The 71,258-nt window shown below is 47.3% G+C and overlaps 3 protein-coding genes across 5 annotated transcripts in view; 1 reads left to right on the top strand and 2 right to left on the bottom strand.

Moving 5' to 3' along the window:
- SMARCC1 (SWI/SNF related BAF chromatin remodeling complex subunit C1) overlaps window positions 1–24,936 on the bottom strand; it is a 71,385-nt gene extending 46,449 nt beyond the window's left edge. Inside the window, 11 exon segments of the mRNA XM_087712359.1 lie at window positions 4,928–5,052; window positions 6,698–6,822; window positions 7,363–7,488; window positions 7,921–7,996; window positions 9,685–9,754; window positions 11,584–11,653; window positions 12,438–12,530; window positions 13,627–13,708; window positions 14,641–14,726; window positions 16,597–16,716; window positions 24,503–24,936. Coding sequence (XP_087568485.1) covers window positions 4,928–5,052; window positions 6,698–6,822; window positions 7,363–7,488; window positions 7,921–7,996; window positions 9,685–9,754; window positions 11,584–11,653; window positions 12,438–12,530; window positions 13,627–13,708; window positions 14,641–14,726; window positions 16,597–16,716; window positions 24,503–24,826 — 1,297 coding nt within the window. The 5' untranslated portion in view covers window positions 24,827–24,936.
- Window positions 24,937–28,205: 3,269 nt separating this feature from the next.
- On the bottom strand, window positions 28,206–54,282 carry LOC106543907 (KAT8 regulatory NSL complex subunit 1). 2 transcript variants are annotated; one of them, XM_087712352.1, is made up of 13 exons: window positions 53,677–54,282; window positions 48,146–48,287; window positions 46,191–46,379; window positions 45,644–45,771; window positions 43,361–43,568; window positions 42,432–42,597; window positions 40,677–40,817; window positions 37,445–37,614; window positions 36,431–36,552; window positions 35,047–35,101; window positions 32,297–32,406; window positions 30,647–30,857; window positions 28,206–29,204 (listed from the first exon to the last, which is right to left on the bottom strand). In XM_087712352.1, exons 1-13 carry the CDS (start codon window positions 54,249–54,251, stop codon window positions 28,953–28,955), a joined length of 2,469 nt encoding a protein of 822 aa, XP_087568478.1. In that variant the 5' UTR covers window positions 54,252–54,282; the 3' UTR covers window positions 28,206–28,952. The 2 variants fall into 2 exon arrangements, with proteins under 2 accessions (XP_087568478.1, XP_087568479.1); XM_087712353.1 differs by having other exon boundaries at window positions 36,431–36,549.
- A 7,175-nt stretch (window positions 54,283–61,457) lies between these two features.
- DHX30 (DExH-box helicase 30) overlaps window positions 61,458–71,258 on the top strand; it is a 26,780-nt gene continuing 16,979 nt past the window's right edge. The window contains exons 1-3 of one of the 2 annotated variants that reach the window (XM_087712350.1): window positions 61,458–61,554; window positions 67,211–67,265; window positions 71,094–71,224. In XM_087712350.1, the coding sequence (XP_087568476.1) occupies window positions 67,238–67,265; window positions 71,094–71,224 (159 nt within the window). In that variant the 5' untranslated portion in view covers window positions 61,458–61,554; window positions 67,211–67,237. Of the gene's footprint in view, window positions 61,555–67,210; window positions 67,266–69,000; window positions 69,269–71,093; window positions 71,225–71,258 lie in introns of those variants that run through there. The other variant, XM_087712349.1, reaches the window with a different exon arrangement.

Raw genomic sequence — 71,258 nt, 5'->3', positions numbered from 1 at the left:
CTCAGGTGCCTTGGAGAATAGCTCACTCTTCTCTGTGGCAAACCCTGAGATATTGGAAGACTGCTATCATGTTTCCCCTGGTCCTTCTTTTCATTAAACCTAAACATACCAGTTCCTGCAAGTTCTTCATATGTTTTAATCTCCAGTCTCCTAATCATCTTTCTTGCTCTTCTCTGCACTCTTTCTAGAGTCTCCACATCTTTTCTACATCGTGGCGACCAAACTGAATACCGTATTCCAAGTGTGGCCTTACCAAGGCATTATAAAGTGGTATTAACACTTCACATGATCTTGATTCTATCCCTCTGTTTATGTGGCCTAGAACTGTGTTGGCTTTTTTGGCAGCTGCTGCACACAGGCTGGCTCCTATTTAAATGGTTCTCCACTAGGACTCCAAGATCCCCCTCACAGTTACTCCTATTGAGCAAGGTACCACCTATACTGTACCTGTGCATTTCGTTTTTGTTGCCTATATGTAGAACCTTCCTCTTTTCACCATTGAATTTCATTTTATTAGATATTGCCCAATGTTCAAGTTTGTCAAGATCCTTCTGTATCTTAAGCCTTAAGTCTTCTGGAGTGTTGGCTATTCCTGCCATCTTGGTGTCATCTGCAAATTTGATGAGTTCCCCATTTATCCCCTCATCCAAATCATTGATGAAGATGTTGAAGAGTCCTGGGCCTAAAACAGAGCCTTGGGGTCCCCCACTGCATACTTCCTCCATGAAGATGCAGTTCCATTGAGGACTAACACGTTGAGTGCGGTTGGTCAGCCAGTTACGAATCCATCTGGTGGTGATGCTGTCCAACCCACATTCTTCTACGTTATCTAGTAGTAGGTTATGGTCTACCTTATCAAATACCTTACCTAAGTCCAAGTAAACTATATCGACGGCATTCCTCTGGTCCACTAATTTTGTCACCTTGTCAAAGAACACAATAAGATTAGTCTGGCATGATCTGTTTTTGACAAACCCATGTTGGCTTTTGGCTATTACTTTGATTACTTCTAGGTGTTCGGTAATTCGTTGCTTGATTATCTTTTCCCAGGATCTTCCCTGGTATTGAGGTCAGGCTGATAGGTCTATAATTTCCTGGATCTATTTTTTTTTTACCTTTTTTGAAGATGGGAACTACATCAGCTCTTTTCTAGTCCTCTGGTAGTTCCCCGGTGCTCCAGGATCTCTGAAGATATAGTTCAGTGGTTCTGAGATCTCGTCTGCCAGTTCCTTCAGAACCCTGGGGTGTAATCCATCCGGTCCTGGTGATTTGAACTCCTCTAGGGTAGACAGGTGCTCACTTATCATTTTCTTCCTCATTCAACTTGTGTTCCTAATCTGATTTTTGTGGTACTGTTTTTGGTAGATTGGACTGTTTTTCCCTTTGTGTAAAGACAGATGCAAAAAATGAATTAAATAGTTCTGCTTTCTCCCTGTTGCTTGTCACCTTCTTGCCATTTTCTCCCAGAAATGGACCAATTGTTTCCTTAACTTTTTCTTGCTTTTAACATGTTGGAAGAAGCTTTTTTGGTTATTTTTTACTTTTGTGGCAACCCTTGCTTCATTGTGAGCCTTAGCTTTCCTCACTTCATCTTTACAGGCTCGGGCTATTTACTGATATTCTGCCTTAGTTATGCCCTCTCTTTCCACTAGTTATACTTATCTTTTCGTCTTTCAATTTTTCAGACAGTTCTTTATGCAGCCATGCTGGTTTCTTTTGGGAGCTGTTATTTTTCTTCTTCATTGGTATTGTGCTAGACTGGGCTTTTGTAATCTCATTTTTCAAAATTTCTCAAGCTTCTTGAATTGTTTTCCCTTTGAGGATTCTCATCCATGGAATCCTTCCCAAGCTCTCTCTCTAAGTTTATTGAAATTAGCTCTCTTAAAATCCAAGACTCTAGTTTGACTTTGTTCTACTACTTGTGTTTTCATAATGTTGAATTCCAACATTGCATGGTCACTTGCCCCCAGGGTTCCTATGGCTTCAACACCTTCTATCATTTCCTCTCTGTTAGTGAGAATTAAGTCCAATATGGCCGATCCCCTTGTTCCCTTCTCTACCTTTTGGGAAACAAAGATGTCTGCTAGGTTTGTTAGGAACCTGTTTGCTGTGGCCCAGAAGGAGCCGTTGGAGCTGCCGATGAACTCCGATAGCGAGGAACCCTATGAGTCGGCTATGGAGGACCCTGGGCAGGGACCCGGGAGGCTCCGAGCAGGGACCAGGGAGGCTGGTTGGCCATCAGGAGGCGCCTGAGGCATGGAGCAGTGGTGAAGATCAAAGGGGGTTTGTCCCTGACGCCCAGCAGAGAAGGGCGGAGAAACGGAGGCAGCAGTTACGAAGACAGACTCATAAGAAATAATCAAGTTCAGTTGGTTGTGGCTTGGCTCCTCCCAAGAGAGTATATAAGAAGAGACTTTGGGAGGAGCCCTTTTGCAGGACACAACCGTTCATAACAAGCTGGAGAAGCTCTTGTTTGTATTCTATCTCTTGTCTGTGGGAGTCTGAGTTGCTGCCAACATCTTGCCAGTGAGTCGTGTTGGGCTTTCAGCCAACAGGATTGTAATTGCTGTAAATAAAGAGTGGCAAACTACTAAGCCTGTGTCGGTGTTAATCACCGGACGAAGGGGGGGGGGAGGTGCCAGAACATTGTTGGATCTTCCACTTGGTGCAGAGTTTGTTTCCCAGTTGATGTCAGGGTAGTTAAAATCCCCCACTACTATTGCGGTGTGCTTCCTACATACCTTAGTTAGCTGACTAGCAAAAAGTTCATCTACTTCCTCTGCTTGGTTGGGTGGCCTGTAGTATAGACCTATGGCAGTGGTTCCCAAACTTGGCAACTTTTAAGACTTGTGGACTTCAACTCCCAGAATTCTCCAGCCAGCAGTCCACAAGTCTTAAAGTTGCCAAGTTTGGGAACCACTGACCTATGGCAATGTCATTCCCCCCCCCAACCTTTAATATTGACCCAAATGCATTCAAGGGGTTCCACCACAAAACCGTGCTCGACTAAACCGCATCCAATAGCAATAGCAATAGCAGTAGACTTATATACCGCTTCATAGGGCTTTCAGCCCTCTCTAAGCGGTTTACAGAGAGTCAGCATATTGCCCCCAACAATCTGGGTCCTCATTTTACCCACCTCGGAAGGATGGAAGGCTGAGTCAACCCTGAGCCGGTGAGATTTGAACCGCTGAACTGCTGATCTAGCAGTAGCCTGCAGTGCTGCATTTAACCACTGCGCCACCTCGGCATCCGACTAAACCGCGCAGCTGACGTCATCAACAGGGCGACAACAGCGTGGAGACAGAAGCATGCTGTAAACCCTAAACCTAAAATTAATCCCTAAACCTAACCCCCCTAAACCTAACCCTAACCCTAACCCTTAACCCAACCCTAAACCTAATCCTAACGCTTAACCTAACCCTAACCCTTAACCTAACCCTAAACCTAACCCTAAACCTAACCCTTACCTTAAGTTGAATCGGCTTGCTTTCAAAGCGCTATTTAAAGCGCCCTTCTTTCTCCGCGCTGGCTGTTGTCGCCCTGTTGATGACGTCAGCGACGCGGTTTAATCGGGAGCGGCTTAGTCGAGCGCGGTTTTGACGGGTCACGCATTCAAGGTAGTTTGCTTATCAAGATTGATTTGCTTAATGACCAAGCTCTCCACTTGACAACTGCAGCAATTACAACGGTGGCAAGGGAGTTTGTCGAAGGGGACAAAACTTTCCCGCGCCAGGGTCTCGCTTAGCAACATGAACGTTTGGGGCTCTGCAGTTGTACGACGAGAACTACTCGGAATAAAAGTCTAGAAGGTTATTTACTCGGAATAAAAGTCTAGAAGGTTATTTAAAATAAAGAAATAAATAAAAGGTTCGGAGAGACAAGGGTTCAAATTCGGAACGTGCCTAGAAAACAGGACGTTCAATGAAGAACGAATACAATTACAGGTAGTCCTCCACTTACGACCATTCATTTAGCGACCGTTCAAAGACAGAACAGCAGCATAAAAAGTGACTTATAACCATTTCCCACACTTACGATCCGTTGTAGCATCTCCACAGAACTTACATTCAGCGACTGACTCATATTTATGACAGGGTCACAGAATCACCTTTTTTTGACCTTCTGACAAGCAAAGCCGGATTCACTTAGCAACTGGGTTGCTAATTTAAGAATGATAGGGATTCGCTTAATGGTAGCAGCAAGAACGGTCGTAAATTGTAGCAAAACTGTCTTTTTAACAAATATTTTCCTTACCAATAGAAATTTGGCACTGAATTATGGTCGTACGTTGAGGACTATGGGTATTTACTTAAGGCAGACCTTCCTTTGTTGCTCACAATTGGGGTCGTATGTCAAGGACTACCTGTATTGTTGCTCACAATTGCGGTCGTAAACTGAAGACTACTTGCAGAAGGATTTCAATTTCATCTCTCATGGAGGACTAGCTCAATTCCAGCCAGTCCCTGACTTACGATGACAGTCGGTACCAGAATTATCAGGCGGTCGTTAAGTGAATCACAGCCAACTTTACAAACTTTCAGGACACGGTTAAGGGAATCGCAACGGCCGTTCAGCGGGTCACACGTTGGCCGAACGATTTCATGGGCTTCATGGGTGAAACGCCAAAGGGGACGATGCAACTGTCATTAATACGAGCCGTTGGCCCAGACCCTGAATTTTGATCGTGGGGATATCAGATATGACAAAAATGGACCTACGTTGCCAACATCTTGCTCAGCGATGGGAATTTTGGTCTTTTAAGTCGAGGACTGCCCGTCTGGAGAAACCCCAGATGACGGTTTCGAAAGCGGGGAAAATTTCCGGGGGGGGGGGGGGGGGGGGGCGGCAAGAAACAACATGGCGGACAAAACGGGGGAAGACAGCTGCGTGGGTTGTGTTGTGGGGCTTGTGTGTTGTGACGCACCATTTTTGGGAAGGGCCACCTCCTCAACGTTCGGCACAGGGGTGGGGTCCTCCATGTCCTTGGTCAGATCGTCCTGCTCCTCCTCTTCTTTCTGACCGCGTCGCTTCCCGTAGAGGCTGGCTTGTCTGGAAGGGGAGTGGGATGGGTAGTGGGGTAGACAAAAGGAAAAGACCACCCTTGGCTGACCATTTTCTGCACAGGGAGTGGAATCTGGGTTAGGTTATTTTTTGGTCCCCACCTCCCGGTAGGGCTTCAGTTCCTCAGTTGGTATGTTGGGAAACCTCTTTCTCTCTCTTCATCCATCCATCTATCCATGCATCCAAATATGCCTCCCTCTATCCACCCTCCCATCCATCCATCCTCTGCAGCCTAGCCAACTGGAACATGGATAGACTTCCATTTCCAGAGTTCCTCAGCCAGTATGTTGAAAAGTAGTATATCTCTCTCCATTTCTCCATCCATCCATCCATCCATCCACCTTTTCAGCCAACTGGAACACAGACTTCAGTTCCTCAGCCAGCATGTTGAAAAATAGTATATCTCTCTCCATTTCTCCATCCATCCATCCATCCATCCATCCATTTCAGCCAACTGGAAGACAGACTTCAGTTCCTCAGCCAGCATGTTGAAAAATAGTATATCTCTCTCCATTTCTCCATCCATCCACCCATCTCTTCATCTCTCCATCCACCCATCCACCCACCCATTCACCCAGGTGTTTCTCAACCACGGCCACCTGGAAGATGGCTGGACTTCAACATAAGATAGAAAGATGATAAATGAGCAATGGATAACGAGTCACAGACAGCTCCAGGTAAGATAGCTCATCAGATTGACAGATGACAGACAGATGTCTTGATGAATGGTCTCTTTCTGACTGACCAACCGAGACTGGAGGGAACGAGAGCACCGTTCTCTGTGTGATTGGCAATGGATCCACCTTGTGAGGTGGCGGGTCCTCTCCTTCCTCCTCTCGGTCATGTTAATCACAAACTCACTGCTACTTGATCAGTAATTCCTTCCTTCCTTCCTTCCATCCATCCATCCATCTGCCCATCCATCCTTCCACCTATCTACCTATCCACATCCATATCCATCCATCCATCTACCTATCCACATCCATATCCATCCATATCCATCCATCCATCCATCTATCTGCCCATCCATCCATCCACCTATCTACCTATCCACATCCATATCCATCCATATCCATCCATATCCATCCATCCATCCATCCATCCACCTATCTACCTATCCACATCCATATCCATCCATCTACCTATCCACATCCATATCCATCCATATCCATCGATATCCATCCATCTATCTGCCCATCCATCCATCCATCCACCTATCTACCTATCCACATCCATATCCATCCATATCCATCCATATCCATCCATCCATCCATCCATCCATCCACCTATCTACCTATCCACATCCATATCCATCCATATCCATCCATATCCATCCATCCATCCATCCATCCATCCATCCATCCATCCATCCATCCATCCATCCATCCACCTATCTACCTATCCACATCCATATCCATCCATATCCATCCATATCCATCCATCCATCCACCTATCTACCTATCCACATCCATATCCATCCATATCCATCCATCCATCCATCTATCTGCCCATCCATCCATCCATCCATCCACCTATCTACCTATCCACATCCATATCCATCCATCCATCCATCTACCTATCTACCTATCCACATCCACATCCATCCATCCATCCATCCATCCAAGGACCCTACCCCTTCTTGCCAACTTTCTTCCTGGATTCCACTGGGGTGGGAGGTGGTGGGGGCGAAGGAGAGGCCTTCCTCTTCCGGGTCCCGGTAGCTGCCTTTCTATCTCGTCGTTCGGGGCTACGGACCGGCTGTTGAAAGAAGAGAGAGATGATCCAACAAGGGGAACTAAGAAAGGGTTACGGTCCAGCCGTTTGTCTAAGATGGTCCTGCTTGAGTAGAGGGGTAGACCAGAAGACCTCCAAGGTACCTTCCAGTTTCTCTTCTCTTCCCTTCTTTCCTCCTCTTTTTTTCTTTGCTTCCCCTGTCCCACTCCCAATCGTCTTTTCTCTCTTCCCTTTTCCCCCTTCCCTTTTCTTTCCTACCTCTTTCCTTCCTATTCTTCCCTTCATTATCTCCTTCCTTCCTTTCCGTTTCCTCTCCTTCCTTCCTCTCTTCTCTCTTTCTCTTCCCTTTTTTCCTTTCTTCTCTCCTCTCCCCTCCACATTCTCCTCCCTTCTTCTTCTCTTCCTTTTTAACCTCTTCCTCCCTCCCCCCTTCTCCTCTTCCCTTCTCCTCCCGTCTTCTCTCTCTTCCCTTCTTTGTCTCTTCCCTTCCCCCTGTTTAACGTCTCTCCTCTTCCTTCCATCCCACCAAGTGTCACCTCTATCCCAAGAGACCAAAAGCGTCACCTCTTCATTTCTCAGGTAAATCCGTTGTCGAAAGCTGACTGGCTTCTTGTTCTCATCCACCTCGTAGTCTTCTTCGTTCATCCATTCGTTGAAAACGTCCATGTCCAGGATCCATCGGGCGTAGACCTAGCCAAATAATCAAAATTGTCAGAAACATCTTTAAGGACAAGCAGTTCTTGACATGACTGCCATCAAGCCCAAAATTGTTGCGGCTACGTGAGAAATTCGCGAAGGGATTTTTACCCGATTTTAGGATTTTTCCTGCCAAGTGAAATGCTTCAGTTGTTAAGTGGGGAACACGGTTGTTAAGTGAATCTAGCTTTCCCAATTGACTTGGCTGGTCAGGAGGTTGCAAAAAGGGATCACGTGACCCCGGGATGCTGCAACCGTCGTAAATGGCCATAGCTTCCAGCCCCCTCATCATGCTTGACAACTTTTTTCTCATTTTGTGTGTGTAAAAACCTACGCCAAATTTCTCTTCCCCGAGAATTCTTAACACCTCAGTCGCTTAAAAACTGCAGATTTCACAGCCAACGCCCACCGAGAAGAGAGACGCACCTTCCAGGGCTTTTCAGGAATGGGAGGCTCTTCGATCTCCGCTTCGACTTCGCTCGCATGGACCCAGGTGTCGTAGCTGAAAGGTTAAAAAATAAATAGGAAAGAGGTGGGTGGATTGGATAGGCTGGTCAGGCAGGATGGAGTGCAAGAGACCATGTGAAACCACATCTATCTACTATCTACCTACCCATCCATTCTTCTAGTATCTATGTATATTCCATCTACTATCTATAGATGTATCTCCACCCATCGTCTTATTCATCCATCCTGTATCTACCTATGTATTTATCTGTCTCCATGTCTACCTATCCATCCAGTATATATCTAATATCTATCTCTCACCCACCCACCCACTATGTAAGTATGTACGTACGTACGTACGTACCTACCTATCTATCTAGTCAGTTTTGGTCTCCACAATGTAGAAAAGATGTGGAGACTCTAGAAAGAGTGCAGAGAAGAGCAAGAAAGATGATGAGGGGACTGGAGGCTGAAACATATGAAGAACGGTTGCAGGAACTGGGTATGTCTAGTTTAATAGAAAGAAGGACTAGGGGAGACATGATAGCAGTCTTCCAATATTTGAGGGGCTGCCCCAAAGGAGAGTCAAACTATTCTCCAAGGCCCCTGAGGGCAGAACAAGAAGCAATGGGTGGAAACTAATCAAGGAGAGAAGCAACTTAGAACTGAGGAGAAATTTCCTGACAGAACAATTGATCACTGGAACAGAAGTTGCCTCCAGAAATTGCGAATATCCCCAACGCTGGAAGTCTTTAAGATATGTTGGATAGCCATTTGTCTAAAATGGTATAGGGTTTCCTGCCTAGGCAGGAGGTTGGACTAGAAGACCTCCAAGGTCCCTTTCAACTCTGCTATTGTATTTTATTGTTATCTATCTATCTATCTATCTATCTATCTATCTATCTATCTATCTATCTATCTATCTATCTATCATCTATCTATCTATAGCAGTTATAGCAGTTAGACTTATATACCGCTTCATAGGGCTTTCAGCCCTCTCTAAGCGGTTTACAGTCAGCATATTGCCCCCAACAACAATCCGGGTCCTCATTTTACCCACCTCGGAAGGATGGAAGGCTGAATCAACCTATCTATCTATCTATCTATCTATCTATCTATCTATCTATCTATCTATCTATCTATCTATCTATCTATCTATCCATCCATCCATCCATCCATCCATCCATCCATCCATCCATCCATCCATCCATCCATCCATCCAGTATCTATGCATCTATCCAGTTTCCTTCCATCTATCCATCCAATTTATTTGCAACTAAATGGCCAAAAGAGAACTAGAGGACTTTCTGCTCTTTGAATTTGGTTTTGTTGTCTTTTTCATTTAATTCTTATTTTTCTAATTCCTGGTAATCCTCAACTTACAACCATCACTGACTCCAACATTTCCATTGCTAAGTGAGGTTTGCCCCATTTTTTACGTTTCTTGTCATGGATGTTAAGTGAATCACTGTGACTGTTAAGTTACATGACTATTCAGCAAATCTCTCTGCAAAAGGGGAACCACATGACCCCCGGGGACACTGCAACCGTCATAAACACGAGTCAGTGGCCAAGGTCCTGAATTTTGATCGCAGGGACACAGCAACAGTCGCTGGGTGTCAAGAAGGGTCGTAAGTCACTGTTTTCAGTGTCATTACAACTTTCAACGGTCACTAAATGAAATGTCATAAATCGAGAACCACCTTTATTATAATGCTGGATTGCCAAGGCCATGTGGATTACCTGTCTGGGTAATAACCCCAATGCACCAGAACTTGCTTGTCTTTTCTCATCACGGGTCTCAGCCAGTCATCTGCCAGGAAGAGAAATAAAATGACATCAGTCTATTTATTTATTTATTCATTCATTCATTCATTCATTCCGTGCAGCGTGACAGAGTCTGGCATTCCTGCATAAATTCACAAAACCAGCAGAGATATGTATATCAAAATATAAGACACCATTTTCAAGAGGCAACTGGACTTTCTTACGGGTTTTTTTTTTTTAATGAAGAGGTTTCGCTTCTCATCCTGGAAGCTTCTTCAGTTCGGAATCATGAAATGAAATGTTACTCAGAAGGGAGGAAACCTTTACGGATGAGAAGCGGAAACTTTTCAAGGATAAAAACCAAGGAAGTCCAGTTGCCTTTGGAAAGAAAGCACCTTTGGGACACCCGAAAACCTGGATGAGTGAGAATCTCCAAAGACCTGTAGTGCCATGATGGCAAACCCTGTGGCATGCAGAGCCCTCTCTGTGGGTACAAGAGCCGTCACCCCAGCTCAGCTGCACTGCACCTGCCTCCCACTGGCCAGCTGATTTTTGGGTCTCCACCACATATGTGCAGAGGGCAGGGCACATGTGAGAGGCATACACATGTGCGGAAGGGGTGGTGGTTTTGCATGCATGTGCAAGGGTCCCACACATGAGAGATGGTGGGGATTGCGGAGGGGCACTCCCCGCTACCTGTTTTTGCTCCTAGGCGGTTGCAGGGAGGCCTACTAGGCCCAAAATGAGGTGCAGGGTGGTGGTGGTGGTCGCACGTATGCACAGAGGGGCTCATAGAGTTGTGTGTGCCTGCACAAGGGGACGGGTCATGCACACATTGCAAGGAGCCGAGGTGGCGCAGTGGTTAAATGCAGCACTGCAGGCTACTTCTGCTGACTGCAGTTCGGCTGTTCAAATCTCACCGGCTCAGGGTTGACTCAGCCTTCCATCCTTCCGAGGTGGGTAAAATGAGGACCCGGATTGTTGGGGAAAATATGCGGACTCTGTAAACCGCTTAGAGAGGGCTGAAAGGCCTATGAAGCGGTATATAAGTCTAACTGCTATTGCTTTTGGCACATGAGGACAAAAAAGTTTGGCTGTTATAGTGAATGTCCTCGTGGTCTCCTGGGAAGTGCAAATGGAGGTGGAGCCTTCTTAGCTGCAGGACGTTTTCTGCTCTGTGTCCACGTACAGGCCCCACCCCCACTTGCGCTAGGACACAAGTAAATTTGCAAGTGGTCTCCATGGTGCTTTGAAAGAATGCAAGGATTTATATCCCCCCCGTTCCCCACCATCCAGTCACAGCTGAAGAAGCCTCTCGGAGGAGAAGCGAAACGTCTTCAAAGGAACGGGAGAAAGCCCAGTTGCCTCTTGAAAAAAGCACCTGGGGGACTTCCTGACAAGTGAGGACAACTAACCAGTGGAACAGCTAACCCTGCCTTCAAACGTTGTGGGTGTTCCATCACTGGAGGATTTTAAGAAAGTGGACAACCATTTTGTCTGAAATGGCATAGGGTTTCCTGCTCGAGCAGGGGGATGGACTAGAAGACCTCCGAGGTCCCTTCCAGTTCTGTGATTCTGCCCTCCAGATGAGAAACCAGATATGAAAGGATTCGGAAGACGGGGAAAGAAGGAGAAATTTTCCAGAGTGTCTGGGGAAATGCTGCCCTCCAGTGGAGGCCAGCTGTAAAAACTCTGGAGAACATTTATTTATTAAATTGATTAAATCGATTTGCAGGATCTGCCAAGAACGTCATCTCTGCGGCCTTTGCACTCGTCACAACAATAAAACATGCCATTTTTTTAAAGACCCTGGAGGCAAACACCACTTATATTTTAAATGCTAGTTTAATCGAATATCATAAAGCTGCGTCGAACCTTCATCCAGTGAGGTAGGAACAGGGTATATATGATGTGTGGCTTTCGACTTGTCGTCTGTGATGGTCCCCTAAGGGGAAAAAAAAAAGCAGAGAGGGGAGTAGCATCTAAGCTTCCTGGGTTTTCTTGCAAACGTTTCACAAACCAACTAGAGAACATCATCATTGCCAGAAGGGAGGAGGGTGTATGGAGAGGAGGGAGGAGAGAAGAAAGGTGCTCTCTGATCAGGGTGGTTTATCTAGATAACTAGATAACACCATCAATGCTAGAAGGGAGGGGGATTTGTTGAGAGGAGGAGGAGGAAAAAAGACCGTGGGGTCCTCGGTGGTCTTATGAGCTTGGTGGTTTTCTTGCAGACATTTTGTGAGCCAAGAAGGTAGTACCATCAGTGCTAGGAGGGAGGGGCATTTGCAGGGAGGAGGAGGAGGAGGAAAAAGACAAGGTCGTCCTTGGTGCTGAGTTTGGTGGCTTTCTTTCAGACGTTTCATGACCCAAACTAGGGAACGTCATCAGTGCTAGAAGGGAGGGGGATTTGTGGGGAGGGGGAGGAGGAGGAGGATTATGGAATTCTTGGTGCTCTGAGCTTGGTGGCTTCTGCACAGGTGTTTCATTACCCAACATCAGTGCTAGAAGGGGGGGAGGAAGTTGCTGTCTCTTTCTACGCCGTCCCTTCTAACACTGAAGACGTTACCTAGTTGAGTCATGAAACGTCTCCAACCGAGGACCTAACTCCCGGACTGCCGTTTTGAGCAACCGAGGGGCAATTTTAAGACCTCATTATTTTGTTTTCTGAATTTGTTCACTACTCCAAGAGACAACGCTTGTGCGGAGCCAGTGTTTTCCAAACCCATTACCTGATGGCGCTTGACAATGTCTTTGAGCTTGTTAGCCACTTTCAGCTCGATGTCCGGAATGAGGTAGATGCTTGGTCTGCTTAGACAGTTATTCTGAAGAAAAGAAAAGAAAAAGAATAATGGAGGAATTAAAGGATATTTTTTTGATCCCAGAGAAAAACAAATTAACAGGATAAAAAAATAAATACTGCATTCAAATAATAACCCATTATTCCTATCATCAAGAATACAGATTCAATAATTCAACAAGACACTCTAGGTAAACTGCATGCCTTTCAGCATGTTTCTAACTGACCAGGATGCTTGCTACTTAATCAAGATGTGTGTGTGTGTATGTATATGTATATACATACATACATACATACATACATACATACATACATATATATATAGATACATACACACACACACATATATGTATATGTGTGTGTGTGTGTGTGTATATATATATATATATATATATATATATATATATATATATATAGATATAGATATAGATATAGATAGATAGATAGATAGATAGATAGATAGATAGATAGATATAGATATATAGATATAGATATAGATATAGATATAGATATATATAGTGTGTTGTATTTGAGCTGATAAATAAATAAAGGGAGACTAGTATAGATCTATTTCAAGCTATTTAGCTCTCATCAGCTAGCCATACCCTTACTGGGATTCAAACTGGCTAGCTGATGAGAGCTAAATAGCTTGAAATAGATCTATACTAGTCTCCCTTTATTTATTTATCAGCACAAATACAACACAAATGTAACAAAAAGGCAACAGTAAAAATATTGGGTTTCTGTCTGGATGGTCTTTTGTGATGAGCCGATGGACAGAGAATGGAAGCAGTGAACTTCCTCCCATATTTGGGCATACCAGGGGTTGTGACACTAAATACATACATACATGCATACATGCATACATACATATATACATACATACAAGATTGACAAAGCATCAACCTTTAGGGGAAAATCTAGGAAGAGGTTTTTTCTTTCTTTCTTAGAGTACTTCACAGATGGTTGGTTCATTTACATTTTATCCAGCCTTGTATAATAAATAAGTATAATAAATATGTTTATTATATTTATTGAGAGAGGCTCAAATCCCTCTTCGGATCCTTCAGAAGCACTTCGAAAGCCATTTCCACAATACAACATAACATTATTAGCCTTGCCTGCACTAATGTTTTTTCGATGTTCATAAACATTTCCACGTTTCGGTCCATCCGTGAAGGGTTTTGCAAGTCGAATCTCCTCCTGCACAGAAGAATAAAGATTTGGGGGCTATTTATCCCCATTCCGGACAAGTAGAAACACAATTTTCAGGTTGATCTTGACTTACGACCACCAACGGACCACCCCATTGCTAAACGAGACCCAATGAAGTGAGCTCCGCCCCATTTTTATGACTTTTCTGGCCATATTTATCAAAGGATAAATGGCTGCAGTCATTACATTAAGAAGCCAGTTATTAAGTGAGTCTGGCTTTCCCCATGAATTTACTTGTCAAAAGATCGCCAAAGGGGGTCGTGTAAGCCAGCACCTTCGCCACTCCCCCCCCCCCGGGACATGGCAACCGTCATAAACATGAGTCAGTTGCCAAATGGTTGAATTTGGATCCCGTGATCATGGGGATGCTACAACAGCCATAAGTGTGAATATCGGTCATAAGTCGCATTCTGAAAACAGTCATAAATCACATCTTTTGATGTCGCTGTAACTCCAAACAGTCATTAAATGAACTGCTGTAAGTTGAGCACTACGTGTGTTATCAGTCAGGATGGCAATAAATGCAATTCTTTTCACCCCTGTAGGTAGTTTTTAACTTACGGCCAACACTGGGAGCAGAATTTCCATCGCTAAGCAAGGCAGTGGGCTCAGTGAGCCTCGATCAATTTGATAACCCTTATTTTTGCTCCAGCTGTTAAGCAATCACGGCAGTCATTAAGTGAATCATGAGGTTGTTAAGCGAATTGGGCTTCCCCGTGGACATTGCTCGTCGGGAGGTCACAATCAAGAGACCCCGGGAAAGCGAAACATTCGTAAATACAAGTGAATTCCCAATTGATCACGCGTGCACGGTTGTAAGTCTGAGGACCAGCTCTTTTTTTTCCAGCACCGTTGGGAGGTTCGGTCACTAAAGGAATGGTCGTTAAGTCGAGAACTAGTTGCGGGGATAGCAAACTCACCATCCTTGCTCGTTCTTGTACTTGTAAGCGGCACCGAGGATGTAACACAACGTCCCTCCAGCTTTGAAATCCAGGAAGCACTTGGCCTGAAAGACAAAACCGCAACAAGGGAAGAGTTGCGGGTTCCCCCCCTCTGGACAAATCTGAAACACGCAACCAGTCGCACAAATCTCACACCGCAGGAGGAGAAACGATCGGCCAACCGCTTGCAGATTTTGCAAGCAAATTTCAGAAGCCGCTGGGTTAAAAGAATCCTTGCAGCTTACGGGGCACTGGAGACGCCTTCCCCCACCGCAACTTAGTTGTGTTAAGCACAAAGGCACAACAAACCAAAGTCCTGTTTTAAGGACTGGCCAGGATTCCAGAGGCGAGGCAGTTTGACTCAGGGGGAAGAGCCTGGACGGCAGGCAGATCCAAGTCCTTAAATCAAACATGTCCTTTTTCTTCTTTTCCTTTCTTGTTTGGTTTCTTTCTTTACTCTCTCTCCTTCCTCATTCTCCCTTTGCTCTTTCTTTCTTTCTTTTTTTCCCTTCTTCTATCATTTTGCTTGTTTTTATCTTCCCTTTCCTTGTTTTTAACTTCCCCTTTCCTTTTCTCCTTTCCTTTCTTTCCTTCCTTTTATTTGTTTCCTTCCCTTCCCAATTTTCCTTTCTTTATTTTGTCCTTCCCTAACCTTCCTTTTCCCCCCTTTCCTTTTCTGTCCTTTCCTTTTTTCCCTTGTTTTGTCCTTTCCTATCTTTTCCTTCCCTTCCATTCTTCTTCCATTTCCTTTCCTCCCCCCCTCCCTCTCTCTTTCTCCCCATCGCCCATCGCCCATCCCTTTCTTTTTCTCCTTTCTTCAATCTGATTTGCAGTTCTGCAATTCTAGAACAGCCTGAAAGGGAAATTTTTCAAACGAAACTCTATCTGAAGTTGCACAAAGAACGGCTTGAGTCCCACTTGACAAAGACATTTGCACAGAAAGTTTCATAAGGACTTATGAAAGCAGATTTAACACCAGAAAAGCATCCTTCGCTCCCAGCACATTTCCCAACCTGACACCCAGATGCATCAGAACCCAACTCCCAGAATTCCAAGCAAGTTCGCCACACTGAACGGCAATTGAGAGTCAGATAGGACAAGTGGCAAAGGTGCTGGCTTAGAAACTAGGAGACAGTGAGTTCTAGACCTGCCTTAGGCATATCGTATGGGTGACTGTTGGTATCCATCCGTGTGTGTGTATGTGTGTGTGCAGGGCGGGTTTTGCCTGCCTGAAACACACACACACACACACACACACACACACACAGAGGGATGGAGAAACATCGTACCAGGAACATCTTTCCAGCCTAACGGCCAGGACTCATTATGCAGCCTCATGAACTATGTGAGCCAGCTACTCCCACACCTGCCCCTTCTCCCCCCCTACGCCATGCAGCTTGTAACTTTCGATTCCCCGTCTCCCCTCCCTCTGCTAGGTTGTAACTTTCTATTCCCCCTTTGCCCCCCCCCTTGCCATGATGTGATTTTCTATTGGTTTATTTGTAGAATGCTGTGAACTTTTCATTAGTTTACTTGTATCATGTGGTGATTATATATGCCTTCTGATATGCTTCTTTTGATGACCCTGTAACTAACTTTTCTAATAAAAGAGACCTTCGATGATCATTCGAAGCTCGCTCATCCCAAGGATTTCTGCCTGGTGTTTTCCTTTCAATTCGGCCAAGGACACATGAGCGGGCCCTCCAGTGTGGCAACAACGCCGCAGGTGACTTTGGGCCAATCACCAGGAGCCAGTGAGTTCTAGTTCTCTTTTTAGCATAAAAACCAGCGGGTGACTTTGGGCCAATCACCAGGAGACAGTGAGTTCTAGTCCCCACCTTAGGCATGAACACAATGGCAAACCTTTGGCATCTCCTGTTCTGCCCACAAAGAGTATCACTGGAGACCCACACTGGGGAAATCCTCAATACTGACCGGAAACTTGGTAAAGGCAGGATTGGCCACGTGTTTTCCGAAGGCATCTTCCTGGAACTGCAGCAATTGGGAAACCAGCCCAGCCAGGGTTTTATTGGTCGGTGCATCGGCCTGGACATACTGTGGAACAAAGAGACACACACACACACTTGTGGTTGTTAATTTTCTGTCTATAACCGCATCGGCTGCAACACGAGAGCACAATAGGTCTCTCTTTGTTTCAATCCTGGTTCTGCCGGTGAGGAGGAGCCGTTGCAGGTGGAAATCAGGTAGCAAGAGAGATACAGGCTGTCCCCCGAATTACAACCACTCGTGTAGAGCAAAAGGTTTCCTACAAAAAGCAGCCAAAGGTTTCTTAAGAGTGAAGAAAATTTCTGTGGCTAAGCCAGACAGTTAAGGGAGGGTTGTCCCGTTTTACGACCCCCCCCTTCCTGCAGTTGTCAAGTGTATCGCCCCAGGCGTCAAGCTAGTCACATTGTTGTTAAATGAATCCGGTGTTCCCATGGGCTTTGCTCATCAGGCGGTCGCAAAAGGGAGATCACTTGATCCCGGGGTACTGAAACCGTTGTAAATACCAGTCGGTTGCCAAGCACCCCAATTTTGATCACATGACCGTATGGGGGACGCTGCAAGGGTTAAGTGTGAAAAAAACGGTCGTAAGAGACTTTTTTCAGTGCTGTTATAAGTTTGAACGGTCACTAAACAAACTGTTGTAAGTCAAGGGCTACCTTCTTAAGCTCCACCAGGGGACCCAATCAGCAACTTTAATGTAAGATTGTCAGGAATTCTATAGGGTCTCCTGCTCAAGTAGGGGCTTGGACTAGAAGACCTCCAAGATCCCCTGCAGCTCTGTTATGTAGACCCACAAAGTAACTCCCCCCTCCCACCCCAGCCCCTCTTAGCTGTTTAATACTGGGTGAATAATGAATAAATGATCTACGGCTGCATCTTCATTTCTGGTTTTTTTTTCCAGGTTTTTTTTTACCTGCCAAACTCTCTCACCCAAAGAAAGAGGAATCTCCTATTTTTCAGAACAGAACAAGGCGGTTGGAAGGGACCCTGGAGGTCATCTAGCCTTGCTCAAGCAGGAGAACCACGATCATTTCTGATAAATGGCTGCCCTGTCTTTTTTTTTTTAAAGCCTCCAGTGATGGAGCATTGACAATTATATCCAGAATAGTATATGACCTCCTACTTGAGCAAGGAGTTGGACTAGATGACCAACAAGGTCCTTTTCAATTCTGCATTTCTGTCAGATCCTCTTCATTAATTAATTAGGAAAGAAAGACCACGAGACTCCATGTGTGGAAATCAAGTGTACTTCTACTAATTAATAATGATTAAAGGCGAAGGGTAGCGAAATCTGATTAATTAGGCGTGAAAGCAATTGATATATAGAATAGCCCATTCCCCACCCCTTGGCATCATAGTCTCAGTCCCATCATAAGTCTTCCAAGTGTCAGGTGTGAGATAACTTCAAAAGGCATCACAAAGATGGAATGTCGGTGCCGTTAGTCCTGGCGGGAAACACCCACGCATGCATAGTCCCAATCAGTCGGTGAACTCCAGTACCTTCCTCCAGCACAATGAGTAACCCCTCCCAAATACCATGCCCTCCCTCCCCGTTTCATGGCAGCTGAAGCGATAGCAAAGCAGAAGCTGACAATTTCTGTAAGAGCCTGTTGCTTGAGCAGGGGGCTGGACTAGATGACCTCCAAAAGTCCCTTCCAACTCTGTCATTCTATGATTCTGTTAGGGTTTCGTGTTTGAGCAGAGGCTTGAACCAAAAGACCTCCAAGATTACTTCCAACTCCGTATTTCTCTAAGGGTCTCCTGCTTGAGCTGGGGGTTGGACTAGATGACCTCCAAGGGAACCTTCCAACTCCGTATTTCTCTAAGGGTCTCCTGCTTGAGCTGGGGGTTGGACTAGATGACCTCCAAGGCCCCCTCCAACTCCGTATTTCTCTAAAGGTCTCCTGCCTTAGCAGAGAGTTGGATTGTACAACTGTACAACCCTAGGGCAGGTTTGTGGTTCACAATTTTAAGATTTTATCGGCTTTTCTAATTGTTGTAATCTGCTTGGCGGCTACTGAACTAATTGGCAGCCTCTTTAAAAAAAAAGGGGGAGATCAAATCCAGCCCTGCAGGCCATTGTGTGCGGCCAAGGTTCATTCGTACACAACAGCACACTGCACAATAGATGAACAACAGATGAAACATTACCAGGCTGGCAGGCACGGGGGGGGCACGGTCGGTCAGGGTTTCAAGTCACAGATCTGGGGGAGGGACAGCTGCACTTCCAGCTGCTCTTCCCTGCTAAACCTTCTGATGGGGCTGTTGCGTTTAGCGTCGACACCTGCCAGCCCACTGCCATGAGGTCAGTAAGGAGTGATTGTGATAGTACAGGCTTTATAAAAGATGAGGGAACTGATCCTATTTGCAGATGGCATGGAATACTTAAAAAGACTTCGGTAAGGCATTCGACAAGAGTAGACCACAATGTACTTCTTGGTAAACTGGGGAAATGTGAGATAGACAGCATCACCACAGAGGGAGTTGTAACTGGCTGACAAACTGTACTCAACAAGTAATCCTTAGGGGCAGTGTTTCTCAACCTTGTCAACTTGAAGATGTCTGGACTTCAACTCCCAGAATTCCCCAGCCAGCATTCGCTGGCTGGGGAATTCTGGGAGTTGAAGTCCAGACATCTTCAAGTTGACAAGGTTGAGAAACACTGCCTTAGGGATATTACATCTTCAGTGAGGGAAGGAAGCAGTGGGGTACCACAAGGTAAGTCTTAGGCCCAGGACTCTTGAACATCTTTATAAATGACTTAGATGAGGAGATAGAAAGGGAACTCATCAAAATTTACAATCGACACTACTGGCAGGAATAGTCAACATCCCAGAAGACAAACTTGGGACCCAAAAGATCTGGACAGACTCGAACCCTAGGCCCTATCCAACAATATGGAATTCAACATGGAGAAAAGCAAGGCTAAAGGCACAAGTACAGAGTGGGCGAAAGCCGGCTCAGAAACGGTAACTGCAAGAGGTGCCTTTGCGTCCTAATGGGCGGCTGCTTTAAACGTGAGCCAGCCACGTGCGCCAAAAGCTGAAAAAGCTAAATAACGACCCTTGCTCGTCAAAACAAGAGGCACAGAATCAAAATCACGCGAAGTGTTAGTACTGTTAACTCGCATTGGTTTGGGACCCTGACAAGGACATCGGTTAAGGGGGGTTAAGTGAGTTTTGCCCCATTTCATGAACTTTTCTTTCCACGGTTGTTGGGTGAATCGCTGCAGTTGTGAAGTTGTCAAGTGAACCTGGATTCCCCAGTGACTTTGCTCATCGGAAAGCCACCAAAAGGGAATCGTGTGACTCTAGGACTCTGCGACTGTCGGTTGCCAAGCATCTGAATTTTGATCAGGTCACACGGGGATGCTATTACGGCTGCAAGTGTGAAAACTGGTCACAGGTCCCTTTTATTTCTGGTGCCGTTGTAACTTGGGGAGCTTTGCTAAACAAAAGGTTGCAAGTCAAGAGAAAACTTGAATTCTGATTGCAAAGAGATGACCAGAGCTGCCTCGGTTCCCTGCTGCGCACGTATGTAAACACTCTTATCGTGGGTGCACAACTTCATGCCTGTTCATGCACCGAAGAAACCAACAGGTTTGACCTGCCTTACAACCTCTGCGGCTCACCTGACATTCTGGGTTTCAAAAAAAGGTAGAGAGGCTGCGTCGCCGCGTAGCTTAATGACTACACGTGGGAAAAGCTAGCTGGGAAAAATTCAACACAGGGGAGGAGGAGTTGCAAAAAGCTTGCGGCATTGGGTGTGATGCAGCTACCCCACAAGGGGTTAGAACAGACTATTAGCTATGTCGCAGCGATCAGGGTAACCAACTAATCGTGGCATGGATAGAAGAGTTTTTAAGCTCGGAGTTGAAATTCAGGGGCCCTTGGTGCTCTCTGAGCTGGGTGGCTTCCTTGCAGGCGTTTTGTGACCCAACTAAGGAACAGAATCAGTGCTACAAGGGAATTGGGGTGCGGAGAGGAGGAGGAAGACTCTCCAAGCTTAGTGGTATCCTTGCAGACATCTCGTTAGTAGGTATCTAGGTGACGTCATCAGTGCTAACATTGGTGTTGGTAGAAGGCAAAGGGAAATATATGTTGTTTTGGAGGGGATAAAGGCACAATTGGAATATATTGTATATCTTTTAGTTGTTATAGAAGAAGAAATATTGTTGTAATATGGCTCCTTGTGTAGGTGTGTGTCCTCCATGGCCTAGTTCATATTAAGGCCTGCAGAGCCACGCTCAATCACACAGGAGACAACTGGCTCCGAGAAAGCCATAACATCTTGATAATGCATAACATAACATCCTAAGATGTGCCCTACCAATGACGCCCAGGATTTGACCATATATAGAGAGAACTTTCCTGAAGCAGTAGATTAGAAATTGTACTTTTACAGGCTGTTTTCTATCACATGTTATTGCTCCTCCTGCCTTTGTCCTGTCTCAATAAAAGGGGCTACCAGACCCCCAATCTGGGTCGCTCCATCCCGAGAAAATTTGTCTCCTGTCTTTTCTCAACATTGGCTTCATGGGCGAACAGCGGAAACTTCACAAAATATAAGGGTGAAAAAAATGGTCTCCGGGGTGTGGGGGTGCACTATAATATTTGGGGCTTTTTTGCCTTCTTCTTTTCTCTTTCTTTTTTTGTATTCACTATGTTTGCATTATTTGTACTTAAAAATTTAAATAAAGTTTAAAAAAAAAGTTCTAACATTGGGTTCATTCATGTTTCTGTGGATAATGAAATTCTTCAAGAAAAACACCAAGGCCAGAGAGCATCAAGACCTCTCAGTCCTCCTCCTCCTCCTCCTCCCTTCAAGCACTGATGAAGTTTCCTAGTTAGGTCATGAAACATCTGCAAGAAAACCACCAAACTCAGAGAGCTTTTCTTCTTCCTCCCCATCCCCTCCCTCCCCCCTCGACTCCACCTCCACAACCAACCAACCCCCTCTCTTCTAGTACCAATGACATTCCCTAGTTGGGTTACAAGACGTCTGCAAAAAAACCACCCAGTTCAGAGAGCACCAAGGAACCCACAGTTCTCCTCTTCCTCCCAACCCCCTTCTAGCCCTAATGCTGTTCCCTAGTTGAGTCACAAAATGTCTGCAAGAAACCACCCAGCTAAAAAGAACACCAATGACCCTTGTTGTTAGTTGTGAAGTTGTGCCCGACCCATCACGACCCCATGGACAACATTCCTCCAGGCCTTCCTGTCCTCTACCATCCTTTGGAGTTCATTTAAGCTCACGCCAACCACTTTGGTGATTCCATCCAGCCACCTCATTCTCTGTCGTCCCTTTCTTCTTCTTTTGCCCCCTCAATCTTTCCCACCTATCAGCCTCTGCCTTGCTGCTGCTTCGGCTGCCATTAAAACGGGGAGGGGGGGCATGGTATTTGGGAGGGGAATCATGATGTGCTGGAGGAATGTTCTAGAAGCTGTCCTGACCATCTCATTGCGCATGTGGAGGAAGGGAGTTTCCCCGCCAAGGTTAACTGTCCAGCATTCCAACCTGATGAGGTTTTTTGAAGATATCTCCCACCTGACAGATGGGTGAATTATAATTGGGCTATGGACTGGGGTGCCAAAGGGAGGGGACTGAACTATACATGATATTCTTTGCTTTCGCACCCAATTAACCAGACTCAGCTTAGCTACTATAAGTTTGCAATTAGTAAAAGTACACTTAATTTCAAACAAATGGAGTTGAGTGGTTTCTTTCCTGATTATTAAATGAAGCAGCACCTGAAAATAAGCTGAGTCTGTCCAGCATTCCACCCTGATGATGTTTTTAGGCTCTTCTCGAGGGAGTCCTTCCTTCTCATTGACCCTACAGAAGACCCCAATGACCATACAGAAAGAGAAACTCAGATAAACAGAGATTAACCCCAGAGAAACAATCAAGTGGAGAACAATACTGCAATCAAGGAATTATCAAGGGAAAAAACCCACATTCCCACCACCACCTATGGCAGGGCAAGCAATTATACAGAGACCAAACCCCCACCCCCATCCTTCCAGCACTGATGATGTTCCCTAGTGGGATCATGAGACGTTTACAAACAAACCACCAAGCTCCGAGAGCACCAAGGACAAAGAAAGAGAAATCCAGATAAGCATGGATTTACACCAGTCAAACCATCAGGGAGAAAGCAATCAAGGAACTCACAAGGGAGAAAACCAGGCTTCCTCTAGCACTGCCAAGACAAGCAACTGTATATAAACAGAGACCAACCCCCCCAACATTTCATTTAGTAACGGCTCAAAGTTATGACGGCATTGAAAAATGTGACTTATGACCCTTTTTCCACAGTGACAAACTTTGCAGCGTCCCCACGATCAAAATTCAGACGTATGGCAACTGGTTCATATTTATGACAGTTGCAGTGTCACGTGATCCCTTTTGCGACCTCACAATCCGCAGTCAATGGAGAAGCCAGATTCCCTTCCTTAACCACCCAAGACTGCAGGGATTCGATTAGCATCCTGGCAAGATATGTTGTAAAATCGGGCAAAATTCCCCAAGCAAGTCTCGCTTAGGAACAGAAATTTGGGGCTCAACTGTGGTCGTAGGTCAAGGACTAATTGTATTCAGGGGGGTTGGGGAGATCTCAAGTTCCTAAAGAATTGAGAATTAAATCCAGTTTTCAAGGGCCCCAAAGAAAGCAAGTGTAGCTAGGAGGAGACAGGAAGTAACAATGTAACACAGCTCCCCGTGCAGAAAAGCTCACAACTGGTTGCATAAATGACATTTCCCCAATCCAAGTGGTGCATCCCTAGGTTCAACTGGCCCCATAATCCACAGCCACCCCTCTCCCCCACAGACCAGAGGGCAGGAGGGTTAAGAAGACCTTAAGACATTATTGCTTTTGGTGGGACAACGATAATGACCCTCTCTAGATTTAAACACATGGGGGGAGACCCATGCCCAGCTAGACCCATAATCCACAGCAATCCACACAATCCCACAGGGCAGGAAGGTAAAGACATTATGAATGGGGAGAGAAGGATGACCCTTCATCTGGGATTAAATATGGGGGGAAGAGGAATGACCCCGGGTCCAGCTGGCCCCATAATCCACAGCCACCCCACTCTCCCAAACCCCAAAGGGCAGGGGGGTAAAGACATTATGACTTGGGGGAGGGGAGAATGAGTCTGCAAATTTAATAACATTTATATGCCGCCCAATGTAGGACTCCGAATCCCGAATGACCCCCATCTAAGGCTAAATATGGGGGGAGGTCCTGTTCCAGGTCCAGTTGGACTCATAATCCACAGCCTCCCCTCTCTCCCAGACCCAAAAGGGCAGGAAGATAAAGACATTATGACTTGTGTGTGTGGGGGGGGGGGAGAATGACCCTATCTCTGGCTAAAATAGGGAAAGGGGGCTGTCCCCGGGCACAGCTGGCCCCATCATCCACAACACCCTGCCCTCCTCACACCGTGGATGATGGGACCACCCGCTCTGATGAAAGAGGCCCTAACCTAATCCCAGGGAAGCCCTGAGGGGAGGGATATGTGAGGAGGAAGAGGGAGGGGGGGGATAAAGGAGGGGGGTCGAGGGGAGGCGGGGTCAGAGGTCAAGGGTCAGAGGCCTCCCATTCTTTGTTTTTTCCCCTCAGGAATGAGAGGCCTCATTATTATTTTTCCTTTCCTTCCTATTTTTTCCTCAGACATGATAGGCCTCCTATTTTCTTTCTTTTTCTCATGGGAAATGAGGGGCCTCCTCTTCTTTTCTCTTCCTTTTTTTTACCTCAGGAACGAGAGAGGCCTTCCTATTCTTTCTTTCTTCTCCCTTTCATCTCCTTTTCTCCCCAACCCCGCCTCACCTTCTTGTAATGCTTAGCCAGCCAAACCCGGGCGGCTTCCAACTGCGAAGCCGTGTCGGCGCTTTCCCAGAATTTCCCGGCGGGGCCTCCGTCTTTCCGGCGGGAAAGCGACAAAGGGCCGGCGGAAGAAAACGACGACGACGACGAGGACGAAGAAGCCGAACCGGGCCCGCTGCCTCCGACGACGGTTCCAGGCCCCGACACGGGACTCGAGGCCGCCGTTACCGAGGCCGAGGCCGCCGCCATTGTCCTGCCGGGCCTACCGCGCCGTCGCCGCCGCCGTCGCCGGGGCCCCGCGCCGCCCACTTTCCTCGCTCCGCGCATGCGCGGCCGAGGAGGCGCCGCGGCGGCTACTGAGGCTGTTCGCTCGCCGTCGCTCTCTCTCTTTCTCTCCCTCTCTCTCGCTCGCTCTTTCCGCGCACGCGCCGCCTCAACGCCGAGCTCGCGACTGCTCCTCGGCCGGGGTTGCCTCAGGCCGAGGGGGAGGATCGGTGGAGCGCATGCGCCGACTGCCTAAAGGCACGCCCTCCAGCCGCGAAAGCGCCTGCGCCGTACTCGCCGCCGTTGAGTTGTGCGCACGCGCGCTTTCCCCTCTTCACCCCTCCCCCCACGTTTGGATGGACAACCGGCCCGGCCGAATGGACAAGGGCCTTTCCCCCACACACCTTTTGCGCAAGCGCGGATTTAGGGGAGTGGACCGCGCCTGCGTGAACCGGGGAGAGATGGAGACGTCCGAGACCCCCGAAAGAGGGTCGGGGAGGGGCGAGGGGTCTGGCCTCGCCCACTCAGACCCAGTCGCGCCACGTGGAGGACGCAGGCTGGACTTCCATGATCGGCTGGCCCATGGGAGTAATACAGTAATCCAGATACCCTAGCAAGGCACGCAGCGCCTACTGGTGGTTCCTCTCTGCACGTGTGAAAGGGCTTGACACTTGTATCATGCGTGTTGCTTTGATGTGTACAACCTCGGAACCTGATCAAGTAGCCAGAGAGAGGTTTCCCTTTTTTTTAATGTGGCTGGTTTTAAAATTACAGGTAGTCCTCAACTTGTGACCGTAATTGAACCCAAACTTTCTTGTCGCTATGCGAGACACTTGGGGAGTTTCATACATTTTACTGCCTTCCTTGTCACCGTCGTTAAGCACTACAGTGATGAAATTAGTCTCCTGGTTGTTAAGGGAATCAGGCTTCTCGCCAAAGGGGATCACATAACCCCATGACTGTCATAAATATGAGACAGTTGGGAAGCGTCTGAATTTGGACCATGTAAGCCTGGGGATACTGCAATGGTCGTAAGTGTGAAAAAGGGTTGTAAGTCCCTCCTTTTGGTGGCGTTCAGAGATTGGTCACTAAATGAACTGTTGTAAGTCGAAGACTAGCTGTAGGGAGCCCTTTTGTGAGGGAGGTAGAGCATAGGCTGGGGAAAGTTTGGTAAATAAATTACTATGACAGTTGCTGCTAAATACAGGTAGTGCTCGACTCATGACAATTGAGCCCACGTTCTTTGTTGCTAACTGCAACATTTGGTCAGGGAACTCTGCTCCATTTTACAACTTTTTGTGCTGCTGTTCAGTGAACCATTTCAGTTCTTCAGTTGGCCATGGGGATGTCGTGTGAAAAGTGGTCATAATTCCTGTTTTTCAGTGCCCTAGTAACTTTGAACGGTCACTAAATGGTTGAGATCCATTACCACTTCTGTGTATAGGACGGCTAAGGCTGTCTGGAAAACACAGGCCCAGAGATGGATGCTAACAAAAACATTCTTGTTAGCAATACGTAAGTCTTCCTATTAATTAGCGCGCCTTTCTGTACCAGCTTCTATCTAGCAGTTAGCGTTTCAAAGATAGGAATGCGAGCTGCTCGCTTTCCTCCACTCCCCCCCTCCCTATTCCTTATCTCTCTTCTCCTGCCCAGGGAAGAAGCAGCCCCCCTTTTTCACTCACTCTTTTGCCCAGAGACTAAGCTTTTTGCCACGCAGCATTATTATTATTGGATTATTTAGTCATGTGCCTGTTGATGTAATTTTGTATACACCTTTCCTTTGTTTGGGACTAATAAAAAAGCCTCCCGGGCATTGCTCGGGGCCAAAAGCTTATCACAAGAAGGATTTGTCCGGTGTTTTTCTTCTCATTCGGCTACAAGCATGAGCGGCCCATCAGAAGCGTGAAAAAGCCGCACTAAATGAACTGCTGTAAGTCGAGGACTACTTCTAATCACGGTCCATGAAGATTTTTAGTCATGCAGTTCGTGGTTGTCCTGAAAGCTGCTTTTTCAAGAGGAAACGGATCTTTCATGACTTTTTTTCCCTTGAAGAGGTTTTGCTTCTCATCCCAGAAGCTTCCTCTGTTCTCTCTAACAGTTCAGTTCTTCAGTCAGAAGCTTCTCAGATGAGATGCAAAACCTCTTCGAGGAAAAAAAACACCCCAAATACTTGATTGAATGGTGGGGAAATCAAAGGATTTATATTCCCTGCAGACAAGCTGGTCATTTACATTCTTTTTAAAGAGATGTTGAGGACACTTGGAGGCTTGTGGGTATCCTTGGGGGTCCCACAGCGCAAATAAGTGTGGTGCTTTATTGGAACTGCTGAAAGGGTTGTGTTGTAGGTTAGAGATGTTGTGGTATCTCCTACCCCCCCCCCCCCAGGAGACAGGACTGTTCGATTTTGACAAAGATGGCCTCTCCGACCCACCTCTTGCAAACCTGCCCAAAACGTAGAACCGTAAATCAGGATAGAGCTGGAAGGGACCTTGGAGGTCATCTAATGCAGTGTTTCTCAACCTTGGCAACTTGAAGATGTCTGGACTTCAACTCCCAGAATTCCCCAGCCAGCATTCGCTGGCTGGGGAATTCTGGGAGTTGAAGTCCAGACATCTTCAAGTTGCCAAGGTTGAGAAACACTAATCTAACGCAAGGCCCTGCTCAAGCAGGAGAACCTCTACCGTTCCGGCAATGGTTGTCCAACCTCTTCTAGAAATCCTCCAGTGATGGAGCACCCACAACTTCTGGAGGCAAGTCCTTCCACTGATTCATTGTTCCAACAACTGATTGAGGACTTCAATGGAGGATCTCCCTTTGATCCTCCTTCTTCCCAATTAAACCTCCATGCGTATTGGCCCCTCCCTCTTGGGAATCCAGACCACATCCCACCACATCTAGATAAAACCCAGGGAAACCCCACTACGGATGGATGGTCCTCAACTCCCAGCCATCTCAACAGTTGGCCATATTGACTGAGGAACTGGTAGGCAGGCCTTCAGCTCGGTGGTGCAGGGTTTTCACAACCACCATTTGCTGCTCCAGTCGGTGGCGACGATCAGAATGTAAATATTGAGTTTCCAGGCTATAACACAGCTCCTTAGTTCCAAGAAGGCTCCACACCCTTGCGGGCTACTCTGGTGAAGACACAGGGAAAAAAACACACCTCCAAATGGCCTCAACTTCTCTCTAAAAGAAATACAAATGACCAGCTGTCTGTAAGGAGTATCAATTGTCCCCCCCCCCCCCCCCCGGAAGATGTTTCCCCTCTCATCCAAGGAGCTTCCTTCAGTTCTCACTGAAGAACCAGAACTGAAGTAGTTTCTGGATGATTTAAGAATAGATATCCATAGATATTTTTAAAATATCTTAAAAATGAAAAATGGATGTTTAAAAAATATTTGCAAGCAACACACACAGCCCAATAATCACTTTGGAGCCTGTGTTATTCATCCCGGTCAGGTTCCTTTTATTGATTACATTAGCATTTCCGTACAACTGCATAGCATCGACTGCTTTTCTGAATAGAAAAGTCTAGAAAGCGTCGGTTGCAATCATGATTGATCATTTTTTGTTTTTTTCCCCCCCTCCAAGATCAGGGAGAAATCATGATTCAGAGTTAGGAAAAACCGCCGATTCCAGAACAGGTTTTGCGTTCAGAAAACCGTGGATTCCAGAATGGCGTAGATCAAAATGATAAATTGTGAGAAATTTATCGCCCTTCCCTGCAGACCCTTCCTTCACAACCCCCACCCCAATAACCAGCGGCTCCAGGGACAAAGCCCATCGTCCACTAATCAATCTCCCCAATCACTCCACACGTCCCTCCTGCTTTTGAGGTTCCGATCAACGGCATCCGTTCCCTCTTGGTGTGTGTTGCGGCCTCTTCGTTTCCCCCTTTTTGGGTGGGGGTGGCCTCCCGCAGCCCCTAACCTTCCTTCCTGTGTGGTGCTCCAGATCCTCCCGCCTACCGATGGGCTTCTCCAGGTCACCCCCTCCTCCCACCCCACAGAGGCTTGGCGAATGGCCCTGCCGACCCTTTTTCGCCAGTCGTGGGGAACTCCTAGTCCAAAGATGGACCTCCGCTTTGCGCCCGACTTTTCCGGCGCCTGGCTCGCCAGCCGAGCACGGTGATGCCTCTCTAGAGTGTGGGTGCAACTCTCCCGACGTCTTCTCTCCGGGGCCCGAGAGGTCATCTATTGTTCAGGGTGGACGCGACAAAGCAACGAGGCTCGGCCTGGCGCTGCCGATCATTGTCCTCGGGAGGCGCCTGACGCTTGGCCGGAAGCGCCTCTCTCGGATGAGAGAGGCCGGCGGCGTTGATGTGGTTAGTCCTCAAGGCTTCGTCCCACTGCTGGCCAAAGGTTTTGTGGCAGGAGTCATGGAGCGCCCGGTACTCGGTGTCGGAAAGTGGGAAGGTGCGGGGTTCCCAAGGCGGGACGTTCTGGAGAGGAGAGGAGAAACACCAGGGTTAGTGTGAGAGAAGGAAAATTCAGCAAAGGAAGAGCCACACCGACACTTCTCGACTTATGATCGGGTTACTTAGTGACCATTTGAAGTTATGACATACCTTTGCGGGAATACAGGTAGTCATTGACATCTAATTATTTGTTCGGTGACCATTCAATTTACAGTAGCACTTAAAAAAATGATAACCATTTTTCACACTTAAGATTGTTGCAGTGTCCTAGGGTCACACGATTAAAATTCAGGTGCTTGGCAGCGAATGTTAGTATCCCGGGGTCATGCGATTCCCCTTCTGCCAAGCAAAGTCAATAGGGAAGATTGACTTACTTTAACAGCCCTGCTATTAAGTCAACGACTGCGGTGATTCGCTTAACAACTATTGTGGCTGATAGGCACAACTGAGCCAAAAATAAAGGTTGCTAGGTGAAACAGTTACTCCAAGTGAATTTTGACCCGTTGCTTTTTCTCACAACGTTTAGTGAATCGCTGCCATTGTGAGGTCAGCCACACTGTTGTTAAGCGAATAATCGTTCTTCCCCGTTGATTTTATTTGTCGGAAGGTTGCAAAAGGGTATCCCGGTGTTGTAATATGGTTCCTTGTGTAGGTGTGTGTCCTCCATGGCCTAGTTCACACTAGGGCCTGCAGAGTCACGCTGAATCACACAGGAGACAACTGGCTCCGAGAAAGCCATAACATCCTGATAGTGAATAACATAACATTCTGAGATGTGCCCTACCATTGACGTCCAGGATTTGACCATATATAGAAAGAACTTTCCTGAAGCAGTAGATTAGAAATTGTACTTTTACAGGCTGTTTTCTATCACATGCTATTGCTCCTCCTGCCTTTGTCCTGTCTCAATAAAAGGGGCTACCAGACCCCCAATCTGGGTCGCTCCATCTTGAGAAAGTTCGTGTCCTGTCTTTTCTCAACATTGGCCTCATGGGCGAACAGCGGAAACTTCACATCCCGGGACACTGAATCTCCCATAGCTGAGTTGCCAAGTGGCTAAATTTTGTTCACTTGACCATGGGGATGTTGCAAAGGTCGTAAGTGTAAAAACGGTCATAAGTTCCATTTTTCAGTACTGTTTAGACTTTTGAATGCTCAGTAAGCAAACTGTAAGCCGAGGACTACCTACCAATTTTCAATGCTTCCTGCTAGCTTCCTCTATGCAATCATTGGGGAAGCCAGCAGGAAGCCGAGGTTACATGAGCTTGTTGCTTCATGATAGCAATCGGAACTGCCAGAATTGCTGTCATTAAGTTACAACACTGTGCTTTGCAACCCCATCTCTCATTGACTGAAATTTTGCTCTCGGTTACTGTCCTAAGCCGAGGACTGCTTCCAATTACTGTCATAACCTAAGGACGGTGCATTATTAATGGAATAACCAAGCTCTCTGAACCAAATCTCACCTGGATCTCGTCTGTATTGAAGGAAGAGTCTTCACTGAAAGAATTCCCTCCTCGGCCTCTTAACACCAGGGACGTTGGGACGTTGAAAGGGTCCGGGCTGAGTGATGCAGTGGGAGAGTTGGCACCCTGAGGGTAGTGAAGACTATTCGGCACGCTGTCCTGACAGCCGGGAGGAGGCACCCAGCGCCCATCAGCTTTATGGGAGGAGCTCCTGGGAGGAGAAGGAACAGAGAATCCCATCAAGCAGGAAGCCTAACTTAGCAGGGTCTCAAAAGAGGTCCTGGGATGGTAGAGGGAGCTGGGGGGGGGGGGGAGGTTGTCTTATTCCTTCCACCCCAATGACGGAAAAGGGTGTCCATTGACAGGTGTACCTCCAAAAGGAGATCAGAGATGGGAGGACATGTTTTGGGGCATGGGAGAAACACTGGGAAAAGAGAAACACTCCAAAGTGTGCCAGGCCCAACCAGAGACTTCAGAGAACATCCTGGAACAAATGATCCCTTGCATTTGTGTGCCTGTGTGTGTGTGTAGGAGGTTGGGCAACAGTTTTGGAAAGTTGGTGACTTTTCTAAGCCCCACCCCCTTTCAGGGATTTGATTTAGACTGGAGACATTACAAAATCATTTATTTCTATAATTTAGATGCCACATGATTCTAAACACTGGGCGTCTTGTTTTCAGCACCCCTGAGGCTTCTTCCTGCTGCATTATTATCCTTAAAGCAGGATTTCCAGCCCTGCAGCAATTAGTTTGTCTATCCATCCAATTCATACATTCATCAACTCTGCCTCGATATTGTATCTGTCCATCCATCATCTATATCTATCCTCTCCCTCCCTCCAGCTATTACTTTATCATCTATCATGTACCTATGTATGTATCCATCCATTCAATCTGTATAATCAATTCATCTCTCTCCATCCATGCATTCCTCTATCCATCATCTCTAGCTATCATCTTATCTACTCTTCCATTCATATTATCTGTCATCTTAGCCATCCATTCATCCTCTTTAGCTATCATCTTATCTACTTATCCATCCATCCGTCCCTATATATCCATCCATCCAATCTGTATTATCTATCTGTCCATCTCCATCCAACTCTCTAGCTATCATCTTAACTATCACTTATTTACCGATCTATCCATCCCTCTTTGTATCCATCCATCCATCCCATCTCTCTAGCTATCATCTTGTCTATCCATCCATCCATTTCTATCCATTCATATAATCTCTCTAGCTATCATCTACCTGTCCATCTATGCATCATCTGTTTACCTCTACCTCTTTTATCTGTCCATTCATCCATCCAGTTCTCTAGCTATCATCTTATCTATCTCTTCATCCATCCATCCATCCCTCTATCCATCCATATCATCTACCTATCCATCTCTATCTACCTCTTTTATCTATCTATCCATTATCTGTCTCTCCTTTCCTCCTTCTATGAATCTGATTAATCAACTTGTAATCTCAGTATATCTAGGAATTCCCCAAGAGCTACCCACCATGCTAATGCCGAGGCTGATAGGGCAGAGAAAATATGAGGCAAGTTGAGTTTGTTCTTCAACCTGTGATCTGAGCAACTCATCTCTCTGCATGGAAAGAGACTCTCTGGAGGGGCAGCCAAGAGCCTGTGGGAACAAATACCTGTTTCGTCTCTGGGAGGACGTTCCGGTCCAGGAATCCCAGCGGACCCGTTCCAGCTCTTCAAATTTTTGGTGATAGTTCAGATATGTTTCATCCGAAGTGTCTTCCAGCTAGAACAAACAAAAAAAGGACAAAAGGTCTCCAATCTAGTTCAGAAATGGTGTGGGGGCGGTGGGGCACAAGGAAAAGAAGTGGGGGAGGATTGTAAGATTGCGGGTGGTCTGAGCTGGGTTGTTTTCTTGCAGACGTTTCATCACCTGACTAGGCAACAGCATCAGTGCGAGAAGGGAGAGGAGTTTAGAGTGGAGGAGGAGGAGGCAGATGTCGAGAAGGAAGAAAATGACTTGGTGCTCTGAGCTTGAGTGTTTTCTAGCAGACGTTTGATTAACCAACTAAGTAATGACATCAGTGTTAGAAAGGAGAGGGTTTATGGAGAGGGGTAGGGGAAAAGGACTATGGAGTCCTTGGTGGTCTTTAAGCTGGGTGATTTTCTTACGGACGTTTCATGACCGAACTAGGGAACTGCTGAATAATAGCAGTAGACTTATATACCGCTTCATAGGCCTTTCAGGCCTCTCTAAGCGGTTTACAGAGAGTCAGCATATTGCCCCCAACAATCTGGGTCCTCATTTCACCCACCTCGGAAGGATGGAAGGCTGAGTCAACCCTGAGCCGGTGGGATTTGAACCGCTGACCTGCTGATCTAGCAGTAGCCTGCAGTGCTGCATTTAACCACTGCGCCACCTTGGCTCTTTTGCTGAAAGGCAGGAATGTTTGCAAAGAGCAGGAAGAAGGGCTTAGGTGTCTTTGGTGCTTTCTGAGCTGGGTTTTACTCTTGCAGATGGTTTATGACCCAATTAAGAAACATCATCAATGCTAGAAGGGAGGGGGGATTGAGGAGAGGAGGAAGAGGAGGAGAAGAAAAGGAGGAAAAAGACTGTGGGGTCCTTGGTGCTCTGTGAGTCAGGGTTTTATCTTGCAGATGTCTCAGGACCCAACTAGGTTCCATGTTTCCCCAAAAATAAGACAGGGTCTTATTTTCTTTTGGCCCCACAAATATTGCTTGGGCCTTATTGTTGGGGGAGGGGCTTATTGGTTTGGGGTTGCCGGGTGGCTGCTCTCTTGCGAATGGGCGCCTGAAGAGCCGGGACAAGCCTTAGGGGCAAACAGCTGTGTGGTGCTGTCGCAGCAGTGCAACAAAGCTGCCATGAGGTGACCATGCTCATGACCAGCCGCCCGGCAACCCCCCTTTCCAGCCGGGCAGAGCACCAATCACTGACCCAGTAATATCCCAAAGGCGCTATGTTGTAATATGGTTCCTTGTGTAGGTGTGTGTCCTCCATGGCCTAGTTCATACTAGGGCCTGCAGAGTCACGCTGAATCACACAGGAGACAACTGGCTCCGAGAAAGCCATAACATCCTGATAGTGAATAACATAACATTCTGAGATGTGCCCTACCATTGACGTCCAGGATTTGACCATATATAGAAAGAACTTTCCTGAAGCAGTAGATTAGAAATTGTACTTTTACAGGCTGTTTTCTATCACATGCTATTGCTCCTCCTGCCTTTGTCCTGTCTCAATAAAAGGGGTTCTCAGGTTCTCATCTGGGTCGCTCCATCCCGAGAAAATTTGTCTCCTGTCTTTTCTCAACATTGGCCTCATGGGCGAACACCGGAAACTTCACAGCGCTAAGCCATGTGGCGTTCTGCCTGGCTGGAAAAAGAGGTTGCACAAGCACTTGTTCTGCCTCCAGCTCACGTGCCTCCCAGCTTCAACAGGCCCAGCTCTCCCTGCAGGGCTGGGCCAGGGCACCATTGCCACCGCCACTGCCATGCTCCGAGCATAACCGGCTTCCAAACTCCGGAGATCCACTGCAGAGTCTGCCGGCAGCGGCCGCTCTGGGACTACGCTCTATGGTTGTGGGCTGGCTGTGGGCAGACTCTCCCGCCCAAAGGCGTCAAGGAATGTGAGTGCCTTTGCCCCCCCCCCCCCTTCCCTGGCTCCTGTGGCTTTGCGCCTTCGGGATATCGCTAGGTTGGTGAGTGGCGCTCTGCCTGGCTGGGGGAGGTGTTGTCCAGGGGGTTTATTATTGGGGGAGGGTGTATATTTTTGCCCACAGGAAAAATATGGCATGGTCTTATTATCATGTCGTAATTTCAGGAAAACACGGTAACATCATTAGTGCTAAAAGGAAATGGGGTTTGCAAAGAATAGGAGGAAGAGGAGGAGGAAGAAGAAGAAAAAGAGGAGGAGGAAGGACTGGGGTATCTTTGCTGCTCTTTGAGCCGGGCCGTTTCCTTGCAGACATTTCACGACCCAACTAGGGAACATCATCAGTGCTAGAACAGAGGAGGAACAGGAGGAAAATGAAAAAGAAAAGGAAGAGGTGGAGGAATAAGAAGGGAGGAAGAAGAGAGGAGGAGGACTGGGGTGGGGGTGGGTCCTTAGTGCTCTCTCAGCCAGGCTGTTTCTTTGCAGATATTTCACAACCCAACTAGGAAACACCATCAGGCCCTTCCATCCTGCCCATCATGCCAGCCAGGGTTACGATCTGGAGACAACACACACACACACACACACACACACACACACACACACACACACACCTTCTTCCACTCCTGAATTCACAGCACCCATGTAACCCTTGCTCGATTGTGGCTGCAGTCATGCAATGTGTACACACACACAAAAACACACAGCCCGCCACAACCACAGTGGGCCACCTGGGGGCGCCCTCTCTCTCACCTCCGACTCCGCTTCCTCCAAGATCACCAACCCTTTGGGGTCCACCGTTCTCCAGCTAAAGGGAGAAAAACAGAGGTGATTGACTGATTTGCACGGAGTCCTCGACTTACAAGGTTTCACTTAGTGACCATTCAAAGTTATGACAGGCCTTGGGGGGGAAAGGGGGACTCGGGACGCGTTTTTCATGGTTGCGATGCTTGCAATGACCCTCGGGGAACACGATCAAGATTCAGATGCTTGGCAAGAGAGTCGGGTTTATGATGGTCGCCCTTTGGCAACTTCTGACAAGCAGAGTCGAGGAGGAAACAGGATCCGCTTAATGACCGTGTGACTGACTTAAGCACTACGGGGGTTCACTTAAAAGTGGCAAAGAAGGTTGCAAAATGGTGCAAAACTCACTTAAGGACTGCTTCCCTAAACCGTGACTCACTCAACAACCGCAGGGATTCACTTAACAACAGTGGTAAGGAAGGTCCTAAAATGGGGAGAAGCTCACTTAAGGAATGCTTCAATTAACAACTGTGTGACTCACACAAATGCAGGGATTCACTTAACAACGGTGGCAAGGGATACCCTAAAATGGGGTAAAACTCACTGAGGAATGGTTCTCTTAACCGCATGACTCACTTAACAACTGCAGTGATTCCCTTAATGATGGAAGCAGGAAAAGTTGTAAAATGGGGTAAAACTCACTTAAGGAATGGTTCACTTAATAACCATGAGGCTCACTTAACAACCACAGCGCTTCACTTAATGATGGTGGCAAGTAAGGTCCTACCATGGGGCAAAACACATTGAAAAATGCTTCACTTAACAACCGTGTAGGTCACTTAATAATGGCAGATTCACTTAACGACAGTGGCAAGAAAGGTCACAAAAAGGAGCAAACCTGACAACCAATGCTTCACTTAATTGTGTTACTCACTTAGCAACTGCAGTGACTCACTTAACTATGGTGGCAAGTAAGGTCATAAAATAGGGCAAAACACTTCACTTCACAACCATGTGACTCACTCAACAACCAAAATGATTTCCTTAAAGACGGTGGCAAGGAAGATCCTAAAATGGGGCAACACTCATTGAAAAATGCTTCACTTAACAACCATGTTACTCACTTAGCAATCACAGCAATTCCCTTAACGATTATGGCAGGAAGAGTTGTAAAATGGGGCCAAACTCTGCAACGCTTCCACTTCACAACCTAGCGTCTCCCTTAACAACCGTCTTTCTCAGCAACAGAAAGTTTGGACCTTAATTGCGGCCGCGAAGTCGAGGACTCCCCAGTAATGAAACAACTCCCCCAATTAAATTCCAATTATTCTTCAATTAAAATTCCGGATTCGTCGGGAAACAGATTCGAGCATTCTCAAAAAAAGGAACTCACCTGGGGGTTAAAATCTCTTTATATTGCAGTTTTTCCACCCGGGTGGCGGCGGCCATGGACATCGGAATGACGATGTTGTTGATATCATAGGAAGTTTCCACTTTTTTCTTCTTGGCAGGCTGCTGGGCGTGGGGTGGGGGGCAGGGAAAAAAACACAACACACAATTGGTGAAACAAACAAAGCAACAAAAGACAACGCCGGGGTGAATGTTGACACTTGGTAGGAGCCAGGGGTGTTATATCTGATTCCTGAAAAGGTCTTTTGGGGGATTTTGATGGGATGGACAGGAGGCAAAGCCTCACTCTTGGTCACCCTGGGGGGGGGGCTTCCCTATTACACAAGGGGATCTATGTAGCTCAGGGATGAACTAGTGTCCTGAGAGGGGGGGGGGCGGTTGTTGTAACCTCATCACTGCGAGGAGGAGGAGGAGGAGGAGGAGGAGGAGGAGGAGGAGGAGGAGGAGGAGGAGGAGGAGGAGGAGGAGGAGGAGGAGGAGGAGGAGGAGGAAAAAAAGAACTGGGGAGTTCCATGGTGTCCCCTGAGCTGGGTGGTTTCCTTGCAGACATCTCATGACCCAGCTAGAGAGCACCATCAGTGCTATAGAAGGGAGAGGAGGAAGAGGAAGAAGACAAGAGCAGCAGGAGGAGGAGACAATAGATGGAGGAAGAGGTGAAAAAGAGGAGTAGGAGGAAGAGTTATAGGGTCCTTGGTGCTCATTGAGATTGGTGATTTTCTTGCAGATGCTTTGTTCCCAACTAGGGAACGTCATTAGTGGTAGGAGGGAAAGGAGGAGGAGGAGGAAGATGACAAAGAGGAGTAGTAGGAGAGAACAGATGAGGAGGAAAAGAAAAGGAAGAGGAAGAGGGAGAGGAGAACGGCAACCATGGGGTTCTTGGACCTCCCTCCAAGGGTTTCCTTTCAGATGTTTCATGACCCACTAGGGAATGTCATCAGTGCTGGAAGAGAGGGATCTGCACTCTCCATTTCCACGTGCCCCCTTCCGGCTCACTTACCAATGCGGAGCTGCTGCTGGCTGTTGCGGGATGAGGAGGCACATGATTGGCATGCAATATGGGAGGGTTTTCGAGGCACAGAGGCGGCACCTGGAGTGAAGCGCCCAGTTTGTTGGGTGAGGGACGCGGGGCGCAGAGGCTGAAGCCGGCCAATCCTTTCAACAAAGCACCTGGGGAAAAAGGGAATGGGATAGAAGACAATCAAATCCATCGTATGGAAGGGTGATTCGACCGCGGGTTTGGGGTCTGCCATTGGCCATCTTCTCTGTCAACCAATAACCGACCCAGGTTTTTTAGCCCCGCTAAAATCTTTTCTGATCATTTGCAGGATGACGTCCACCTTCTAAGTTGCCCTCGACTTACAATCTTTTTCTAAATGTTCGAAGTTGCGACGGCCCTGAAGCAAGGGACTTAGGACTGTTTTTTAAATTTACGACTTTTATGATCGTGAGATCAAAATGCACACGCTGGGCAACTGACTTGTATTTATGACAGGGTTATGCGATCTCCTTTCCCGACCTTAAGCCGAACAGAAGTCAATAGGGAAGCCGGACTCACTTAACGAATGTCTGACTAACTTAACACTGCAGCGATTTCATGACCGTATGGCCAGACAGGTTGTAAAACAGGTGGGTTTTTTTAACAAATGTCTCAGCGAGCCAGAGAAATTGGGGCTCCAGTCAAAGGGAAAGTCAGATTCGCTTAACGACTATGTTACTCATTGAACAAAAGCTGGGATTCGCTTAACGACAAGGGCAGGAACGTTTGTCAAATTCATTTTAATGTCTCCCTCTGCCACAGAAATGTCAGCGGCCATACATTGAGGACTGCCCCATATTCCAAAGCAGGTGACGATGAAAACGGAGACTATACAAAGGAAGGAATACTACAGTATCTGGAAAAGTCAGATTTGCCAAAAATAGCAGAGGAAGTAAAAGATACGCTCTATGAGGAAATAAAAATATCAGAGATAATTGAGGCCATACAAAGACAAAATAATAATAAAGCAGCAGGGCCAGATGGATTGCCAGTGGAAATATATAAAGAATTCCAGGATATGCTTGTTCCAACGCTGATGGGAGATTTATAATGCTGTGTTGAAAGAGGCAAAGACATCGCTATCATGGATGGAGGCTAACATTGTCTTATTACCTAAGGAGGACTCAGATCAAATGTCTATACAAAACTACAGACTAATTTCATTGCTAAATGCAGATCATAAGATTTTTGCTCTGATAATTGCAGAACGATTGAAAAAAATTCCTCACGTTGTTTATCCACACAGATCAAAATGGATTCCTTCCCAGAAGACAAATTAAAAACAGTATGAAAACTATGCTGGACATTCTCGAATATTATGACGTGCATAATGAAAAACGGGTTGCATTACTTTTTCTCAATGCCTAAAAGGCATTTGACAATGTGAACTGGGAATTTTTACATCAACAATTGGAACACATGGAATTTGGGGATAAGTTTATAAACACGATCAGAGCAATATATACAAATAAAAAAGGCAAAGTAATAATTAATGGTGAATTAATGCAAAGTATAGCAATACAGAAAGGTATAAGACAAGGTTGCCCTCTAGAGTTCATATTAACTCTAGAAGTTCTAGTTAGGAATGTGCATAAAGAGGAACAGATAAAGGGACTATAAGTTAAAAAGGAACAATTTAAGTTACAGGCTTTCGAGATGATTTAATTTTTGTGTTAGAGGAACCTTTAAACTCTGGTATGAAACTTATTGAGGAATCGACAGAGTATGGGAAAGTAGCGGGTTTAAAGGTAAATATGACAAAGACTAAAATGTTAAAAATATTGACATCCAAATTGAAAGAGGAGTTAATGAAGAAATTGGGTATTCAAATTGTCAAAACAATGAAATATCTAAGTATACATTTATCAGCGAGGTGTGTGTCCATCAAAGAACACAACTATATTAATTTGATCAATAAAACTAAATAAGACTTAGAAAGGTGGAAAAACCTACAATTGTCCCTGATGGGTAGGATCACAGTCACAAAGATAAATGTACTATCAAAATTTCTTTTTCTGTTTCAGAACATTCCCATTAAATTAAAAAAAGTTTTTTAAAAGATTTTAAATCAATTTCTAAATTCATGAGCCGAGGTGGCGCAGTGGTTAGGGTGCAGTACTGCAGCCACTTCAGCTGACTGCTAGTTCTGCAGTTCGGCGGTTCAAATCTCATCGGCTCAGGGTTGACTCAGCCTTCCATCCTTCCGAGGTGGGTAAAATGAAGACCCAGATTGTGGGGGCAATGTGCCGACGCTATAAACCGCTTAGAGAGGGCTGAAAGCCCTATGAAGCGGTATATAAGTCTAACTGCAATTGCAATTGCTATATGGCAGGGGGGAAAACCAAGAATAAATAACTCAAAGCTATGCAAGATACTAAGGAAAAAGGAGGATTTGGCGTACTGGATTGGGAACTTTATTATACTGTCAAAGAAACTATGGTCACATGGGCAAATTTTTTTGGTTATAATGTAATTTGGCTAAATGGGAAAAACTTTGGATACTTAATCGAAAACTAACAATGGCCAAAAAAAAAGAAAGAAAATCTGTATAAGATGTTCTGCAGATGGCATCTTCCCCCAGCACGGCTCTCTAAAATGTTTAAAAATGTGGCCCCAAATTATTGGAAGTGCAAAAAAACACCAGACACTTTTAATCATATGTGGACATGGAATGAGGCAAAAACATACTGGAAAATGAATCATGTTGGAACAAATGGTAGGAGATCAAATTTTGTCCAACCAGAAATTTTTCTCCTAGGCATAATACCGGGGGGGGTATAAGAAAGATGCGCTTTTATCTAATTATACATGTACTAACTGTGACACGTATAACTTATGCGCAGTATTGGAAAAAAGGAAATAAATCACCAGAGTTAGATATACTTAGAAAAATTGTGGCCTATGCAGAAGCAGATAGGCTCACCCTTGAAATAAAAAATAAAGGGGAATCGGAGTATTTTGAAGTCTGGAACAGATTCTATTATTGGTATAAGACAAAGTGACAAGACTGGAACAAACTGTAAATAATGTGATTGGATAGAAGGATGGATAATGTATTAAGTAGGCTAAGAGCTATTGGATGAGATTATCTGTATATAATGTGACTGTATGGTCACTTCAACTTCACAATGCTGCACTGTTTAAAATGTAAAAACAATAAATATATATATGAAAAAAAATCATGTTACTTTACCTGGAGCAGAAAGCGATGGGGAACCGACATTGTTGGTTAAGTCTTTCAAGCTGGCATGGGGTGGCTTCTGAAAGTTGGGTTTGGGGGTCCGCCAATGGTCTTCTCGCAGCAAGGCCTCGAAGTGTAAATGCAGAGGGTTGCCTGTTTAAAAAGGGGACAAAGATAAATAAATAAATAAATGACATTTGAACCCTACAAAAGTGGAGACAAAGGTCAAGGGATTAGTCCTCTGTGAGTAATGGGTTGACGGCTTAGGTTCCTTATGCTGTACGTCTCATAATCTGGCGGAGATCTCTTGTTTTTCGCCCCGTGTCTGTAAACGTTGGAATGAAGGCCGTGGTGTTCCTCCAGGTCATAAGTATGCATGTATGTGAGTATATGCACAATGGTTATAATGGCTGAATGCAAGGAAATATTTTAATGTATGCTGATAAATACACATTTAAAGTGACAGTAAATATTTGATTCTATTCCACTCCATTCCATTCTTATTCTCAATCCTATTCTATTCATTTCTATTCTAATTCCATTCCACTATTCTAATCTCTATTCCACTCCATTCCATTCTGTATTCTATTCTATTCCATATTCTATATACTCTTCTCTTTTCTATTCCATTCCATTCCACTCAGTTCTGCATTCCATTCTGTTTTCTAATCTCCATTCTCTTCCATTCTATATTCTGTGCTGTATTCTATTGCCGTGATGGCGAACCTAAGGCACACGTGTCACAGGTGGCACGCAGAGCCATATTTGGTGGCACGCCAGTTGTCAGCATGTTTCGCTCCTCCGGAGGGCCAGGGGAGGCCATCTTTGCCCCCCCCCCCCAGGCCTCAGGAAAGCCTCTGGAGGGGGGTGCGCGTGCAGGCGTGGGGGTGTCACGCACGCATACGCAGGTGGGTTGAGTGGTCACGCAGACGCAATTTTGGCATGCCGTAAGAAAAAAGGTTTGCCATCTCTGTCCTATTCCGTTCTGCTAGCAAGTGACTCGTATTTATGATGGTGGCAGGGTCCCTGGGGGACACGCAATCAATCCCCTTCCACACCTTACCAACAAGCAAAGTCAGTGTCACTTAATGACCATGTGACCAACTTAAGAACTGCTGGAATTCATAAGGCTTGGCAACTGACTCACATTTATGACAGGGTCCCCAGGGTCACGCGATCACCTTCCGTAATGAGCAAAGTCCATGGGGAAAGCCCGATTCACATTAACGACCATATTGCTAACTAAACAACTGCTGCAATACACAACACTTGGCAACTGACTCACGTTTATGACTGTTGCAGGGTCCCAAGTCAAGCGATCCCCTTTTTGTGACTGGCAAGGTCAACAGGGAAAGCACAATTCACTGTTCCTAACTTAATAACCGTTGGGATACGTGTGGCTTGGCAACTGACTTGTATTTATGACGGTCACAGTGTCCCGATCTCACATGATCCCCTTTTGCGACCAGCGAAGTCCATGTGGAAAGCCCGATGCCCTCAACGACCGTCTTGCTAACTTAACCACGGCTGGGATGCCCTAAATGACGGGGGCAAGAACGGTCATAAAAGGAGGCAAACCTCCCTTCATCTTTGTCTCACTTAGCAATGGAAACGCTTGACTCCACTGCGGTAGTAAGGCAAGGGAACAAGCCTGTATTTTGTGTCTGCAAACAGAACAGATCGGGGGGGGGGGGGGTGAAGGAGGCCAGAGTGTAATTTCAGAGGAGGGGGGGGAGGAGGAGTTGCAGGCGGTGTCTAGTTACTCACCATGTGGGAAAGAGAGGATGGGGTGGAAGCCGGAGTCCAGCAGAGCGATCCGTTCCTCCAAGGACATGGCCTCCGGGTCGAGGGCCGGCAGCGAGGCCTTGAAGTCGCACAAAATGCAGGAGTTGGGCTGCTCACAGGTGCACTTCAGGCTGAGAGGCTTCGGTGGCTGCAGGGCAAGAGAGGACTCAGCGATAACGACATCGACAACAATGTCAATAATCTGAACAGCTCTTAGGTCCCCTGGGCCTAGGACTTGAAAGGGGGGTTTCATCACTGGAGGCTTCGTAGAAAACCGACAACCGGTTGTCTGAAACGGCTGAGGGTCTCCCCACTAGAGCAGGGGATTGGACTACAGGACGTCTCAGGTCCCTTCCGACTCTGTCGTTCTGTGATTCTGTAAGGGTCTCCTCTCGAGCAGGGGGTTCGACTAGAAGACCTCCAAGGTGCCTTCTGACTCTGTTATACAGAGGAAAAGGAAGGGAAGGAGGAAGACTGTGGGGTCCTTGGTGCTCTACGAGTTTGGTGGTTTTCTTGCAGATGTTTCATGACCCAACTAGGGAACATCATCAGTGATGGGACGAGGAGGAGGATTATTGAGGAGGGTCCTTGGTGCTGTCTGAGCTTGCTGGTTTTCTTTTAGATGTTTCACAAACCAATTAGGGAACAGCAGGAGGGCTACAAGAAAGGGGAGTTTGGAGAGAGCATGCGAGCGAGACGGACAGACAGACAGAGAGAGAGGAGGAGGGGGAGGAATACCGGGTTCTTCATGCTCTCTGAGCTGGGTGGTTTTTGTTTTTTTAATAGGACTGAAACTAGGCAACATCATCATCACTAACACTGATGATGTTCTTTAGCTGGGTCATGAAACGTCTCCAAGAAAATCACCCAGCCCAGAGAAATGTCTGCATCGACTTCACCTTCAGCCTTACCTTTCGGTTCAGGTGAGCGATGGAGTTGATTCTCACCAGCCGGCGCTTCTTGTACCTGCAGATGGGACGGATCCGGGCCGCCACGCAGCTGTTGTCCAGGGCCGATGCCATGCCGGGCAGGCTGTGGTTTGTTGGTGTGGGCTTCTTGAGGTGCCGGTCGGCAGTCAGGCCTTCTGCAGAGCTGCCACTGGTGGCACAGGAGCTCAAGCTGCGAGGGTCAAAGAGAAGAAACGGTCCCGCTGGAGAAATATTCCAGACACAACGGGGATGTTGTTGTGTAGGAAGGAATGACTATCTTCCTGCACAGAACCCTTGCAAAAGAAATCAGCAGGAAGTGAGTAGCGCAACTATAAGGGGTCCTGGAGTTATGACCGTTCAAAGATGCGACGTGTCCCCATGTCGTTGCGTGACTGCATTGGGGGGGCCCCCCGTCATCAGCTTTTGTATACATTTTATTGGAAAGTAGATCTTGGTTTCTTACAGTCAGTGACAAATGTACACCGCTACGTAGCAAGAAAGAAGAATAAAAGCAAGAACGAAAGAACGGATGAAAGAAAGAGGGGGAGGAGGGGGAGGAAGAAAAGAAGAAAGAAAAGGAAATGAAGGGAGTGGGAAAGAAAGAGAAAATAAAAGAAAATAAATAAATAAATAAATAAAGAAATAAAGAAATAAAGAAAGAAAGAAAGAAAGAAAGAAAGGAAAGAAGGTAATATGGAGTTTCTCCTGGATTCATGACCACAGGTGGCGGTCGTGGCCTTTGCGCAACTGCAGGTTGTGTGACAGTTATGCCCTTCTCTGGACAAACAATCCCTACTCACGGTCACTCATGGCCTAGTCACTTCCCGTCTTGACTATTGCAACATGCTCTACGTGGGGCTGCCCTTGAAGAGCATCCAGAAGCTCCAGGTTGTGCCAAATGCAGCAGCCTGCATGGTTTTGTGCAGAGCCCAGTGTGCACCTGTCACCTCTCCTGAGGGAGCTGCATTGGTTGCCAACTTGCTTCCAGGTGCAATTCAAGGGGCTGGTTGCCACCTTTAAAGCCCTTCATGGCTTGGGACAAAGTGATCTGAGGGACCGTCTCTTGCCGGTCATATCTACCCAACCCATCAGAGTGGGGAGGCAGGGAGCGCTGTGGGTCCCATCCCCAAGGGAGATACATCTGGTGGGACCCAGAAGAAGGGCCATCTCCTTGGTGGCCCCCCACTCTCTGGAACATCATCCCCCCCCAGAGATTAGAAAGGCCCCCACTCTTAATACTCTTCTGAAAGGTGCTGAAGACCTGGTCCTGCCAGCAGGCGTGCGGAACCCAGAGCGGGAGGGAGCCCATTAAATGGCTTGTGCGGTCTGCTAGCGTCTTATTCTATATGACACCTTGAGTCGCCATGGGTGAATAGGCAGATAGATACATAGGTAGATAGACAGACTGACAGACAGATAGAAGAGGGGGGGAGGCCGGGAGAGAGGAAGGAAGAAAAGGAAGAGGAAGCAAGGGAGAGAGGGAGAAAGAGAGAAAGAGAGAAAGAGAGAAAGAAAGAAAGAAAGAAAGAAAGAGGGAGGGAGGGAGGGGAGAGGCAAGGAGGAAGGAAGAATAGGGATAGAGGAAGTAAAGAAGGAGAGGAAGGAACAAAGAGAGGAGGAGGAAGGAACAAAGAAAAAGGATGGGAAGGAGGGAAGAACAAAAGAGGAAAGAAGTGAGGGAGAAAGGAAGGAAGGAATTCATTTTTAAAAAGAACCAGTGTGCTCTGAGTACAAAATGACAATAAAGCTTAACCCATCCCATCCTAGCTTTTGATTCCAGAAAGCAGGAGAAGCGAACAAGCAAAGACACCAGATGCTGTTCAAAGCACCAGAGCAAAACAATCTCCAAGAAGGAAAATCCCAGAAAATAGAGCAAACTTTTAATGTGGATGAGAATGAGCCGGAGGAACAAGTCAACAATCTGGCAAATAAATAACCCTCATGTTTTCAATAAGGAGGAAGAGATTAAAATCAGCAACCACTAGGCCTGTCAGCTGAATGCCGAGGAATGCTTGGAAGATTCCAGAGAAAAGGATCAAAATATAAATAACCTTGAAGAAGGGATGGCAACCAACAATTGTTGGTGTTATAAATGGTGATACAATCTGTGTTATAAATGTTATCAAATTAAATCTTCTAGGGTGACTACGGTATCACAGTACTCTCTTCTTTATAAATTTTACCAACTTAAATCTTGTAGGATAATTACCACAAAGATCTGTTCATCATAAATTTTATCAACTGAAATCTTATGGGATAACCCACCAGTTGCTAATTCCGTTGACTTGATGGGGGGATGGGCAAGCTTTGGGGGGCTCCGGAGACCCGTTGATGGGGGTGCAGGAAGGATTTTGACAGACCAGGTTCCTTAAAGATTGGGCGAGGTGAGAATTCTAAAAGAGAAAAATGCAATTTTATTTTATTTTTGTTTTGAAAACAAGTTTTATTTCCCAGCAATGCAAAAGCCAGAGGAGAGTAAGAATCAAAACAAATTAAATTCAATGAATAAAAGATTAAAACCATTAAAATGAAAGGAACGACTGAAACTTTTAATCGGAAATCCACTCCTCTTAAAGCATGATGGCTGGGGAATTATGGGAGTTGGTCGTCCCCTCTTAAAGCTTGCTGATGGGGAGATTCTTGGGAGTTGAAGCCCACCCCTCTTTTAAAATGGCCATGATCTAAGATCATCTCTTTCTTTTCACCTGCTTGATGAAAGAAACAAGGACTTTGACAATGCAACTTTTCCAATATTCCCCTTCAGGATCAATCATTGCTCCTTGCCACCGGATGCATTCGCTAGAATACAAACCTGTTTTTCAGCATTTTGGAGGAGATAAGAAGGGATGCAAGGCGATATTCCACCGGGCACCTTCAGGTGGGGAGAGGAGGGAGGCAGTGCTGGGGTTTTCCTGGAATTCATCACCCCTGCAGGGGGGGCCAGGCGGCTCGGCGGCTTCAGCCCATCTTCCTGCTGGAGGCTGCCCAGGATAACTGGGCCCTGAGGAGGGGGTGGGGGAAACCCTTGTATTTAGAAGCTCTTGTTAAGGGTAGAAGAATAGATGGTGGATACTCGGACAAAAACAACAAAATGGGGCATTTATCCTGCCTGAGGTAGGATGGTGCGATGCTCATAATTCTGGAGATTACTTCAAAGCTTTACTGATTCTAGATACTGATTTCATGATGGAAATACTTTCTGGGAGACTCAGGGATCTGCTCTGTCCCTGCTTTGATATAGCCAGTTTGGCCTAAGGTGGGACTAGAACCCACCGTCACCTGGTAATTGGCCCAAAGTCACTCAATTAGGTTTCATCCCTAACCTAAGATGGTACTAGAATTCACCATCTCCTGGTGATTGGTCCTAAGTCACCCAACTAGTGTGCTTTAAGAGGGTCATAAGTGTGATACACCCTCCAAAGGTCGCAAAAAAGAATCCTGTGACCATGGTTTACTTCAATCATCGTAAGTTTTTAATAATAAATAAATAAAGTATGAACCAGTTGCCAGGATTCTGAAATTAGATTACATGCTACAAAGGTGGTAAGTGTGAAAAAATGGTCTTTCTCCAGAACTGTCACCCAAGGAACGGTTGTAAGTCAACATGTTTGTGATAAATATAACCTTTGCAAAACTTTCCATCAAGTCTAGTTGGAGATAAGAGATTCCCCAGCCTTTGATCTTTCCCCGGTTGCAAATCACAGCCTGTTTTATTAGCCTCAAGTCAATAAAATATTCATTTTTCCCTGTTAAATTCACCAACGTCAAAGATAAACCTTGGAGGCTCTGTTCCTACGAACAAACGCCAGCTCCGAGAACACACATGCACGGGTGGGGGTGGGGTGTGTGTGCTGTGAATTTCAGTGAACGTGACCTGGATCACACAGAAAGACACTGGTATGATGCCCAGAGCCTGCAAAGCCTCAAAAACTACTTAATTCTGTTTAGCCTGGGCAAATGCAGACAAGGAAAGAGAAAAATAAATAAAATTAAAAAAAAAAAGAAATAAGTCTAAGCCACCATCTTCGATGTGAAGTAATAAATAATTGGTATAAAATAAAACCACTTTTATTTTTTGGACTGAATAAATGGCACAGGTCTTAAGAGAATTCATTGGCATACTAACAAAATGTTTTCTCTTTTATGTTTTAACTTTTAACAGTGAATAGTGTATTCTACTTGGGTATTCCAGTGGATTGTGGCAGTACATTCATAGCGGTTGACAAAATAATTGTGTGGGGGGGGGGGGGGGGAGAGAGAGAAACCCATCCACATTAAATAGAAATAATAAATTAGGGCTCCTTGGTGCTTTCTGAGCTTGGTGGTTTTCTTGCAGACATTTCATGACCCAACTAGGGAACACCATCAGGTCTAGAAGGGACTTTATGTACAGAGAGCAAACCTCACACTTCTCTTGCACTGATGATGGGATGTGAGCTTTGCCCCAATTTTACAACCTTTCTGAATGAAACCCGGCAATTCTGAAGTCAATTGTATGGTTATTCAGTGAACCTGGCTTCAAGTCGCCCCAAAGGTGAATCCTCTGACCCCAGGACACTCATAAATATGAGCCAGTACACATTTTGAGCACAGTGACTCCGGAAGGAGGGGGGCAGGAAATGCTGCGGCGGTTCATAAAAGCCATCCCAGGTCCTGGTTTTTTTCAAGTGCCATGATAAAGTTCTGAACAGTCAGTATCACTAAATGAACTGCTTTTCGAGGCACCCATATGAAAATGCTTCTGGAAAGGAAGGAAGTTTGCCTTACCTTGTTGGCACGGAGCTGCTTGTAAACATCGGTCTGCTGCCTTATCCGATACTCCAGGTCCAACACTTGAGCTTGTAGCCATGTCCAGCGACAGATGATGGCCGCTCTCTCAATCGCCCACTGGCGCTGTGCCAGCCGGCGCCTAAAAGCAGAAGCATTGACACACAAGCATTAATGTTCTTCACTCAGCTTGGTGCACCAGAGACACAAGGATTGAAATATATACATCTATTCGTACACAGGTCTACCCAAAAGCCAAATCCTAGGTTGCTCTGAAGGGAACTTAGGGAACTTTGGTTAAGCCTTTCTCGTCTTCGTCTTTTAACAACTCAGTTTCATATTTCAGATTTTCTCCGGAAGGTCATTTGGCAAGCTTTCAAGGTCTGGCCACCAAAACAGCCAAGCTTAGAGAACACCCAGGACTCCTCCTCTTCTCACAAACCTCTTCTGGCACTGAAGACATTATCTAGTTGGCTCCCAAAACATCTGCAAGAAAACCACCCAGCTCAGACATCACCCAGGGCCCCACTACATTCCTCCTCCTCTCCACAATCCTACCTCCCTTGTAGCACTGACAATCTTACCCAGTTGGGTTATGAAATGTCTGCAAGAAAATCACCCAGCTCAGAAAGCACCAAGAAGCCCACTGTTCACATCACCTTTCAAATTCAGATAGTCCACACTTAATCACCATCGGAAGTTTGGGTGACACTAAACAAACCCTAAGTTTAACCATTGTTCACACAACCGTTGTGGAATCCCCATGGTCACACGGTCAAAATTCAGGCGCTGCTCTAAAGATAACTTGTGTCTAACTCTACAGCATGGTATTCATCTTGGTTTCTTGGGGAAAGAAGCCAGGATTGTCTGAAGACGCTTCTATGGTCATCTAGCCCACGTGGCTCTAGATAACATGACTTATATACCATGTTGGCCATGGAACAGTGTTACCTTTCCACCGAAGTGTAACCTGTTTATCTACTAGTCTTTTGTAGGGTGGGGGACTACTGATTTATCATTTTATTATTTTCTTTTATTATTTTTATATGACATTTTTATATTCAAATAAGCTGCCTTGAGACCCCAGGGGCAATTTTTCTAAGTTTTCTAAAATAAAGAAAAATGTTCATGCTTTTGAACTGCTAAGTGGACAAGAGCTGGAGCCAGGGATGGGAGCTCACCCCTTTGTGGAGAGCTCGGGTTTCAAACCACCAATCTTCCATTGGACAAGGCCAGTACCTTGTCAACTGGCATGTCTTTATGATGATCGAAGCATCCCACTTAGTAACTGGCATGTAATATGGGTAGTTCCTGACTTACAACAGTTCATTTACAAACTGTTCAAGTTACAACGGAAAAGGAGACTTACAATTGTTGCTCACACGATCCTAACCAGAGATCAAAATTCAGACACTTGGCCACCAACTCATATTTACAACGCTTACAGTATCCAGGGGTCATGTGATCCCCTTTGCCGAACTCCTGACAAGCAAAGGCAAGGGGGTGGGGGATGGGGGGAAAACCAGTTACACTTAACAAACATGCGACTCATTTACCAATTGCAGTGATTCACTTAATAACCATGTCAAAGAAAGTTGTAAAATGGGGGGAAACACCTTCACACACTTCACTTGGCAACAGAACATTTTGGCGCTCAATTCTGGTCGTAAGTTGAGGACATCTGTAACATCTCACTGAAGGCTGTTCTTTGCCATTTCAGATTGCAGGAACAGAGACACAAACACACACACATGGTCTGTAATCAGGATTGCAGCATCCCAGGGTCACATGATCTCCTTTTGCGACCCTCTGAGAAGCAAAGTCAATGGGGGTGGAGTTAAGCCAGATTCACTTAATGACCGTGCAACTAATTAAACTACAGGGATTCATTGAGCAATTGGCAAGAAAGGTACTCACAAAATAACGCTCTCCCTTAGCCATGGAAGTTTTGAGTTCAATTGCGGTCATAAATCGAGGACTGGATATAATTCAGTCCCAGTATTGCCCCCATGGTCGAGTCATGGTCACTGTGCAGGGCAATGAAAATAACAAAAGATGGAGGGGAGAGATAGATGGGCCGGGCTGTTCAAGAGGAGAAGACCCTTCACCTGTTAGGAGTTGAGCAGGAATGGCATGGATTGAGGTGGGTCCTCACAACCACCAGTGTGATTCAGTTACTAACGGCAACAGGGACTGCCGGGCTTGGTGTCACTAAGCAATGTAACCCTTTACTTGAATTTAAGTGGTAGTGAAAAGAACGAATCAGCTTCAAAGAATGGCAAAACACTGAACCCGTAAATGTGCAAGAAAAGGGATCTGGGTTCGAGGGGAGGCGGTACGACTCTCTTCCGAGGTAGTCCTCAAGTTGAAACACTTCATTTAGTGATTGTTCAAAGTTCCCACGGCACAGAGAGAAGGGACTCACGACCTTTTCTCGCACTTGTGTCCTCGCGCTCACGCGTTCCAAATTCAAGATGTCTGGCCACCAACTCGTACATATGAGAGTCGTGGTGTTCCCAGGCTCATGGGATTCCCCCTTTTGCGACACGCTTAAAAAAGTCAATGGGGAAGCTGGATGTGCTTCACACAACCACACAGCCAACCTATTTGCTTAATGACAGGTACAAGGAAGTTTGCCACATGGACCAAAACTCACTCAGCACCAGAAACTCACCCCTCAAATGGGGTCCTAAGTCGAGGATTATCTGTAATTTCTCTCTCTCTCTCACACACACACACGCTCTGAAGCCAGATTCTAGTGGCATGCTGGGAAAAACACTTCCTCACCCAGATAGTCCTCGGCTTATGACCACAATTCAACCCGACATTGCTGTGGCGGAGCAAGAGAGTTTGGTCAGCCTTTTCCCATCTTACAATCTTTCTTTGCTCCCGTCGTTAAGCGAACCAGGCATTGATTTTGCAGGTCGGAAGGTCGCAAAAGGGGACAATGACTTTGACTCAGGGGTTCTGAGCTAGGATTTTTTTTCTTGCAGATGTTTCAAGACACAACTGGGGAACATCATCAGAGCTAGAACGGAGGGGGGTTGTGGAGAGGAGGAGGAAGAGGAGAAAAGGAAGAAGAGGAGGAGGAGGAGGAAGAGGAGGTAGACTGCAGATTCTTGGTGCTCTCTGAGCCGGTTTTTTGTCTTGCAGAAGTCTCATGACCCAACTAGGCAGAGGTGGTATTCAGCAGGTTCTGACCAGTTCTGGAGAACCAGTAGCAGAAAATTTGAGTAGTTCGGAGATCCGGTTTTACAGTATCCTTCCCCTGCCACACCCACAGCCATACCACGCCCACCAAGCCACACCCACAATGCTATGCCATGCCCACCAAGCCATGCCCACAGAACCGATAGTAAAAAAAAATTGAATCCCACCACTGCCACTAGATAACATCATTAGTGCTAGAAGGGTTGGGGCTTGCAATGAACAGGAGGAAGAGGAGGAGGAGGAAGCACTGTGGGGTCCTTGGTGCCCCATGAGCCAGGTTTGTGTCTTGCAGATGCCTCATGTCCCAACTAGGGAATGTCATCAGTGCTGGGCTAAGGGGAACGCAACTCCTTCCCTTTCTCACCTCTACAGCATCTGAATCCCAGTTTCCAACCCCCACAACCCTACCCCACTCTCAGGTGAGTCTCGTTGCCCCTCCCTCCCAAAAAGACCCCCCCCTTCCCCTGTCTAGGAAACAGGGCCACCTGTCGGTTTCTTTGGCAAAAGAAGGCTAAGCGAGTCCAAGCGAGGGAATTGGGCAGGCAGAGGTCTCAGAGCAAGGCAGAAATTCAACCGAAAGAGTTCAAACTCAGGGAGAGGCAGCCTGTCCTGGGAGTGGCCTGGACTCCGCCCAACCCTGACAAAACCCTGGCCCCATGTTAGGCTGCATTGACACATGTACACACCCAGGTCAGGCTGAATTCACATGTGAATATCCATTCACACAAGTATACACCCAGGTTGCTTTAACATATGTGGATCCAGCTCAGGCCCTATTCCCACATGCACACAACAGGTGAGGGTCCATTCACGTATGCAGCAAACCGAAACGCCATTCACACATGTGCAACCCATGTCAGGCTCCATTCACACATGTACTCCCACGATTAGCTCCATTACCATGGCTATAAAACCCGATCAGGCTGCATTTACACATGAACTGAAGCTCCATTTACACAACCATGTCAGGCCCCATTCCCACATGCACATACCAGGTCCTGCTCCATTCACACATGCACAGACCCAAGTCAGGCCCCATTCATACATGTATACACCCAGGTCAGGCTCCATTCACATGTATAAAACCCAAATGAAGCTCCTTTCGCATTTGTACACACCCAGGTTAAGCTCCATGTACATGTGTAGAACCCCATTTACATGCATAAACCCATGTCAGGCTCCATTCACACCTGTACACAAAGATCATCTACACGTTTACACCCCTATTCACATGTATTCATCCATCTCAGGTTCAATTGCCATGTTTACACAACCTGGTCAGGCTGCATTCACACATGTCCACGCCTAGAAGTCAGGCTGCATTGACACGTATTACACCATCAGACCGGGGCAACCTTTCTCTGACAAGACAATCGCCCTACTCTGGCCCTGCCTCGGGCTCTTAGTGTCTGAGGTGTTCCTGAGCGAGGAGCCCGACAAAGAGGAAGAGCAGAGTAATTCAGGCTCCATTCACACCTGTACATACCCATGTCAAGCTCCACTGACATATGTATACACAGGTCAGGCTCTACCTACACGTTACATCCCCATTCACATGTGTACACCTATCTCAGACGCCACTCACAAAACAAAACAATATCAGGCTCCATGCATACGAATACACCCATGTCAGGTTCCATTCACATGTGTAAACATGCTTATCAGTCTTCATTCACATATGTACACCGATGTCAGGCTCCATCCACGTGTACACCCCGAGGTCATATCGACACCCATTTGAGGCTTCATTCACTTGTGGCTCCATCTACACTTGTATACAAACCCATTTCAGGCTCCATTTACATATGAACACCCAGGTCAGGCTCCATTCACACACATTCATCTATATTAGTCTCCATTCATATGTGTAGACACTCATAACTCACACGTACACCCAGATGTCAGGCTCCTTTCACATGTCTACACACCCATATCAGGCCATTCACATGTGTACATTGATCTAAGTCCCCATTCACACCTATCCACACCAATCTCAGGCTCCATTCACACCGTTACATACCCATGCCAAGCTCCATTGTAGACACACATGTACACACAGGTCAGGCTCCATGTACACGTCACACTTCCATTCACATGTGCACATCCATCTCAGGCTCCATTCACAGATCTACACACCCATCTCAGTCTCCATTCACACACACAAATCAATATCAGGCTTCACACATTTACATGCAGACCGGGGTCCAATTTAAAGTCTTAAACACAAACACACACTCCCCATTCTACAGGTGTTACACCCCCTCCAGGCCCGTGGAAACCATCCTCCCCTCCCCCAAGACCAGCCCTGAGGAGAGACTCACCCCACCCCGGCGTTGCATCGGAGTCCGGGGCCCGGCTCGGGGCCCTCGCTGTCTGAGGAAGAGGGGGACGACGAGGAGGAGGAGGACGAGGAGTTCCCGAAGGAGGAGCCAGACGAAGAAGAGGACGAGGACGAGGAGGAAGACGAGGAGGAGGAGGAAGAAGAGGAGGCGGCCGAGGCGCTCTCCGTGGCGTCCGAGTCGCAGCCCCGCTGGGCCGCCCGGAGCCGGGCTTGAGCCTCGGCCGCCAGCCGCCTCAGCTCGGCCCCGCCGCCGCTCCGACCAGGCCGCGCCCGGCTTCGGCCCACCAAGCCGTTCAGCTGCTGACGGACATGCCGTTCCACCTGCTGGCCTTGCAGAGCCCGGAGCCGACGGCAAAGGCTCCGAGCCCGGGTCCAAAGGACGGCTTGGCGGGTTCGGGAAGAAGCCCGGCGACGACGAAAAGTCGCCTCAGCCGCCTCAGCGGCCGCCATTACTGGCGCCAAAAAAAAAAAAATTACCTCAGGGCGGGCCGGGACTCTCCATTGCTGGCGCGCGCGCGGGACAATGCCAGGCAGGCCCCGCGCCCGACCACGCATGCGCCGCGGGGCCCAAACCAGCCCGCCCTAGCCCGAGTTCGGACGACGAAGAGGAAGGGGAAAAAAAAAAACGCCCCACCGCCGCGCGTGCGTCGACGAAGGGGGGGGGAAACCCGTAAAAAAGACGCCGCCCTGCGCGTGCGCGATGGGAACTTTAAGTAAGAAGGGCAGAGTCGGTGCCTTCGTCGCCTAAAGTTGCGCAAGTGCGGAGAAAGGTGCCCTGACTTTCTTACGACGCCTTAAAAAGGCCGGGGGGGGGGAGTAGGCGCTTTGGTTGGCACTTCTACGCATGTGCGGCAGGTGGTGCCCGCAGTTTTTAAAGCACCCTTCCTTCGCATTTCTGCGCATGTGCAGTGGAAGATGCCCAGTGTTTCTTCTTCGGAAAGGCAGGGCGGGGTTCATAACTTCAAAGGCCCATGTGCGGCGGAAGGTTACGTTTTTTTCGCACTTGTGCGCATGTGCAGCTGAAAATGCCCGGAGGTTTTGGTTTTTTAAAAAAAAAGTTCTGAAAGTGGCCAAGATTTAGGAATGCAGGTAGTCCTCAACTTACGACCACAACTGAGCCCGAAACTGATGCTGTTAAGCGAAAACATTGACTAAGGGAGGTTGTCCCATTTTACAACATCTCTTCCTGCAGTCCTTTAAGTGAATCCTTGCAGGGGTTAAAATAAGGTACTATGTCACTAAGTGAATCGGGCCTTCCCCATCGACCTAGCTTGCCAGAAGGCCGCCAAAGAGGATCACGCAAACCCTGGGACTGTGCGACCGTTGTAAATGTGAGTCAGTTGCCTAACGTCTGAATTTGGGTCGCGTGACCAAGGAGATGCTGGGATGGTCGTTAAGTGTGAAAAAATCCTTTATGAGGGCTGTCATAATTTGGAAGTTTCAGTAAATGAACTGTTGTACATCGTGGAGTACCTGTGCAGGTAGTTTGCTTAGCGACCGTTCCAAGTTACGATGGCACATGCAAAAAGGGGTTTTCACACTTACGACCATTGTGATCCTGTGATCAGAACTCAAATACTTGGCAACGGACTCATATCCTCACATCCGAGGATCGCATGATCCCCTTCGGGGACCTTCTGACCAACAAACACCTAGATTCACTTAATGACCATCTTACTGGAACAACTGCAAGGACTCACTTAACGACGGTGGCAAGAAAGTTCACCACCCAGGCAACACGCATTTTAACACACATCTCTCTTAGCAGCGGAAATTTTCCCGGTTATAAGTTGAGGACACCCGTCTTCCAAATCAGGCGATGACAATTGAAATTTAGATGTTTGGCAATTAGTTCTGATCCTATTAGAAAACAGGTCGTCCTCGAATTACAACGGTTCGTTTAGCGACCATTCCAAGTGATGACGGCCCTAAACAAAAGGGACTTGGGGGCTGTTTTTCGCACTTACGACCATTGCAGCCAAGTCGATCGGAGTCACCCGGTTCACTTAACGACCATGTGTATCTAACTTAACCACTGCAGGGATTCCCTTCACAGCCACGGCCAGAAAGGTTGTAAAATGGGGGGGGGGGGCAAATGGACGAAAACAAATAGCAATAGAGATATCAGGCTCCGTCGACCTTTCACCTCGGTATCAGCCGACCCACTTAATGTCACTGCGCCCCCGACCCCCCCCCCCCCGGTGGGAAGAGCATGGAAGGATGACGGATGGATCCCCGGGTTGAAAGGGAAGTTCAACAGGTGTGGTGGGGCAGTTTCGGGGTTCCTTATCGAAGGTGCAAAGGACAAAAGCTGGCATGAAAAACAGGAAGGGTGACATGGACATTGGAGTCCCAGTGGACAATCCTGAAGGCTGGCCACGTGTGGCGGTGGCCGAAAAAGCTTAAATCCTTGGCTTTCTAAACAGAGGCATAAAGTCAAAATCACAGGAAGGTTTAGCTCCGCTTTGTAAAGCCTTAGTAAGGGCCACACCTGGAATGCTGCATCCCGTGATGTGGTCACCACGTTACAAAAAAAGACGTGGAAACTTTGGGAAAAGTCCCAGCAAGAGCAATTAAGAAGATTAAGAGGCCCGGAGACTAAAACATATACAAATAACGGAATCTAGAAAAAAAGGAGGAGGGGGGGGGACATGAGAGCACCATTCCAGTATTTGGGGGGGCTGCCCCAAAGAAGAGCCAACTTATTTTCCAAAGCACCAGAAGGCACAACAGATGGAAATGTACCAAAGAGAGGAGTGAAGTGAAGGAGAAACTTCCTAACAGTAGGACAATTAACCAGTGGAACTGCTTGGTACTAGAAATTGTGGATGCTCCGACACTGGAGGTTTTAAGACAAGACTCTGGACAGCCACTTGTTTGAAGTGGTCTAAGGTCTCCTGCTTGAACAGGGGGTTGGACTAGAAGACCTCTGAGGACCCTTCCAGTTCTAGTCTGATTATTATTAAGAGTAGGCTCTTTGGGGCGGGAAGTGGAATTAGTGTCTCACCATAGGGGAAAGGGCTCGGGGCCTAACTACGGAGAAGAAAACCACCAGTGGCATTCACACAGTGACGAGGGCTCCTCGGAGGGAGGGGCCCACTGGATTGGAGAGGGGGGTGACTTTGGACTAGTCTCTCTCTCTCTCTCTCTCTCTCTCTCTCTCTGCCCAACCCACCTCATAGGGCCGTTGTGATGGGGAAAACAGGAGAAGGAAGGGCTGTTGGAGATTTGCGTTGACTTGAGTTGCTTTGAATGATTTCCAAAAATAAGAGCGATGGAATTTGTACGCGCATACATAGTTACCAGTAAGTAGATAAGTAGGTAGGTGGGTGGGTGGTGGATGGATGGATGGATGAAGAGAGAGGGGCGGGGTAGATATGGATTCAGATGGATAATATAGATGATAGAGAGATAGATTCAGATATTTGGATAATATACACTCCATCAGAGATGGTATTCAATTCGGACGAACTGATAGCGGTGGCTGCGGGAGGCTCTGCCCACCCTCCCCAATGTAATGTACGACCTTCAGAAGGAGGGCACGCTCACACTGGCAAACCAGTAGGGAAGGTAAGTTAATTCCCACCGCTGCTGTAGATATATAATTAGATGATAATTACAGATTCATAGGTAATATAGATGATATATAGACAGATACATAGGATAAATGATATAGATAGGTGGGGTACACATACATACATATATATATATATATATTTATATTTAAAGTCACAACCCCTGGTATGCCCAAACATGGGAGGAAGGTCACACTTCCATTCTCTGCCCTTCAGCTCGTCACAAGAGACCATCCAGACAGAAACCCAATATTTTTTACTGTTGCCTTTTTGTTACATTTGTTATATTTATGCTGATAAATAAATAAAGGGAGACTAGTATAGATCTATTTCAAGCTATTTAGCTCTCATCAGCTAGCCATACCCTTGCTGGGAATCGAACCTGTGCTCTATTGCCTCTAAGGCAGATGTGTTAACCATTGAGCTACAGGGCTCGACTCCTTATCAGCCAGGCCAGGGTGAAAGGTATATATTTAAAGTCACAACCCCTGGTATGCCCAAATATGGGCATACATACATACATACATACATACATACATACACACACACACATACATACATACATACACACACACACATATATATAGCTGATAAAGGAGGAGAACCTTGTGGCTTAGTGGCTAACACAACTGCCTAATATGTAATACAGCCCAGGTTCAAATCCCAGTAAGGGTATGGCTAGCTGATGAGAGCTAAATAGCATGAAATAGATCTATACTAGTCTCCCTTTATTTATCAGCACAAATGCAACACATACATACATACACACACACACACACACACACACACACACACACACACACACACATATATATATATATATATATATAAATAATAAATATTTAAAGTCACAACCCCTGGTATGCCCAAATATGGGAGGAAGATCACTACTTCCATTCTCTGTCCATCGGCTCGTCACAAGAGACCATCCAGACAGAAACCCAATATTTTTACTGTTCCCTTTTTGTTTTTTGTCAGCACAAATACAACACATACATTATAAATATATATAGATTCAGACAGATATAGATAGATAATATAAATGATAGATGATAGATATAAATTCATAGATAGATATAGATGATAGATCTATTCATATACACATACATACAGACAGACAGACAGACAGGGGGGGAGGGAGGGAGGGAGGTGGGTTCCTACCAGTTTGGCCAAGTAGGTAGTAACTCGGCCTGTCATGTCCCCAAACTGGTTCTCTTGGCGCCACCATCTTGTTTTCATAGCATGCATCAAATGTGTCCGTGCACAGCACGTCCCTGAGGAAACCGGCAGTAGCAGCAGCCGGAATCCACCCCTGGTATGTTCCAGGGGTGGGATTCAAAATGTTTTAACACCGGTTCTGTGGGCCTGGCATGGCCTGGTGGACGTGGCTTGGCGGGCATAGCCAGGGAAGGATACTGCAAAATCCCCATTTTCTCCCGATCAGCTGGGACTCAGGAGGCAGAGAATAGATGGGGACTGGGGCAGCCAGAAGTGGCGTTTATGGGCTCTCCGAACTACTCAAAATTTCCGCTACTGGTTCTCCAGAACTGGTCAGAACCTGCTGAATGCCACCTCTGGTATATTCATAAGATAGATAGAGATGCTAAATGTTAGATAGATAGATGATATATAATAGATAGATAGATAGATAGATAGATAGATAGATAGATAGATAGATAGATAGATAGATTCATAGATAAAAAGGTAAAGGTTCCCCTCACACATATGTACTAGTCGTTCCCGACTCTAGGGGACATTTCCGTTCCAAAGACTGGTCATGTGGCTGGCATGACTCAACGCCAAAGGAGGCACAGAACGCTGTTACCTTCCCACCAAAGGTGATTCCTATTTTTTTCTACTTGCATTTTTACATGCTTTCGAACTGCTAGGTTGGCAGAAGCTGGGACAAATAACGGGAGCACACTCCATTACGAAGCGCTAGGGATTCGAACCGCCGATCTTTCTGACAAGCACAGCATCTTAGCCACTGAGCCACCATGTCCTAGATTCATAGAGATAAACAGACAGATACCAGTAGATAGATAACACCCACACACATATGAATGTATATATGTATACATATATGCATATATACATACAGGTACACACACACATGTAAAATAAAATAATATTTTGTCTCCAAGGCCAACTATCCAACAAGCCCCTTACCTTCATCTTCAACTCCTCCTTCCTGGACTTGATCAAACACCCCCAGCAGATCATTTTCAAGCAAGATGTGTTTGCACCCTCAACCTGGAATAAGAGAATTGACAAATAAGGGCAGATTTCAAACCAAAATTCCCACACTAAAAACATATCGGGATCAAAATTAACACAGGCATTAATGTACAGAGGTGGTTCACAACTTTGGGTTCGTTCGGATGGGTGGATTACAGCTCCCGGAATCTCTGAAGCCTGGGAATTCTGGGAGTTGGAGTTCAACCGTCAGAAATGGCCAGACCTGAGAAATACAGGTAATCTTCGATTTACAACAGCAATTGTGCTCCATGTTTCTGTTGTTGAGCGAAACATTTCTTCGGAGAATGCAGCCCCCGCTGGATGCCATTATTTGCCTTGCATTGTGAAATTAGTACTATGGTTGTTAAGTGAGTCAGGCTTCCTACTTGTCCAAAGGTTGCAAAAAGAGGATCAGCTGACGTTGGGATGCTGCAATTGTGATCCTGTGAGTAAGCGTGATGCTGCAAGGGTCATTAAGTGTGAAAATATGGTCGGTCACTATGAAAAAAAATGGACGTTGTGTAAAAAACAGGAATGAAGTGGGGGGAAAGTGGTTAAATGTGAAAGACGGTCAAGTGTGGAAAATAGTTAAGTGTAAAAAAATTAACGTGAAATGTGGAAAAATTATGGTAAAGTGTGAAAAAAGGGTGCTCAGAGTGAAACATTAGTGTTGAAAATAGTTAAGTGTGAAAAAGTGTGTAAAACGGTCATTAAGTGTGAAAACTGTCTCAGAGTGAAAAAAAATGGTCCTTAAGTGTGAGAAATGGCCACTAAGTGTGAAAAATGGTACTTAAGTCTTTAAAAGGGGTCCTGGGGTCCTTGTTTCAAGGCCGCTGGGTCTTCGGACCGTCACTCAACGAACAGCCGTAAGTCGAGGACTACCTGTGGAATCTGACGGGCTGAAAGGTCACCATAAAACGAAACAAAATATCCCCCTTCTCCCTCCTGCCCCGCCCTGCCCGACCCTCATGCAAGGCCAAGGAGAAGGCAGTAATCCGGAGCTCGACCTAACGGACTTCAGCCTGACCAGCCGCACCTCAACGGCGAAGCCTCGCTCGACTTACCGGCCGCCGGTGGCTCCGCCTTCCTGTCCCCGCCCCCTTGGCGCGGCTCCGCCCTCTGCCGGCGTGCTCCGTCGCCTAGCAGCAGTCGGCCACGCCCACCCCTCCGCTTCCCGGTCGGACGCCGACGACGCGAGGGACGCCGTGAATTGTAGTCCTGACGTCTTGTAAGACGGGCAGGCGCAAAGCAGCGTCCTGTTTTTCGGTGACGTCATCAGGCGGCTCCCAGACGGCCTGGAATCGTAGTGTTGGCGTCCTTTGAATGGAAGTGGGGAGGGGGGGGGGAAAAGAGCCTGCTCCGCCATCACGGCGATGCTCACGCTCGCCGCTTGGCATGCCGGGAGTCGTAGTCCTGGCGTCCTTTGAATGGAAGTGGGGAAAAAAAAAAGAGATTGCCCCGCCATCACGGCGACGTTCACGGCCGTCGCTTGGCATGCCGGGAGTCGTAGTCCTGGCGTCCTTTGAATGGAAGAGAGGGGAAAAAAGGAGAGCGCCAGCCCTGCGCTCCTAGCGGCGCACCGTCCATACGCCGACGTTAACGCGCGCCTCGCTGCCCGCTGGGAGTTGTAGTCCTGGCGTCTTTTGAATGCAAGGGGGGGAAACGGAGCGCCGCCCTAACCCCAAAGTCAATGTTCGCCGCGAGGCATGCGCGTCTTATGAGGGGAAAGCAGGGCCTTCCCATTCGTTTCCCTCCCTTCGAGAGTGTGAAGGCGCGCCGCGAAGCATCCCGGGAATTGTAGTCATGACGATCGTAGTTCTCGGCATCCTATATAAGGGGTGGGATAAAGAGCAGCCAGCCGCCTCTTACGCCGACGTCAACGCGCGTCGTGAGGCATGTCGGGAGTCGTAGTCCCGGCGCCCTTGGAGTGGCGGGGGGGCGGGGGAAGGAAAGCAGCGCACCGGCCGGCCAGAGACTGTACTCCGGCGCGCCGCCTCCGCTCGCCCGGCGCCTCGCTCGCTGCAGAGCCCGCGGTGGGAAAGGAGGTCGGTGGGCCTTGTTTCGGGCCTGAGGGAGGGCTAGGCCGCAGACGCCGCCATTGTGGCTTGGGAGGGGGGGGGTCCGTCTGCGCGGGAGGGGGCGGGATGGGAGGGGGAGGCCGGGCCTGGGTCTTTCCTGGGCGGGGGGCGAGGTAGGAGGATTGTGGGGCCCTCAAATTCCCCTCCTTAAAGGGGTGGCGGGGGTGTCTAATATTGGCGGGGGGGGCTGGCTGAATGATGAATTAGGTCTTATTTTGGGGAGGGGGCTTTCCGTTCTTTCTAGGGGGGGGGCTTTGCAGGCAGAGGAAGGGGCTCTGTCTGGGAGAGCGGCTGATATTGGGTGGGTCTGCTGGATGATGAAAGGGTCCCATGAATTGATTTGGGGAGGGGGGCGGGCGGAGGGGCTGCTGAAACGGGGGAGCTGCGTTTGCAAAAGGCGGGTTGGGGCGGGGTTGCATTTGGGGAAGGGGGGGCTGGTGGCTGAGGAGGGGGGCTGTCTGGAAGATGAAGGGGTCCCATGAATTATTTGGTGGGAAGGGGGGGAGGACCTCTGGCTTGTCTTCTTTTGTGGGAGGGGGCTGCTATTCATTTTTTGTGGGGGTTGATATTGGATACGGGGCTCGCTGAAAGAGGAACGGGTTCCATAACCCATGTTTTGGGCCAGACCCCCCCCCCTGGCCCCTTTAGGTTGCTAATAAGGGGGAATTTGGGTTTGAAGAAGAGGGAGGTGGGAGTGCATTTGGGAATTGGCTGAGGGCAAAGAAGGCTGATATGGGGGGGGGCTTGCTAGAATATGAAAAGACCCCATAACTGATTTGGAAGGGGAGGTTTGAACTCTGCACCTGCTGGGATCTGCATTTAGGGGTAATTGGTTCAGTTTGGTATGTCTTAAGCCCTGATGACCGTTCCCTAGTTGGCTTGTTAGAGGTCTACCAGAAAATGAGCCCAGAAATCACCCAGGACCCCACCCTTCCACCGTGAGCTTCTTCTGTTAATTGAAATTCTGTGCGGTGGTCTTTGAACTTGGTGTGTGTGTGGGGGGGGGGGTTTGTAGACGTCTCATGACCCAACTAGATAGCATCATCAGGGTTCAAAGAGACTGGAGGTTGTGGAGAGGAAGAGGGGAAAGGATGGTGGTTGCTCTCTGAACTTCCTGGTTTTCTTGCAAACTTTTCTTGACCCAGCTATGTAATATCATCGGTGATTAAAGAGTGGAGGGAGGGGGAGGAGGCTTGTGAGAGTTTGATACTCTGCTTGAAGGCGTTTCTTGACCCCACTTGGGAACCTCTTCAGTGCTAGAGGGGACTGTTTATAAACAGAAAAAACCCTCTCTTTTGTATCAATGATAACATTACCTAGTTGGGTCATGAAACGTCTGCAAGGAAACCATCACATTCAAAGAGCACCAAGGAGGCCTTGGTCGTCATCTCCTTCCCTTCTTACCTTCTCCTCCTTCTCTTGCTGCTCATTCTTCTCTTCCTCCTCTTCCTTCATCTCTTCCTTCTCACCTCCTCCTCCACCATATTTCTCTTCCTCCTCCTACTTTCTGTGCCTTCTCCTCCTCTTTCTCCTCCTCTTCCTTATCCTCTGCCTCCTCTTTCTTCTCCATCTTCTCCTCCTCCTCCTCCCCACCCTCCTCCTGCTCAAACCGCTCTCCCCTCCAACCCTGAAGCCGTTCCCTAGTTGGGTCACAAAACGTCTACCTGAAAACCTCCCAAGTGCGAAGAGCCCCCCCAAGGACTCCACGTAGGCCATTAGCAGAGTATCAGTTTACACACGCAAACACACACAAACACACCAACCGGGTTGAGAGAAAAGTTCCCACCGAGTTTTAAGTTTTCAGAAATATGCGAGGGATACCATTTCTAATCGCGCACATGGGATTGGCGAAAGCCAAACGCTTGTCAAAATCCAATCTAGCAAGGAAAGCTGAACAACCTCTTGACAACAGAAGCTCAGCATGGTCGTTATCCCAGTGCTGAAATATTGCCGAATTTATTCCAGCACGTTCTATCTATCTATCTATCTATCTATCTATCTATCTATCTACCTACCTACCTACCTACCTACCTACCTACCTATCTATCTATCTATCTATCTATCTATCTATCTATCTATCTATCTATCTATCTATCTATCATCTATCTATCTATCATCTATCTATCTATCTATCTATCTATCATCTATCTATCATCTATCTATCTATCTATCTATCTATCTATCTATCTATCTATCTATCTACCTACCTACCTACCTACCTACCTACCTACCTACCTACCTACCTACCTACCTACCTACCTACAAAACGGCCGGAGTCCTTCGGGATTGGGCGGCCTATAAATTTATTAAATACTAAATACTATCTATCTATCTATCTATCTATCTATCTATCTATCTATCTATCTATCTATCTATCTATCTATCTATCTATCATTGTCTCTCCCACCCTTTATTTCTTTCTCTCATTATCTACCTCTATCTCTCATTGTCTCTCTCCCCCCTTTCTCTCATTATCTATCTATCTATCTTTCTATCTATCTATCTATCTCTACCTACCTACCTACCTACCTACCTACCTACCTACCTACCTATCTATCTATCTATCATTGTCTCTCCCCCTCTTTCTCTCTTTCTTTCATTATCTATCTACCTACCTACCTACCTACCTTCTATCTATCTATCTATCTATCTATCTATCTATCTATCTATCTATCTACCTACCTATCTACCTATCTACCTACCTACCTACCAAACGGCCGGAGTCCTTTGGGATTGGGCGGCCTATAAATTTATTAAATACTAAATACTATCTATCTATCTATCTATCTATCTATCTATCTATCTATCTATCTATCTATCTATCTATCTATCTATCTATGCAATTATAATCTCTCATCTGTATCTATCCATCCACCTAGCTATCATTATCTGTCTAGCCGTATCTAATCTATTATCTTTCTAACTGTACATCTATCCATCCATCCACTGACACACAAACACACAGGTGTGTGTGTTTGTATGTGTGTGCATTTTCTGTCATCTGGGATTTTTAATCTGGGTTTGACGACTGTTATAAACACAATTTGCAGTTCTCTTCTTCTCCGGAGTAAAATGATGGGATGGGTTGGGATCCCACCTCAGGCACGACTCCTGCCTCAGTTTCCTGCATGGAAGGTGTTTGCTGCAGGAATCTGAATGATGCCTCGAGTTTTGGAGAACCTTCCCTCTCTCTCCTCTCCCCACCCCTCTTTCTCTACCCTCCCCTGTCTTCCTCCTGCTCTCTCCTTTCCCCCCCTCTCTCTCCTCTGTATATATAAGTTGAGACATTGGAAAAACTGCAGAGAAGAGCAATTAAGAGGATGAAAGGCCTGGAGTCCAAAACATAGCTGCAGAAACGGAGTATGCCCAAGCTATAGTAAAGGAGGAGTAGGGGGAGCATAATAGCATTCCAGAATTTGAGGGGCTGCCACATAGAAGATGGGGTCCACCTGTTCTCCAAAGGCAAGATGGGAAACAATGGTTGGAAGCAAGGAGAAACTTCCTAACAGTGATGAAAATTCACCGGTGGAACAGTTTCCCACCAGAGGTTTTGATGGTTCCATCAGGAGACACTTACAGAATCACAGAGTTGGAAGGGATCTGGAGGTCTTCTAGTCCAACCCACTGTTCAAGCAGGAGACCCCCTTGAAAATAATAGATTTGGAAGAGTCCCTGGAAGTCATCTAGCCTGACCCCGGCTCCAGCAGGAGACCCTTATAGAATCAGAATGATAGAGTTGGAAGGGACGCCAGAGGTCATCTAGCCCAGCCCCCTTGTGAAGCAGGAAACCCTTACACCCTTGCAGACAAATGGCCATCCAATCTCTTTTTTAAAAAACTTCCAGCGATGGGAGCCCTTATAACTTCCGGTGGCAAGCAGTTCCACTGGCGAATCGTCCTCCCTCTTAGGAAATTCCTCCTTAATTCCAGCTTGCTTCTCTTCTCGATTAGTTTCCATCCGTTGTTCCTTGTCCCGCCCGCAGGTGCTTTGGAGAATAAGTGGATCCCCCTCTTCAGGGCAGCCCCACAAATACCGGAAGGATTTTTTTAAAATTTTATTTTATTTTATCAATTTCATATATACATTCACAATTATATGATCTCATAACTGTTATTAATAATATGTATTTATAACAATTTTTCCCTACTGTTGACAATATACTTGAAGATTGCTTTCTTAACATCCCATAGATCCATCTTATCTTACAACGGTCCTACTTCTTCTTCCCTCCCTCCCTCTTTCCTTCCCTCGTTTCTTCTCTCCTACTCCCCTTCCTTCCTTCCCCTTCCCTCCTTCTCTCCTTCCTTCCTTCCTTCCTTCCCTCTCTCCTTCCTTCCTTCCCTCCTTTCTTTTCTCCTTCTCTCCTTCCTTCCCCCCTTCCTTTCCTCCTTCCTTCCCCCCTTCCTTCTCTCCTACATTCCCTCCTTCCTTCCCTCCTTTCTTCTCTCCTTCCTTCCCTCCTACCGGAAGGATTTTATCACATCCTTCTTTTCTCCAGACTGGCCAAACCCAAATCCCGCGACCGTTCTTTGTATGTTTTAATCTCTGGTCCTTTAATCCAGTGGTCTCCAACCTTGGTAACTTTAAGACCTGTGGACTTCAACTCCCAGAGTTGAAGTCCACAAGTCTTAAAGTTGCCAAGGTTGGAGACCACTGCTGAGTTTAAATCCTCTTAGTTGCTCTTCTCCACATTTTTCCCAAAATCTCAACCTCTTGGCGACCGCAACTGGCTGCAGTAATCCAGGTGAGGCCTTAACTAAAGGTTTACAAAGCGGTACTACTCCTTCCTTTGAACCTCAGTTGTACCCATCTGTGATATGGGCCCGCATGTGGCGTAGGGCTTTTTAAGATTCATCATCATTTGACCCCATAATCCCTTGCGGGATGGAGTCCAGGCAACCCGGATGGAGCTAGCAGAGTGTTTACTGGACGGATGCCCTTCCTTTCGCCAGTGCGGAATAATATTCCGCAGATTATGTTCTAAACGGGCCCAGAGAGAGAAATATCTCCCTAGGATTGAATTCATATTGTGAGGCGAGAGCGCCACCTGTAGGCCGCCCCAACCACTTGAGTAGGTAAAGATTTATTCTTGCTGAATTTATCCTGGATTTGACCCGTTTTACAACCTGGCTGTCCCCGCCCCGTTATTAAATGAATCATCCAGCGGTTAAGTTCGGCCAGTGTTTGTTAAGCGAATTGGGCTTTCCTTGGACTGTCACGAAAGGTCACAAAAGGAGGATCACCTGACCCCCGTGACCCCCCACAACCGTCGTAAGTACAAGTCAGTCGCAATTTTGACCACAGGGACAGTGCAGCGGGCATCAGCCTGACCAAGGGCCCTAGGTTCCTTTTCCCACAGTCGCTAAATGGATAGTTATAAATCGAGGACTTCCTGTACACTCCCCTCAGCTCTAGGTTTTTTTTCACTTCGAATGGTCACTAAACGGATTGTCATAAATCGAGGACAACCACCGGTGTATGCATGGGCCCTTGGATATCCTCTCTCACTCTTTCTTGATTTTTAAAACCTTTCTTGGAGAATTGTGACACAATTGTCCTGCTTTCCAGAACGTATTCGACTGACTGACTGAAAATTTATCTCCTCTCTTCCTTTCCCACCCAGGAACTGGATCATTTCGGTCTGCCAGAGATGTTCTCCCTGAATTCATGTAGAAGAGGTAAGAGTTCGTTCGAGCCAGAAGCGTGTAAAAATCCTTAGAATAGAAGGGACCTCGGAGGTCTTCCAGTCCAACCCCCTGCTCAAGCTGGAGATCTTACAGAATCATGGAATAATAACAAGAGTTGGAAGGGACCTCAGAGGTCATCTAGTCCAGCCCCCTGCTCAAGCAGGAGATCTTACAGAATCATGGAATAATAACAGTTGGAAGGGGCCTCAGTGGTCATCTAGTCCAGCCCCCTGCTCACGCAGGAGATCTTACAGAATCATGGAATAATAACAAGAGTTGGAAGGGACCTCAGAGGTCATCTAGTCCAGCCCCCTGCTCAAGCTGGAGATCTTACAGAATCATGGAATAATAACAGAGTTGGAAGGGGCCTCAGTGGTCATCTAGTCCAACCCCCTGCTCAAGCAGGAGACCTATACCATTTCACACAAGTGCCTGTCCAATCTCTTCTTAAAAGCCTCCACCCAATGGCAAGTCGTTCTGGTGGCAAGTCGTTCCACTGGCTAATGGCAAGTTTTGGGAATTTTTGACGTCCCTGACGCCAATCCTAAACGGAAAGCGATTGGAATGCTTCAGGATCAAGGTTGAGCATTTTCACATGCTGCTTAGTGGGTTGGATTGCAACTCCCATTGTTCCTAGTTAGCCTTCTCAGAATTGCAGACTGGCAGATATGAAGCTCAACCTATCAATTTGTATTGCCTTAGAACAGAGGTCCCCAAACTTGGGAACTTTAAGACTTGTGGACTTCAACTCCCAGAATTCTCCAGCCAGCGAGCTGGCTGGAGAATTCTGGGAGTTGAAGTCCACAAGTCTTAAAGTTGCCAAGTTTGGGGACCTCTGCCTTAGAATGTGGTTTCCCAACGTTTAAGACTTCAACTCCCAGAATTCCCCAGCCAGACAATGACTGCCCGGTCCTTGATGATTTCTAACCTTGGGGTTTTCCTTGCAGACGTCTCATGACCCTACTAGGGAATGTCATCAGTAATGTGTGAAGGAAGGAATATAGATAGATAGTGGAGTCCTTGGTGCTCTCTGAACTGGGTGGGTTTTCTTGCAGACGTCTCATGACCCATCTAGGCTACAACATCCTCCCTTCTGGGCCTAATGAGGTTCCCCAGCGTTAAAGGGCTCCCTGCATTGAGGTATTGCGGCTCTTGCGGCGGCGCTGAAAAGCCTGTCCGACTGGAGCCGCGAGGGGGCACCCTTCCCTTCGTCTCCTTCCTTGCGGACGCTCTGGCCATATTCTCACTTCCCCTGGAGTTCCTCACTTTGTCGTGCGCCGCGGGGGGGCGCTGGTCTCTCTCGTCGCAGACTCTCTGGCCGAGCTCTCTTTTCTCCCGTCTAATTTGAGCTCTCCCTGGCGCCGCGCTAGGGCGCTCCCTCTCATCTCCCCCGCTGCCGATTCTGGCCGCTTTCTCCCCGCGCTCCGGAGCCGCTCCCTCTCATCGCTATCGCCCGTTGCGGACGCTCTAGCTGCTCTCTCTCGCCTGCCATTCGGCCTGGCGACGCGCGGGGGCGCTCCCTCTCCTTCGCGGGCCTTCTGGCCGAGCCCCGCCTATCGTAGCCGCTTCCTGTCATCAACCCGTCCGCGGACGTTCTGCCGGCGTTTCGTCTCCCCCCTCTTCCGTCCTGCGCTCCGCCTGGCACCGCTTGGGGGCGCTCCCTCTCACCTCCTCCGCGGACGCTCCGGCCGCGCTTTCCCTGCCCGCCGGAGCCTCTTCCTCTCGTCTCCTTCCTCGCGCGACGCTCTGGCCTCCCTCTCGCTGCCCCGGCTCCTTCGTTCTCCGCATGGCGGTCCCTTGCCGGCTCTTGCGGGGGCTCCTGCGCGGCGGAGGCCTCACGGGAGCCCCCGGCCTGGTGGGCCCTTGGCGGTCCCGCTGCTACACCCGCGTGGCCGGGCCGGAGGAAGCGGAGGAAGGGATCCGGGAAGCAGAGATGGGCCGGGAGGGCGAGGAAGGCGCCAGCCTCCGGATCTGCCCCCCGAAGCTCCCCCGGGGTAAGTGGGGAAGGGTCCCCAGGGAGGGGGGAGGTATCCTCGGGGTAAGTGATGGGGGGGTCTCGTTCTCTCCCTTTGGGGGCCAGGATCGAGGGGGGCTCTGTGCCCAGAGACTCTGGGAAAAGAGGGGGCGGTAGGTGTGGGGAGGGGGCTCCCAAGCAGCCCCTTTCGGCTGAGGGGGGGATTTTGACCGCCATTACTGGGTTGTGGGGCTCTAAGGCCTGCTGGGAACTGTCCCCCCGCCCACCTCAGCTGTGAGGCCTTCAGCACTTTGGCCATTGACCTTGCACAGCTATTGGGGAATCAGACTGTGATCTTCCAATCCCCCTCCCTTCCAGCACTGATGATGTTCCCTAGTTGGGTCAAGAGACGTTTGCAGAGAAACAACCCAGCTCAGAGAGCACTAAGGACCTCACAATCCCTCCTCCTCTTTTTCGTCTTCTTCATTTTCTTCTTCCTCTCTAGAAACTCCCCTCCCTCCTAGCACTGATGATGTTCCCTATTTGGGCCGTGAGATGTTTGCAAGGAAACAACCCAGCTCAGAGAACACCAAGGACCTCACAATCCCTCCCCTTCCTCCTCTTCTTCGTCTTCTTCCTCTCTAGAAACTCCCCTCCCTTCTAGCACTGAGAGTGTTCCCTAGTGGGGGTCATGAGACGTCTGCAACAAAGCACCGAAGCGCAGAGAGAACCAAGGAACCCAGAGTCCTCCCTCCTAGCACTGATGATGTTCCCTAGTTGGGTCATGAGACGTCTGCAAGGAAACAACGCAGCTCAGAGAACACTAAGGATCTCACAATCCCTCCCCCTCCTCTTCTTCTTCATTTTCTTCTTCCTCCTCCTCTAGAAACTCCCCTCCCTCCTAGCACTGATGATGTTCCCTAGTTGGGGTCATGAGACGTCTGCAAGGAAATCACCAAGCTCAGAAAACATCAAGCACCCCCACAGTCCTTCCTTCCCTACTGACTCACTCACTTCTCCCCTTCCTCCTCCTCGCCTCCAAAAACTCCATTCTTCCACCACTGAGCATGTTACCTAGCTAGATTAGTATTAGTATTAGTATTTGGTTTATTTGTATGCCGCCCTTCTCCAGTGGGGACTCAGGGCGGCGAACAACTCAAAGGGGAAAGGGAACATAAACAACAGTACACATAATTAAAATACACGAAAATCACACAGCCATACCAGTCGAGAGGAGAGGGGAACTCATCAACCCCAGGCCTGCCAGCACAGCCAGGTTTTGACGGCTTTCCGGAAGGCCTGGAGAGAGGTGAGGGTCCGGATCTCCATGGGGAGTTCATTCCAAAGGGCCGGAGCTGCCACAGAGAAGGCCCTCCCCCGGGTAGTAGCCAGATGGCATTGGCTGGTGGACGGAACCCGGAGGAGGCCGACCCTGTGAGATCTGACGGGTCTTTGGGAGGTAATTGGCAGCAGGCGGTCTCTCAAGTACCCAGGTCCAATACCATGAAGGGCTAGATCATGAAATGTCTGCAAGAAAGCCCCCCAGCTCGGACATTATTAAGACCCCACAGTCCCTCCTTCCCCTTCCCCCCTTTTCTTCCTCTTCACAAACCCCCACTCCTTCTAGCCCTGATGACGTTCCCTAGTTGGGTCCCAAAACTTCTGCAAGGAAAACACACACACACACACATACACCAACCTTGCTTAACAAAGGACATCCTGAGTTTCTGCAGTTGGTTTCCACTTCTGGACCGCTGGAAGATTGCATTGCCAAGCTGAGGAAAAAACTACCCCATTGCGGTACATTTCCGATCGACGGGTTGTCAGGTTCCATTCACAACCTCCTTGTCCTGTTTTTACGGCAGAAACCAGAGATTTGCTGAAGGAATTCCCGCAGCCGAAAAACCTTCTCAACAGCGTCATCGGACGAGCCCTCGGTATCTCCCATGCCAGAGACAAATTAATCTACATCCATTCCAACGGGCCGCGAAAAAAGGTATTTTTTTAAAAAAATTCAATTTGACTTTCCT

Source organism: Thamnophis sirtalis, unplaced genomic scaffold (assembly GCF_051295495.1).
Source record: "Thamnophis sirtalis isolate CommonGarterSnake01/CBP01778 unplaced genomic scaffold, rThaSir2_p1.2 scaffold_4, whole genome shotgun sequence".
NCBI classification, from domain to species: domain Eukaryota; kingdom Metazoa; phylum Chordata; class Lepidosauria; order Squamata; family Natricidae; genus Thamnophis; species Thamnophis sirtalis.
This window is presented reverse-complemented; position numbering and strand designations above follow the sequence as displayed.

Coding starts and splice junctions, on each gene's coding strand:
- LOC106543907 (XM_087712352.1), bottom strand. CDS start 54,251: ATGCGTGGTCGGGCGCGGGGCCTGCCTGGCATTGTCCCGCGCGCGCGC. Junction 37,615..40,676: donor CCCATCGCTTTCTGCTCCAG/GTAAAGTAACAT, acceptor CTTTTTCCCCAG/GTGCTTTGTTGAAAGGATTG. Junction 32,407..35,046: donor TGGAGGAAGCGGAGTCGGAG/GTGAGAGAGAGG, acceptor TGTTTGTTCTAG/CTGGAAGACACTTCGGATGA.